Source organism: Lycium ferocissimum, chromosome 1, assembly GCF_029784015.1.
Source record: "Lycium ferocissimum isolate CSIRO_LF1 chromosome 1, AGI_CSIRO_Lferr_CH_V1, whole genome shotgun sequence".
Classification (NCBI taxonomy): domain Eukaryota; kingdom Viridiplantae; phylum Streptophyta; class Magnoliopsida; order Solanales; family Solanaceae; genus Lycium; species Lycium ferocissimum.
Genome location: NC_081342.1, coordinates 14982434 through 15041265, shown reverse-complemented (window position 1 = coordinate 15041265; position 58832 = coordinate 14982434). Strand labels below are relative to the sequence as shown.

The 58832-nt window shown below is 33.8% G+C and overlaps 6 protein-coding genes and 1 non-coding gene across 8 annotated transcripts; 5 read left to right on the top strand and 2 right to left on the bottom strand.

Annotated features, from left to right (window-relative positions):
• The first annotated feature begins 2105 nt into the window (after nt 1-2105).
• LOC132049659 (uncharacterized) lies at nt 2106-10898 on the top strand. 2 transcript variants are annotated; one of them, XM_059440536.1, is made up of 11 exons: nt 2106-2351; nt 3864-3959; nt 5125-5201; nt 6735-6811; nt 7016-7076; nt 7738-7805; nt 7907-7988; nt 8151-8234; nt 8330-8428; nt 9806-9925; nt 10559-10898. In XM_059440536.1, the coding sequence occupies exons 2-11, from the start codon at nt 3866-3868 to the stop codon at nt 10739-10741; spliced, it is 945 nt and encodes a 314-aa protein (XP_059296519.1). In that variant the 5' UTR covers nt 2106-2351; nt 3864-3865; the 3' UTR covers nt 10742-10898. The 2 variants fall into 2 exon arrangements, with proteins under 2 accessions (XP_059296519.1, XP_059296516.1); XM_059440533.1 differs by having other exon boundaries at nt 3816-3959.
• Nucleotides 10899-13342: 2444 nt separating this feature from the next.
• On the top strand, nt 13343-20534 carry LOC132049649 (uncharacterized). The gene is made up of 6 exons (XM_059440525.1): nt 13343-13717; nt 16167-16231; nt 16333-16619; nt 19265-19336; nt 19422-19484; nt 20211-20534. Exons 1-6 carry the CDS (start codon nt 13611-13613, stop codon nt 20253-20255), a joined length of 639 nt encoding a protein of 212 aa, XP_059296508.1. The 5' UTR covers nt 13343-13610; the 3' UTR covers nt 20256-20534.
• Nucleotides 20535-20855: 321 nt separating this feature from the next.
• On the bottom strand, nt 20856-27616 carry LOC132049639 (uncharacterized). Its single transcript, XM_059440514.1, has 13 exons — nt 27456-27616; nt 26187-26847; nt 25594-25678; nt 25400-25489; nt 25173-25246; nt 24644-24728; nt 24468-24557; nt 23441-23571; nt 22910-22991; nt 22791-22838; nt 22429-22501; nt 22221-22324; nt 20856-21193 (listed from the first exon to the last, which is right to left on the bottom strand). Exons 1-13 carry the CDS (start codon nt 27607-27609, stop codon nt 21083-21085), a joined length of 1788 nt encoding a protein of 595 aa, XP_059296497.1. The 5' UTR covers nt 27610-27616; the 3' UTR covers nt 20856-21082.
• A 92-nt stretch (nt 27617-27708) lies between these two features.
• TRNAK-UUU (transfer RNA lysine (anticodon UUU)) lies at nt 27709-27781 on the top strand. The gene has a single exon. It is a non-coding gene; the product is annotated as a tRNA-Lys (tRNA).
• A 3316-nt stretch (nt 27782-31097) lies between these two features.
• Nucleotides 31098-33957, top strand: LOC132049617 (putative pentatricopeptide repeat-containing protein At3g25060, mitochondrial). The gene has a single exon (XM_059440493.1). It carries the CDS (start codon nt 31098-31100, stop codon nt 33132-33134), a length of 2037 nt encoding a protein of 678 aa, XP_059296476.1. The 3' UTR covers nt 33135-33957.
• A 589-nt stretch (nt 33958-34546) lies between these two features.
• Nucleotides 34547-37257, bottom strand: LOC132049628 (uncharacterized). The gene is made up of 3 exons (XM_059440504.1): nt 36879-37257; nt 36505-36827; nt 34547-35107 (listed from the first exon to the last, which is right to left on the bottom strand). The coding sequence occupies exons 2-3, from the start codon at nt 36782-36784 to the stop codon at nt 34737-34739; spliced, it is 651 nt and encodes a 216-aa protein (XP_059296487.1). The 5' UTR covers nt 36785-36827; nt 36879-37257; the 3' UTR covers nt 34547-34736.
• A 16064-nt stretch (nt 37258-53321) lies between these two features.
• On the top strand, nt 53322-57778 carry LOC132049609 (RPM1-interacting protein 4). Its single transcript, XM_059440480.1, has 4 exons — nt 53322-53489; nt 55577-56167; nt 57046-57225; nt 57453-57778. The coding sequence occupies exons 1-4, from the start codon at nt 53484-53486 to the stop codon at nt 57471-57473; spliced, it is 798 nt and encodes a 265-aa protein (XP_059296463.1). The 5' UTR covers nt 53322-53483; the 3' UTR covers nt 57474-57778.
• Nucleotides 57779-58832: the final 1054 nt, after the last annotated feature.

Below are 58832 nucleotides of genomic sequence, written 5' to 3'. Positions count from 1 at the left end.
AGACAAATAGTATCTTGTTTAATACTAATTCCTTATATATAATGTTCTTGATGTATATTTCATAAAAAGTCAAACTTAACATAATTTCTCATCAACTAATTTTGTTGGGGTTTTCTAGGGCCTCATTTGTTTGCACCTAATGGAGATTTGAATCTAAATTATTCAGATCTCAATCCATTAAGTGCATTTATTTTTTTAAAACTTTTATCACTTATTGGGTCCGAAGACATCTAGTTCGCTCAGATTTGGAAAAAAGTCTTAAACTTGTTCAGACCTTAAGCCAGGCTCTTTTCTTCATCAAACTAACGCTTTAAAAGTTAAACACCACTCTCCGTTATTTGTAAGATAAACATAGTATTAATTCTTATGGCTTTGTTGGACTCGAAAGTTTCGATCTCTTCCATCTGATCTTCTAGTGAAACTTTTGATCTCTTCTTCTAGTGAAGAGATGGTTTGAAGGTACAAAATACCATGAAAAGTTGAAAAACCATTTGTGTCTGACACCAAATAATTACAATGAAAATCATGACAAATTGTGATCCTTAACCTTCAATGATTTGGATCTCTTATTCTTTACTCCTATTTGTTCTTTTATTTCATGGCAAGTTTAGATGAAAAGTTTTCTGCTTCTTTTTTCCGTCGAAATTGTAATGGGTATGTCTATGTGTGAACCCATCACATAAGAGTGGGGTTGGGTAAGAAAGGGGAAGGTTTAGTATTCAGATATTAATACAATATCTTAATATTCAGATGTGCATTCAGATTCAAACATTTTAATCTTAATAAAAATAAATGCAGCCTAAGCCTGTGGAGGACTTTTTATGTTTTACTCATCAAGAAAAAGAGAAATTTAATAAAGACAATTAACATTAAACAAGGTGTCAACCAAGCATTTTCACGATCTCAATGATAAAATTTTAATAAAAAGAGAAAATGATTTCAGGTTCTGCTTTTGCAATACAATTCAATAATTCTTCTATTGTAACAATTTTATTCCCTTTAAAAAGATATCATTTCTTACTGATAATTGATTACCGTAGAAAAAAAAACGAGTGCATTATTTCAGCAACAGAAATTAAGAATCATATGAATAAATAAAAAATTGTATCATGCATAGAAATTGTTTCCTAAACGTGAATATTAAATTAACACAAAAAGATTTCAGGAAATATTAAAAAATTACTTACTGGCATTTCCAGTATTTCAGGAAATATTTACATTGTTTCATAAACATAAGTACTCCATCCGGATAAAAAAAGTGTTCACTTAGTCATTAGCACACCTTTAAGAAAATATTAAATTTAAAAAAAAGTAATTTGACTAAACTGCCCCTAATTAAATAAATGTTGGGATTTGATCACATAGCACTTAATCTGAAAAAATAATGTTAATTCTTTCATGATTTGATAAGTGGACATTCTTTTTTACCTAAAAAAAAGGCTAAGTGGACATTTTTCTTGATCCGAGGAGTATTAAATTAACACAAAAAGATTTTAGAAAATATTTAAAAATTACTAACTGCCATCCCTTCGTCTCGATATAGTTTGATTAGACACGAAATTTAAGAAAGAAAGATTTTTGAATCTTGTGTTTTAAAACAAGTCATAAATTTTTTAAACTTGTGTTGTAAATCATTTTTCATTATCAGTAAAAAAAAAAATCAAATTAAATTATTTTTAAATATAAAAATATAGCATTTTGTTTTGAGAAAATTACACCGTATGTTAATTAGGGCAACAATGCTACCAAAATTAACCCATTTTTTTTAATTCTTACAAAAAATGACCCAAACTTTTTTTTCTCTCACTCTCTCTCCTCTCTCTCTGCCTTATTATATGTTTGTATATGTTGGTATAAATATCTATATATATTTGTATATATCTGTATATTTCTATATATGTTTGTATATTTTGGGTTATTTTTTGAAATATAAGTGATCAAGTTGTATATTTCTAAAAAATTTCCTTATTTTTTGTACCGACTTAATGCATAAATTGGAATTAGAGGGGGTACTTTTTTCCTAATTTCACAGATGTTATGTCCAAACGCCCACTAAATCTTGTCATGTATCTTGTTCAGCGAATATAAGTGACCGACTTTTTGTGTTGCAATTCTGTCCAGGTGGTTCTACTTTCTTGTCCGTATGGCATGCTGACATTCCCCTGCTGAGAATCCATTTTCCCAGAAAGTAGTTGCCTTAAGGCTTGAGACAAAGAATCAGCATCCTTCCTTAACTTGCAATGGCCTTCTTCTCCACTTTGTTCTTCCCCAATTCCGTAGAATCAGACCATTTAATCTCCACTTCTCTAATCCTACACAAACACCTCATTTTCTCTTTTCCTCAAAAGAAGGTATGTTTCCTTTTTCTGATTTTCCACCCTCATAAACCATCCCATTTGTGTTATTATTATATCACTATAACAGGGGTTGCAACTTGCAAACTTTTTTGCATTTTTTTGAGTTAATGGTCAGAAACACACCTGAACTATATTTTTTGCGAGTTTCATACCTCAACTATGAGTTGTTTCCTTTTTCTACTGAACTATCATCATCTATTTATTAATACACACCTCAAAACTGATTAAGTCAACTATCAGTTGTTCCATTTTCCTTTCCTATATTTTGCCAACCTGAACTATCACCTTTAATGCATAGATGGTGATAGTTCATGTACTAAAAGGGACAATTGATAGTTTGGGTGTGAAGCTCACAAAAAAAGTGATAGTTTAGGTGTGTTTTTGACCATTTTCTTTCACAAAATTGGAGTTCTTTTATTGTTATTTTATAATTTTCGATTTTTAGTTTCTTCAGGCATTTTGATCCGGTTAACCAGTTATTGGTTTTATCTTCCTATGCATCCTTCTCATAGTGATAGCGTACTGGTTACTGTACATTGAATTGAATTCTTTCTCTGTGGCGGCTTGACATTATTTTGTACAAAATTATACCTTATACTGGAATGAAATGGGCCCGAATACAGGGGAATGGATATAAATGGTTCATATAGCTAACATCAACTTGTTTAGGTGTAAATTGATTGAATCATATTTATCTGGATTATTTACTTTTAGGCTCGTTATATAGATTAAATCAGTAACTATTTCCATTTATGTTGCCACACTCATTTGATGCCGATACATGTTGGATAATGCTTTTTTCTTTTTCCCCCATCTCATGTAAATAAGTTTTACATTGTCGTTAGTTGTTGTTGTTGCTACACTTAGGCGTTACGTGGACAATGTTTATGATGGTTCTCACACTATAAAGCACAACCGAAATGACTTTTATACTCCAAATATAAGATTGATGACTAAAGTTTGTACAAAAATCTAAGGGCCGTGACCCCTCTGCCATAGGAAATAAGTCAAAGCAAAGTCTATTACCATTATGACTTAAATGCCTGAACCAAAAAAAAAGGATTATTGAGACTTAAATGTGAAATCGTGCTACCATTCACATGAAGACTCATGCCTGTCACTGGCAAGTGCTTCTACATAAGCATTTATATTCAGGAGGGATTTTATGCTATTAGGGATCTTCGAATATATTCTGAAGTATAAGTCTTGATCTTCTTGATTTCTGCCAACATAAAATAGAGAACAGTCAGGAGAGATGAATGCACAGAAAGGCTTTATATTGCCTGTCTACATACAATATTCTGATTTTGTTTCTTTTTCTGATTGGTTAGTGTCCAGTATTATGATTAAAACAATGCCAAAAGTATATACATATAAGGACTAAGGAGCATATTGTTTTAAGTTAAGCTCCTTTTCTCCATATATTAAATAACTTGTTGAAAAACATTTGTTTCGTAGAAGCGGTTTAATATTGCTGATTTTGAGAGAATTTATATCGACAATCAGAGATGGATGCTTCTGAAATTAACAGAAGCTTGGTAAGTGAACTCGAATCAATGGGATTTTCAGAGGCTCAAGCCACCAAGGCTCTTTGTTCTTCTGGTATGTTCATCCTTCTGGTATTAGATAATATTATAGGAAAAGATTTGATCATATATTTGCTTAAAAAGTGTAGGAGACAATTATAACATACCTTTCCCTTCAGAAAGAGTATAAAACTTTAGGCAATATGGTGGTTAATTTAATATGATTTAAGAAAATCCAGCTTTGTATAGGAAAGTTGCTCAAATTTTCCATTTTAGATGTAGCTCCAGAAATCACTTTATGCATGTACGTTAACTAATTAGTTTTATCTTGTATTTTGATTTTTGTATGAACATTCTCTCCATTAATAAGGCATCAAGAAGATGCAATAAGTACAAGAGAGATTTAGTAGTTAGCTCCAATACATGAGTTAATTATGCTAAGACCAGAGAGCTAACAAGTACAAAAAATTATCAGTGCTATTTACAGGGGTTAGGATGGCAGTGTGTTGGAGTTAGATTCCATTAAAACATTTGTAATTCCTTTCTGTTCAAATGCACCAAAATATAGTTGTTGGAATCACTTTCACAAGAAATGATTAGAGGATAATACAAGAAATTAGATTGGCGAGAATTAAACGAGCATTTAATCATTAAAATAATACAAGGGGAGGGGGGGAGAGAATGTACTGAAATCCATACTAGGGATGAATCCAAGAGGGTCAATTAAGGAGATACATGGGGATAATCTCTAAACACCCACCAAAAGAGTATGATCCTCCATTTATCCAAAACTAGCTAAGAAATGAACACTCAAGTTGCTATCTATAGTAGCTGACACTAATTACAAATATGGCCATAATAGCTAATAGTAATTACCAATGGTCACTTATCCTTTGATCGTCTTTGCAAAATGTGGTCTTGAACCTCCATTTGAGCATCCTTTGAGCCTTCAAATTTTCCTTCCACGTATCTTCAATGCATCCCAAACTCTTTATGCATGAAAGGTCGGCTCCAAGCTCACGATCACTACCTTGGAAGTTATCACTCTAGATGTCTCATGTCTGGTCCCAGTTTTCATCCTTCGGTGCTTTCACATCCACCCCATCCCCATCCCACCTCCAAAAAGAAAAAGAGAGTTTGTCTATTTCTGGTATTAACCTACTGTTTTGTCTTTTAGATGCTACCTTTTGCAGTTAACTGAGCTCTCCACTTTTATGATTGCAAATCATTACTTCTTTCAGGTAATTCAAGTCTCGAGGCTGCAGTAAATTGGATTATTGATCATGAGAATGATGCAGAGACTGATGAGATGCCTGTGGTATGTAGCTTAACACTGATGAATGAGGGCTGCCCTTATTTACCTTGTACATCAATGTTCCAGGTTAATTTGATAATTTCATTGTGATTTTGATTGTCACGTTTAAGATGAGAATAAGTATAGAGAGAGAGAGAGACAGAGAGAGAGACAGAGAGAGAAATTAGTTTAATTGTAAGTTCCAAGTGCATTTTAGAGTAATAGTTTCTCCCTCAATTGGTTGTAAGATTAGGACATCCATTCATGAAACAGTTACAACAATATGCAATTATGTGCATCTACAAGGAAGAGTGAGTCATTACTATAAGTACGGATAAGGTATTTGAGAGAGGTATAGTAAAGTACCTTGGAATATTTTTACACTTCTCTTGCTACCTAAGTTAGATGGTGAATTAAGTTAATTGGCTAGTGCTTACAGGAAAATGATTAACTGGAGCTTTCTAAGTTTTATAATTACAGTCAAAAAGCTAAGAAGAACATTCCTCATTAGATGCATTAGTGGTGTCTTTAAAACTACTATGGTGCAAATTTTGGCAAAATAAGTATGGGAGTGAGAAATATATTTTGTTTGAGAATTTTAAATTTCAAGTCAAATAAGTTCCTAGAGTTTAATAACTTAAGTCAATTTGTTTTTAATATCCACTTTAATTGGGAATGTTGATTTTAATGTTTAATTTTTGTCAAATTTTTTAATATTATGTGATTTGTTCCCGAATATGCTTCAAATTTGCAAAATTTTAACCTGTTGTTTTCAGAAAAAGTATTGACCAAACTTATAAGTAGTGAATAATTACTATATACGTGTATCGAGTTAAAGTTTTGCTGTTTTAAAAGTCCCTTTCGAATTGCTTAACAATGTGTCGTTTGGATGTTATGTATACCTTTGACCTAGGAGGTGCTTAGAAAAGTAATCATGTTTATAAAATTGGAAGCGTAATAATTGGCCATTTCTAGCAAGATATGCGTGTTTGCCTTTTGCGCTCTGTGTTATTTCTCCTTCTTCTCCCTTATTTCGACCAAATACATGGGAATGTGGTTATAGTATTAGGAATGAAGTAGGAAAGACTATTCTACATACTGTCTTATCTTGTGATTTAATTTTAGCTAACACATTTTTAGGAAAAGGAGATGGCGCCTAATAGCATTTGAGAGTGTAAATAACCTTAGTGGCATGGACTTTATCCTTTTTAGAAGACGCGATAGAGCCAAGTGGAAGGTTTCAAAAGACCTACAATCTTTTTGCCCATGCATATTTAGTGAGAAATAGAACACAATGGAAGAAAAAATTGCGTATGGGTGATACCAACTAGTTGGATTAAGTCTTATTTATGCTGCTAAGCTTAGTAATGTGGAGTGTATCATTTTGCATCTTCTATTTTTTTGTTTATAGACTTTCCATTTGCTAATAGATTTAAGTCTCTTCGAGACAGCAGTTTCGCTTTTAAGGCCACGTGATCTTTGATGTTTAATTTTTTTTTTTAACTGTCTAATTGTGCAACTCAATCCTAAAAGTTCTAATAAGATAGTTGCATACAGGTTACAATCGACATTATTGAAACACCCAGTCCTACTTTCGATTCGGAAGAAGTAAAGTTGAAAGCACAAGAGCTAAGGTTTGATTTTACATTAAAGTTTCGTGAGGAGGTTTTGTATTTAATTCAAATACTGGAAACTGTCATTGGAAGAATTATCTCCTTGCCTCTTGTTTACCTTTTGAAACTGCTCTGCTCTGACTGGCTTATGGTTTGTTTTCAGAATTCTATTATTACATTTTTCCTTTCTGATGCTTTTGGTGGATGAAATTCCTGCTTTTTTAGGGAGCGAGTACGCAAGAGGAGAGAAGAGGAAGACAAAAAGCTGGAAAAGGAAAGGGAGAAGGTATGGAGTATATTCCTATTCTCTTAAGAACTTTCTCCAGTGTAAGTTCTGATTGTGGAAAGTTTATTGTCAATATGTTGAATGTGGGAGATCTAATGGCTGTGATTGAATGATGTGATGAACTTTTGATTCATGATTTGAATACTTTTTGAACGTGAACAAGTGAGTGCAACCCAATCCAGTGATTCTAGGCTCACTGTTGGAGAGATGGCATCGTCTTACAGAAATTGCTTCCCACTTATTTGGATCAACTTTAAACATTAGATTCCAATTATTGACTAATGCCAACCAATAAAAAGCATGTTTCATTAATTAATGGTGATGCAATTATGCAAAGTCGTTAAATCCATGAAGTCTTAGCCTGGAAGCAATTATGGAAAGATTCAAGCAGTACCTAAATAGAGTAATTTGAAAAGCATTGATCCAAAAACCCTACATATGTAGGACTGAAACTAAACTAATAATCTGGAGCGCATTCCTGAGAAATGGCCAGTTAGTTGTTGTTCTACCTTTTCTTTTGGGATTTCCAGCTTCTGCTGGTTCTGTCAAATATTTATATTTGAAACTAGTGTATATGGTCTCACAGAACTATTAATGTTCAGCTGTTATATGTGGAGGTGTTCTGCTTATCAAAATGCTAAATGTTTCGGCTTATTTGTAGGCGAGGATACGCGCAGGCAAAGAACTGCTTGCAACAAAGCGAATGGCACAGGAAAATGAGAGGAAACGGTGTTTTTCTAAGTTGAATCTATGTTACTTTATAAAAATGCCTTGTGCTTATTTGGCCAAAAATCCTTATTTTAGGTTTCTGCACTTTGCTCGCGTTTCAGTTTTGAAGCACAGCGGAAGATCGAAAAAGAAGAGGAGAGAAGGGAAAGGGAAAGAATTCGTCAAAAGCTCCAGCAGGACAAGGTATTTGTTACTCGAGTTTTCGTGGTTCTTGTCCAAACAGTGCTAGTCAAGTTTTTCTCGGTACTTGTCACTACATGGACCTTAGTCCTGATTAAGCAGCATATATCCCCAACTTCAGATCTTGTGGGGATTGGAATAAATCGTGAGTTCATGTCCTGACAGGAAGAAAGGAGGGTTAGCCTTGGTTCATCTATGAATAGCTCTACATCTTCGAAATCCATTAAAACCTCAAAGCAAGAAACAAAGGTATTCCGCTTTGCAATTTTATTGATTGTTCCTAAGATTGATTGGGTTCATTACTTTGACTGCTTTAAATTCTTCTCCTGAAAATCACAATTCAGAATCATTTAGAAGTTGACTTTTCCGCATCATCTGGTAATGTCCCTACAAAGAAAGAGGTTTTGAGGGAATGCTTAAGATCTCTCAGGCGTCAGCACAAGGTAGCTGAATTCCATTCACTTCTGTTTCACTGTTTAGCTCTCATTAAATTTCCAGTCTCTTACAAGTTTATGCGAACAAGCTTTTAGCTTCTGACCTTCTGTTTTCTGCGGGTTGTTCAGGAAAGTAATTGTAACAGTATATGCATAATAAAATATCTAGGCTGAATACATAAGGAGGCCCTTAAACTTGTCACAGTTTTTCTCTTAGACACCTGAACTAATTCTTGTTCTTATAGAACACCTAAACTATTTAAGAATTGTACCAATTTAACACCTTTTTTTGCAGCAACTTAAAATGCTAGATGCGTGAGATTCAATTGCCACTTACATCACATGACAATGTGACCAATGATAAAATGATACATTAGCAGCAAAAGAAAAAAGGAAAAAAAAAAATAAAATAAAAATCTCTCCCTCCCTTTGTATTCCGCCGCCCCCCTCCCCATTGTGCTTCTCTACCAGAAAACTCTGCTACAACAAACCCATTTCCCCGAGCAAATTAATATTCCTTCTCCAACCACAAAATGACTTAGAAAATTGCCACATCTTTATCACAGACAAATGCAGATTGTGAAATTTGATTTTAAATTGTATAGAAAAAGAGGAAAATGGACAAGAATGTTGAATCTTCCTCAATAATAATTTTTACTCTTCATTTTATCAAGTTTTGTCTTAATTTGCAGTATCCCAACATCTTGTCTTCCATGTGGCTCTCACCTAACCCCCAAACAGCACTCTGAAAATTCCAACTCCATAAATCTAGAAGTTCTTATGTTTAATTCATTGTAATTTTTTCAAACACGGCTCCGAAATTGAATGAAAAATAGAGGAACAAATCTAACATGCTATCGATAGTCACCACTTTGAAAGTGTGGAAGAAAATGTCTCTGCATTGTGATGCTAATCGTCGGTGAAACTGAGAGAAGTTTCAAACTCTAGTTGTGTCTCTGTAAGAGGGTTCTTTTTCCACCGTGTTCATTTTCATTTTTGGTTTTGATGTATTGTTTTATCATTTGTCACGTTATGACGGTGGAGATAGACAGATGGTGGCGAGCTTGGCGGCAAATTATAGTTAAGAAGATAGAAGTAGAAAACTAAAAAAGAAAAAAAAAAATTAAGACTTTCCACTCTCTTATGGGAGAGCGTCTTACACACACTATATTATGTCAACAAAAGTGTTAATTAACTTCTTTAGTAGTTTAGGTGCTCCATAGGAAACAAGTATTAGTTTAGGTGTCTGAGAGCAAAATTGTGACAAGTTCAAGGGCCTCCATATGTATTCAGCCAAATATCAAGTTGCACTGAATTATCAGATATCAGCTTTGAAAGCCATGTTCCATCCAATATGTCATATCACTAACAGTTCATGTGTTTCAGGAGGAGGATGCGAAAGTGCAACGGGCCTTCAAATCTCTGTTAGTTTATGTGAGGAACATCATTAGCAATCCTGATGAACCAAAGTTCAGGAAGATCCGGCTTAGTAATCCCGCTTTCCAGGTGAATACTATTTAAGCACACGCCAAAAGAATGAAACTTACTCCATTTTCTGATATTGTAAGGTTTGAGACATAATTATCAGTATGAGGAGAGAAGCTGGAAGTAGGATCTCTCACCCTGCACCCTCGTGTATATGTGATGGTGGGGACATGTGGTAAGTGGTGGCTGTGTAATGGGGTAGATGTAGATTAGGGTCTTAAGCTTCATCAATCTAATCTTGTCCATTCATCCATGTCCTCGGATCCATGTGTGCCACAGTTTCTCAAAATCATTCCCCCTCCATCCAAAGTATGGTGTATGATGTGTAGCCTATCAATAAGTGTAAAATGATGTGTTATTGTCTTGGCTTCTTGTGTCTTATCCGCTCCACTCACTGTACTTTTAGCAATAAAGGATGTAATCTGCTGTTTTCAGATATACCCTTCTACTGTTCTTTCATACCAGATTGCCTTACATGTTCTAGTGTCATGTTTTCTGTGTGACAAGGCCGAAATTGTGAATCAGAAATCTGGTTGAAGTCGGGATAGCTTGTTTTTGTAACTTAGCCAATTTCAAATGATGTGATTTCCTGTTGCTTGGATCAAGTGGATTTTGGATTTGTGTTAATGTTATTTCACTCCTTGTGGATGGCAGGCTAGAGTCGGGATTTTCAAAGAAGGCCTGCAGTTTCTAGAACTCTGTGGGTTTGAAAGAGTTAGAGGAGGTGATTTTTTGGTCTTGCGCAGAGACAAGATCGATATGGCGGTACTGAGATCAGCTGGCATGGTTTTGAACTCTGCCATTACAAATCCCTTCTTTGGGCTACTGTCAAAGTAAGGTGGTTTCCCCAGGGATTAGAGGCTTGATGTCTGACAATCAACAGAGCACTAGCTAATTTTACTACTTCCATTGGACTTGAATTTGTATAGTAACCTGAATCGGATATTCTATTTGTTTATGAACCTTAATTTCTCCTATAAATGTACTTATATATATGATATGCATTTTAATCTTCCCGCCCATCCCTCACCCCTCATATATAGATGTGTATAACAGCCTACGTACCCTTCTGGACTCCTCTTTAAAGTGATTCTTTCTGTAAATACATAGTGAGTTGCTTTTGTTGGTGTAAGTCTTGCACATTTTTAAACTAAAAATATCTAAGTGGAATCTAGATTTTGAATTAGACTATTTATTCAATCTATTACAATAAATAACTAAAGAGAGATCATAGACAGCGTCGGAGCCACCTTATGCTAAGGGGTAATTGAAACCCTTTTCGCCGGAAAATTACGCTATTTAGCTATGTTAAAATTTTAATTTTATGTATATATCAACTCCCCTTATTTTCTACGTGTGTCTACTTTTTTATCACTTCTACATCAATTTAAACACCACACTATGCATCACTGCGGCCGCCACTAAGAGCCATAACAACGTCGCCACCACTATTTGCTTTTCTCCAACATTAAAAATGACACAACTCTTTGACTATTCACTACACTGTCTTTTGTATACCATAATAACTTCCATCATTATTCGCCACCTTTTCACCTAAAAAACAAAGACTAACAAAATGCCGCTCAAACACCAACCATCAGCTTCCTCTGCCATCGAGGTTGTTTGATCATCATAAAATCCTTCACCTTACCATTGACAATCCCCCTTCTACCAGTCTCTCACCTACCTCGTGTTAGAAAAATAGGTAAATTTAATTGAAGAAGATAATGACTTTGAGGCGTGAAGAACCAGCTTTGCATAAAAAGATAATGTCCATATATAGATTGGGAAAATACAAGCAATTTCCTTCATGATATAACAAAGTCCTTAGCTTGTTTAGATTTTTCTATATTCTATTTCAAGAGTGTTCTTATATTTATAGAAATTAAGAGATTACTTTTCATGAATAGTCATGCTCTTCACGAACAGATGTATTTCTTTAATTTTAAGACCTCTTATAGTACAAACTATCTAACACCTCGCTCAGCAAAATCGCTATCACTCCCATTATTTGATCGGTTTCAAAGAGGTCAAAGGATATGCTCGAGGTTTTCAATCGAGACTCAAGTCAAACATGGTCTAATGAAAGATGTGTAGTCAGTATAGCGATAAAGTTTCATCACTTACCTTATGTTTTGTTATAAAAAGAATATAAAATTTTATAGGTTTAATGAGTTCATTTTCTTGACAAAGCATGTGTATGACACTTAGCCAAAGTGATGTATGTCAGGCATAGTTCAAAAAAATATTGATGTGTAAAAACTGTATATATAAAGTTGGGATGTTCAAAGAGATTTGTGTTCGAGCTAAAGGATAAAATTCACTCAGTATTTACATCAAACCGTGTAAACTTATTATAGTTAAGTGATTCAATGAGGTGAGAATGCATGTTAATTGACCACAATTTAAGTGCTAAATTCATGTACAAACTCATGTTATGCATTTATTGACTTAGTATAAATATCAGATGCGAAAAGTTTTTAGGGATGTATATCCGTCCTGCAAAATAATAGCCAACAATATATATAATTTTAAATAGGGAAAAGATACAAATATACCCTCCAACTTTCTTTATTTAGAGCAGATATACCCTCATTAAAAAAATGATACATATATGCCCTCGTCGTTACACAAATGCAAAGTTGAGGGGTATATTTGCACCTTTTCCCTTTTAAATATATAATAGATAGAGAGAGAGCTAGCGAATGTTATTGTTTTTGACAAATCGGTCAAATATGTAACTTGTCTAAATTTTTACTCGGGGCAAAGTATCGAAGAAGTTGGGGTCATTTGCATGATTACCCTTCAAAGGCACTGGTCTTTAATTTCTAACCCTCAAATTGGTGGTCTTTAATTTTTACCCTTAGCTAAAAATCCCTTGGTTTCGTGTTCGAACCCCTGCTCAGTCAAAACTTAAAAAAATAAAAATCGCAAGATAAATTATGGATTCGCAAGGTAAAACTCTACCAAGCTCTACCTTAAGGCATTTTTTTCAATTAATTGGAATTTTATAAACCTCTGCCTTAAGACCTAACTTTTGCCCAAAAGCCTAATTTTGGGTAAAAGTTTGCTTTAAGGCCTAACTTTACTATAAATCTCTATCTTGCGATTTTTTTATTTTTTTTTACTGAACTTGGATTCAAATCCAAAACTTCAAAGTAATTAGGTGAAAGACAAAAATTAAAGATCACCAATTTGAGGGACATAAATTAAAGACCAGTGCCTGTGAAGGGTAATTCGCACAAAAAAAATGAAGAAATTGCACAATTTGTCCTTCAAATATGCTGGACTTCAACTTTTGCCCTTTAGATGGGCTAGTGTTTAAATGGACATACATCTTTTAAGGGTCACGGGGGCTTAACTTATTGGACATCAACATTCCAAAACATAAACTTATATCTCGCGAAATTTTTTTTATTTAAACTTTGCACTGTCCATTTATCTTAACCCGGGCCCAACCCGAATCTTTATCCGGTATCCAGTGAATTAGAGAGAGTAGTAGGCTGCATCGCGGTCCTTTTGATTAATATTAGGGAAAGAGCTTAGCAGAATAATAATAATAATAGTAATATCTGCCCAAAAACCACTCGTGAATTACTTCCCCCAAATCCCTGCCTTCTCTCTCTCAGTTTCCCCCAATTCGTGTGTGTAATAAGTGAAGTGCATAATTAGGGTTAGGGTTCGAGTGCGTGGGGGCCATAATACGATGTATGCTGATCGGGTGGAGGCAGTGACAAAGAGGTCTGTAAAAGATAGGCTTAACGGCAACACTTCTGATGATTACGATCGCCGGAGACTAATTTCCGGCAAGAGGTGCTTACACTTAACCATTATTTCTAATTGCTTCACATTTTTTATAAAGTTTTCAGCTTTTTCATGTCTTATGTGCTTGTGTACATTTGTGACTATGCATTTTGGTTAGATGTTTTATTTACTACTCCCTCCGTCCCAATTTTAAGTGTCTTAGTAGGCGTTTGCCCATAGAAACCAAAAAGAATTTCACTTTTTGTAGAATTTTGAAGTTGGAGTTGGCCATAGTTTTTGCAAATAATATTTTGTTGTTGAAATGTACTTTTTCAACAAGGTTTGATTGTGAAAAAAGTGAAAAACAAGGTTTTGCTTGTTTTTCAAATTCCAAATACAACTTCAAGTTGTATTTGGAATTTTCATGGCCAAACACTTATTTTTGAAAAAAGTGAAAAAAAAATCCAGAAAAAAGTGAATAATTCTTATGGCCAACCGGGTCCTTAGTTTGACTGGGTAGGGATAAGGTCTGCTTACACACTACCCTTCCCCAGACCCCCCTACTTGTGAGATTACAATGGGTATGTTGGTGTTGTTAGTTTGACTAGGCAGGGAGATTTTTATATCTTGTGATCTTAAACTTGCCATGTAGTATGTTAGAACTGTAAAACTTACTAAATATAGAAAGAGGCACTCTTTTTGGGAAAGACCAAAAAGGGAAGTAAGACACTTAAATTGGGACTGAGGGAGTAATTGAAGTCAGCTTTTTTCTTCAGTCGAGTAAAGGATTGGTATTAACAAGACCAATATTCTGTATCTGCTTGGTACAAAGAGTGTTGTCATGGTCTTCGTTTTACCACGCACAAGACGCGTGTAAATTGTAATACCAGTTTAAAGCTTTTTTTCTTCTTCTTATTTTGAATAGATAGTACTCCCTTTGTCCCATTTTTTGTGACTGTGCTTGACTAGAAAGAAAGAGACTTGAAATTTGATGTCTAAAACAAGCAAAAAATATTTGTGTTGCTGTAAATTATCTCATTAAGGGTAATATGAAAAGTTTAAAATTGGGGATCTTAGTAGCTCAGTTGGTTAACTACTTGAACTTTCACCTTTTTTTTTGATAGGTAACTGAAAGAATTTTATTGATGTAAAGAAGGGGCCAACTTTAAGAAAAAGCTGGACAGAAGTACAAAAGATAACTTTACAGTGAGTGTAAAGAACTAAGAAACTCAGCCAACGCCTCCGGCTCTAAAACATTTGCCGAGGTTATGTTGCACCAAAAATTAATCAAAAATATACATTTGTGCTTTAGATTAACTACATTGACCTTTTTGTTATCAAAAACTCTAGCATTTCTCTCTCTCCATGCGACCCGCCAAACCACTGCTGGGATAGACTTCCAGATGTAACCCGACGCTTTATGCATATCCTGTTTGTGCCATGAGAGGAGAAAATCAACCGTGTTCCTCGGCATGAACTTTCACCTTGTTGGTGAGGGTTCGATTCCCCACCTTGTAATACCCTCCCCTTCCCCTACCACCTATGTAATAAAAAAAAAAAAAAAAAAAGTTTAAAATTGAATTTCTAAATATGGAAAGGTGTCAGCAAGGATTTCATACCCTATGCTAGTTCTTTTTTTTCTCCCCCAGATATGCCTTTAATAAGTCCTCGTTCTTTTTGGGACAGATTAAAAAGCAAGGTGTGCACAATTAATGGGACAGAGGGCGTAGCAGTTTAAAGTTGTATTGGCAAACTTATTGTTAGGATTCTAATTCTTTTGGGGCACAATTTGATTCAATTAAATGTAGTTTAGGCAGTTGAATATTTTTAAAACTGCGTGTACCTGTTAAATAGAGGCATTGAGAGCATTCGTGTAATGGTTAATTATCTTCCAGGAAGGTGTCGTTGTTTCTTACTTGGCCTGCCTCCTTTTTACTTCCATACTGCCTATTGGAGTTCGAAACCAAATAAATTCCCTTGGGGGCTCTGGGCCCTCTTAGATTGGATTATCTACTCGACGTTCAAAAACATAGAGGGTCAGTCAATCTAATGATTAGGATTGGGAGATGCATTCTTTTCTTTTTGAGAAGGTGAGTAGATTATGTAGTAAAAGACAGCAACTTAGCACCAAATTGGTGCTAAGGCAGTACAAGAGTCTGCAATCCTTCTTTTTTTGGAAAAAAAGGATTTCTACAAGACTGCAACAAGGTCCTATTCTTGTAAATATTCTATGAAATCTAACATACTAACTTCATCCTTTACAACCTGTAGATTACACCAAAAAGCCAAAAGCCATAAACATTTGTATTGAAGATGCTGTACACTAACTTTCTTCCCTTCAAGGCATCTCCTCTTTTGAAGGAGGATTGGACGAATTAGCAAAAAGCAATTATTTATAAGTACTAGTAGTGATATTTTAAGTATACGAGTTTCACTCATGCTTATATTTGCTGCTTTAAGCCTCATTTGGTGTAGTCCTATTAACTTTCTGGTTCAATTATTGTAATCTATTTTGTAGGCACAGAGAAGATGATGATAAATGGGAGCATGATCTTTACGAGTATGGTGAAGCTCCGGGATCAAGTATGGCGCCATTAGATTCAGTTAGATATTACTTATTCATTAGGCAATATACTTGTGATTGCTGCACTAAAAATTTTGATATTGTTTATGGTCTTTCATAGGCCAGAGAATTGGTACTAAGGATCTTCGTCTAAAACTCCAAAAGAAAAGTATCCAACAAGCTACTCAAAGTGTTAGAGGTTCTGTCTCTGGAGGTATGAGGGATTTGCGTGAAAAGCTCTCTGGTACTGTATACTCACAAACAGTGGAAAATGATCCCCCCAAAGCAAAGATGAAGGTGGCTCCTGAGATAAGTAAACCTGTCAGGAGAAGCATCACAGCTGAAGCTCCTGCCATGGAGACCAAAAAGGTTGCCAGCACAGTTTCAAAGAAGAAGTCCCAGCAAAAGGCAAGATCTCCTTACTCAAATTAGAGTCACCAATAAGCTCCTTTTCAATAGTATTACTTCTTTACCAAATCCTGATATTGCTATTAAAATGTGAAAATACACGCCCCGACCCCCAGTAAGAAAAAGAGATAAACTTTCAGCAACCTCCCACATAGAAGGGTAATAGAGTGCACTAGACAAAAGTAACCTGTTGCATGCTTTACATTATACCGTCTTCCTTACTTTCAGTTCTTTAGTTATTAGCTCCTTAAATTTTGCTGATGGTTGCTATATCTTATTATATATTCAGTGGGTCAGTTTCCTGCTTGGAACAATCCTAACCCTAATGCCAATAGGGTTTATACTACTCCCTCCGCTTCATTTTGTGTGACCCTGTTTGACTAGCCACAAAGTTTAAGAAAGAAAGAAAGACTTCTTATCAAAAAAGAAAGAACGAAAGACTTTTGAAACTTATGGTCTTAAACACGTCGTAAGTAGCATTTGTTTGACTATCGGACTTTTGAAATTTGTCATTTTAAATACGGCATAACATTTGTGTGGCTATAAAAGTTCGTCATTCAGGATAAATGGAAGTTTAAGTTAAATTATTTCAAATTTTAAAGCGGTCCTTCTTTTTTAACATACTAAATAAAAGGAAAAAGGGTCGCATAAGCCAGAACCAGATGGAGTGTTAGGTTACTGTTAAATGTAATACATGACCAATATAAACCCTTTTTTGGTTGGTAACTTCATTTGTAGTCAAATTTATTTGGTATGGCTCATAGCTATGTCCACTTACCTGCTGGATGTTTATATTTTTCTGGCCTATGGAATCGGACCAGTAAAGAACTCTCAAAAGCAAACACCTTTGCCTCTGCACTGGGTCATTCCAAAAATTTAGAACTACTAAGAACCGAATCAAGGTCATGTACACAGTTGTCTAGAAGATTGACACCTACTGGCTGTTTATTTCCAGGGTTGAGTTTTGTGAATGTTGAGTGTTTTGTTTCCAAGTGCTTCTTGGTTGGTCCTTATTTCCTTAAGCAACTGTGTAGAATTTACTTTTTCCAGTTTGGTAGGAGCTTTTATGGGCATAAGTATTTGATTTTGTTGTGTATGCCTATGATGTGGCGAGGACTCAGCTCTGCTCACTGGATTCTAAAATATGGCTGGAGTAACTGTGTCATTGCAACATATGCATAGGGAAAATCAACCCAACCTTTCTAAATATCAATCGCTGAGGCATCTCTTCCCTTTGTGCTAGCTGATCTCTATATAGTGAGCTATCGTCTCTTCAACCAGCGAATCCAATGGAAGCCGCAAAGATTCTTGGTACTTTAAATGAATCTGGGAATATGCTCGGTCAACATAAGGTAAGATCCTTTAAGTAGAGTGCCTTAATGCCCATGGATGATATATTCTGACGCACATACTCCTTTGCCTCAACTTTATAGTGCTAATAGAGTGTACCACAATGAGGGTTGTATGCTCTTCAACATCTGAGTTAGGAATTGGTGGTTGAAAGAGAGGTAGCCAGACTTCTTCTCAGCTTCAAAAGTAGAGGCCATTAATTTTTTTGAATGACATATGGGCCACAAGCAGCTTTATCAAAGGATTAGGGAAGCTTTATGCTTTATATATGAGTGGAAATTTTGGCTACTATATTAGGATAAATGGCAGGCTGGAGCCACCAAAAAGACTTGTGCTTCTCTAGCATCAGGCCCCCCCTATGTGTGGGAAAGGAAAGAGGAAGATATGGGAAACCAAACCCCTATGCTTTTAATGCAATGATTTATATAGCCTGCCAACCAAAATGACTTGTGCTTCTCTAGCATCACCCCCCCCCCCCCATGTGCCAAAATGATTTTGTATCCCTCGATCCATGTCCAAAGTTTTGTCCTTGACTACAAACAACAATTATGGGGGGCGAGATTGAAAAGCCTACAATGAGAAGAAATATTTGAATTAAAATCATGTCAATCTAGTCCAGAAATTTATGGGAATACCAATGGTAAGTGTCCTGTCAATCTAGCCCGACTTTAACAACGTTGTGGCATGCACCATAGCTCTGAACTTATGTCCGCAGTTTATTCTCGACTCCTTTGTGAATTTAACGGTCTAGGCAAATCCGACACCTTTCATGCTCGTATTCGACACCTCCACTTCCGACTGTGCTGGTTTACAGTAAACAGGAATGGAATTAAAACTGTAGTGCTTATGAGTGCGTCATTGGTCTTTGCCAAATCTTACTCTTTCTATAAGACTTCGCAGAGATATTTTTTCTTTCTAGTCTTACCATTCAACGTCTTCCAACACACTTTCACATGTTTCACAGCATTGTTTTGTTACGTTATTGCTCTTTAGTGACATCATATGTGGTGAGCATATTGCATTTGATCTACACATCCCTTATTTCTTTAGCTTTTCTTAATTGTTCATGTGCAATTAGACCATCTGCTTTGCTTGTTTTACTACTGTATAATTGGTGGTTGCGGCTATCTATGTTCATTCTACTAGTCTGAGTACTCTGGTTTTTTTCCTTGATTTTATCAGCTATCACATAATATATTAAAACGGTTGAAAACTAGTTAAGTATGTGTGCGCGCTATTCCAGAGTACATTATGTGGGACTGCTCTTACATATAGGGTTTATACATTTTTTGCAGGCGGAATCAGTGGATAGTTTTCTACAATCATTGGGTCTTGAGAAGTATGCAATTACATTTCAAGCTGAAGAAGTATGTAAATTACTGCTGCTCTTTTCTTTTTAATTTAGTTTAAAGTGCTGCAGCAAATCACCTTCTCCTCGTGCTTTTCTTGCAGGTTGATATGGCTGCTCTTGTGCACATGACAGATGAAGATCTTAAAGCTATTGGAATACCAATGGTAAATAGCCTGATTTTGTGTGAGAATTCATTTGAAGATTGTGACTTCCTGTTTTTCATTTTCTTGTTAATTGTTATGAATGGGAAGAGAAATCATAGTGAAAAAGGTTCAAATCAGTAGGCGTTGTTTTTCATAAGAGAGATTTTCCAATAAATGTTTCTGGTAAGCTTCTTTGGTTTGACAGTCTCTATAGTCATGTGGATTCGAGAGATTAGGCATTTCAAGGTGACCACGTGGTGATAGCTTGGACTTTCAGCCAAAAACATTTTGTTTCTGAGCTACTCCCTTTGTCCCATTTTAATGTGATACATTTTCCCTTTTAGTTGTCCTAGAAAGAATGATACATTTCTTGTTTGGGAAACTATTTAATCATAACATCCCCATTTTACCTTAATGACATGTCTTGTTGAGATTCAATTGATGTAAAAGTTCATTCTTTTACAAAAAGAGCAAAAATGAAAAGACATGTTGAACTCTCACCTTGGTCTTTTTAAAGGATACTTCTGGTGCTTCACATATATTTAGCTTACATATCAAAAGTCCTATTATTACCCAATTAGACACTTTCACGTCAAATGGGACCAAGGGAGTAAACTATTTTGTTTTTGTGTGTGCATGTGTTTTGCGGTTGGGGGGTTATTGTTGGAGTTGTGCTAGTGGAATGACATGGATAGATGTCCCTTTTATTACATGCTGATTGAAAGCTGTCCCTTTTGGTTGTTTCAGGGTCCAAGGAAGAAGATAATATTAGCACTGGAGACTAGAATCTGATTACATCTTATTCCTTTGCTGGGGTTATTCATTGGTCTGCCATCCAACAAGTCAGCAGGCTTGTGTTTTAACTGTACAAGTCTCTTTCCGGATTTATTTCCTTTTAACTTTTTCTTTTCTTTGCTTATTTTTTGGGTTTTATCAGTAAGTGTGGTAAGCAAGAGCTCTCACCATGTACAACATGGGAACATTTAAAGATGTGCTAGGCCTTAACGGCATATAATTTAATGGTTTTATTGGTTGCTTGTCATGTAATTTGGAAGCCAAATTTTGCTGCTTCATCCCGTATTTAGGTTCTCTATAATCTTATTTCAGTACTATTATCATTTGTCCACTTCTCCTGAAGATAAATCGATGTTTCATTAATGTGAAGTTTCCATTTTCCCAACCAAATAAAGTGACATCCTCATTATCACTATACTTGTTCCATTCTGTAGTAAAGAATTCCTCAATTCATTGCTAGAATCAAGTGATAACAATTTTTTCTGCATCATCATTGTGGCAGGCAAGTGTATTTCAGTCGAAGTCTTAATCTCGGAGACAAATTTAACTATGACAATGAATTGTACAAAAAGAAAATTTTGCATTGTGCGTTGATATGTATCTAGTCAATTTTTATACAAATTCTTCACGGAATGTAGTTCATATCTCACTGTGGATCCAAAACTTTTCGGGTACAGCACCACAGAGGTGTTATCTCCAATCAAGCCTCACAAGCTTTTCCCACAAAACTTCTGCATTGCCCATCGACACCAGTTTTTGTTCTTCCACTCTTTCAGATTTGGCTACAAGCACCCACATCAAGTTTTATCTGTGATTCCGACATGCTACTCAAGTTTGTCCTTCCATGCAAGATACTTTCTGTTTTCCACTTTGTATCTTTTCCATTCTCTGATGACTGCAAGAAGCACATGCAGTGCAACTGGCAGAAAGAATGGCTGCATAACAACACAAAGATAAATATTTATTTCCTCCATCCAGATTAATCTCCTTGTTGGACTACAAGTGATGGAATGAGAATAAAATCCACACTATCGCTAGCATTAAGTAGAGAAAGAATGTTAATCCCTAGTTACTCTTTAAAATGAAAGAATCAGAAGTGAAATTGAGAAGTGCAAAATGAGTCTGATGCAGCCTCTTAAATTATACGAATGCGAAAAGCAAGTCACTGAAACTAACTAAATTCAGTGCTGTCAGATTTTATCACTATGGTATCACAGAAGAAAAAGAGAACAAGAAGCTAGAATTAGAATAGTCAACTCAAAAGTATCGAAGCTTACTCTATATGTAAACTTCCCACCCACAGGTTATAAATGTGTTCCTAGATATTTCTTCGTATCAAAGAGACATGTAGATATCCTTCAAGCAACACTCCTCCCCATTAGCAGTAAACACACATTAAATGTTACTCCTCCGGGATCAAAAAGAGTGTCCACTTAGCCATTTGCACACCCCTAAAGAAAATACTATCTCCAAGAAAAAAAATAGGTAATTTGACTAAATTGTCCCTAATTAAATAGGTATTGAGATTTGATCACATAGCACTTAATAAGGGCAAATCTAGAAAAGTAAGATCAATTCTTTCATGATTTGATAAGTGGACACTCTTTTTGACCCAATAAAAAAAAGGTTAAGTGGACACTCTTTTTGATGAGGGAGTATCTCCAAAGCCTTGTGCTTTTAATAATTGCACTAGGAAATAACCAATTGAATATGCTGGTCGTCTTCGTTGTGTAACATAATTTCATACACAGAAGACACGCAGAACTGAAATCTGCTTATGCACATGTGCCCTACCATATCCTACCTTTGACACGAAAGTGGAAGTGGTATAGTTAAGTGTAATTACTAAAAGGAGATGGACACTGAGTCGAAGAAAGTGGGATCTTATAGTTAATTGTTAACAGTACTAAAAACTTGCGAATGCCATCTCAATATATTATACTTCAGTGACATGAACCTTACCGAATATACAGCAAAACAGTGCTCAAATGAGTAGTAGCTCACGGACATCATAGATGGATGATAAAAGGCATCCTCTGCTAAAGCTCTTGCTTTTCTCGAGTAAACTGACAATAAACAAGAATACTTTTTAGAATTTTTATAAAGAGAAGTGCACAAGGCAATTACTAGTTGTAACCATGTCGAATTACTAATACCAAGGGAAACGTACCAGCAGAAGCATCGGAATATCCTAAGGACACATTGCCCAGAGATAATTTTGCAGCTTCAAGAGAATACTTTACCTGATCAATTAGTCAGAATTATGAGTGCTGATAACTTACCAATATGTTTTGATAGGTGATGTAAAAAGAGTTCACCAATATGTTAAACCATAAAATTCCACAAGCAACATATTTTAAACGGAAGAAGACAGATCCTTTTTACTTTAATGAACTCAGGAAAAAGCTAGATAAGTAATTAGATTCAAACAAATATTTTCTGAAGGGGAACAAGAAGGTACATTTAAATAAGTTAGATATTTACCACTGAAAACTATGAAGCTACAAAAAGTTCATCGAGTAAAACTCTGACCTGTTTTCCTATTTCATCCCTGATGATCATCCTGGGAAGTGACTGAACCTGGATGGAGAAAAGTGTCAAAACCTACAAGAATGAAGGTAAGCAGAAAGGAGTCGCAGCTGATGACCCACCAATCGAGAGAGAGACCCAAGGGTGGTGCCACACTGAAGAAGATTGAAACATGTGTGATGCCTAGATAACACGTCCAACTCCCTAAAACAAGAATTTTTAGAATGACATCTGATCAAATACATGCCCTTAGGATATCTGCATCTAAATTGAATCAAGTTAAATTAAAAGTGTCGCCATTGAAATCAAATGATAGTTTTGCAATCAGACAATTGCGTAAAACAACATATAATGACATTCACCAAGAAAAAGTGTTTCAATCCCCAAATTATTTCAAAAAAAAAAGAAAAAAAATATATATATATATATATATATATATATATATGCAACAAGGAGATTCTGACACAAATCGAGGAAAGGCTGAAGTTTTAGTGACTAAATACACTTATATCCAATAGAAAATGAAAAAGGAAATGGTTCTTATCAGATATGAATCCACTTACATCAGTGGTTTAGTTTTATTTAAGCAAGCATGCAATGTTCTTAAGCTGATTCTTACATTCCACCTTTATCCATCCTAAGCAGTATCTTACCATTCTGCAAAGCCTTTTTCGCTGGTTAAAAGTACAGATGTGGCAGATCCACCAACATAAAGGCTCTCAGACTTCAGACCAAATAGCTGGCGCAACTGTCCCATGAAAACTTCGGAAATCATCTTCAACTCCTGTTTCAGAATGCGGATTTGTCAATCTTATGTTGTGAAAAACATAGAAAAGAAACAAAGACATGACCATCACATGATTCTTTCTTTATTTCCCCTACAAAAAGTAAGGGGTTCATTCTTGGCCGTTCAATTAGAGAATATGCCGTAGAATGTACAAAGTTTCAGTATATCCGCTTCTTAATCAGTGAAGGTTGCAGTATATCCTTGTGTCCTCTTACTCTAGTGTTAGGGAAGAAATAGATTGCATGAAATCAACATTGCGCACCACTTCCTTAGTAGACAGATAAACATAGGAAACACACAAAACAACAAAACAACAACAAAACAAAAAAAAAAGAAGAAGAAGAATGAAGAAACAAGGAATCAATGTAGAAATTACTTCAACAGTGAGATAAGTTTGCTGTTGATTTTGATAAAGCCCATCTAAACAAAGATGAAGCTCCAAGCCTCCAACTTCCTAAAGTTGATCAGAATTATTTCCCACTTTCTCATTATGGATTCATGATCCAGGTAAACATATTTTTCATGTGAAATCTCTCACACATGCATGCGTGCAAATATACTCAGCTACATAAACATGCCTAATATACTCAGTTTGCCAAAGTAACAACCATTTAAAGCGGAACTAAATGCATATGGACAAGATTGTATGTGCAGGTGAAAGTGCACGAATAACAGAAAAAAATACAACAAATTAAAACCCATGTGAAGAATGCATAGATATATATAGGCATCATAACACCTCCCTTCTCTTTTCAGAAAAAAAAAAAAAAAAAAAAACTCAAAGAAAAGGAACGGCCATGTCGCAGAACTGTATAGTCTTAAATCTTTTTCCCAATGCGGCTCATTCGTCTTGGCTTTTAAACTGTTAGACATCATAAGGAGAGGCTGCTTACTTCAGAGGAAATTTTGTGCCTGGAAAGTTGTTGCATTTGAGAATTCTCTACACAGGCTGGTGGATTCCAAACAATAATACCACCCCACATCTGGAATCAACTGTATTAGACTACATGATAATATATGAAATGGTCAACACAGATATAAACATCGAGACAATAAATTTAATACTCACCGGTGATATAAAACCATTTGTCATGGACATCTCTCCATTTGGCAACTGCAACTTTAGAGGGCACTCTTTTGCAGATGGTACATATCTGGTATTGGGAAACCCGGTTACTATATTTTACTAAATATGAAAGAACAATCATTTAACATGACTGGATTTTGCAATGCAGAGTGCTCAAAGAACTCGTTTTCTTCTTTTTCAGAATACATGTCAGAATTTGACCTTAAGCAGTAGACTTGAACAGGATTGGGCAGAATCCTCAAAGAGTTATCAAATACGGAACACAGTGGTATTTCTCTTTTGCCTAAACAAGTATATTCAAAGTCAACAATTTCCATTGAAAACAAATGGGGAAAAAAATACTTTAACGAGTAGATGCTATGCTAATGATATTCCACATACTATACTGTCAGTTCACAAATATCAAAGCATAAAAAGCTAACAATGTAACATCAGTGATCGAAGCTTCTGCAAGTTATTCTTTAAATGAGATATCCATTAAGGGAAACTGTTAAAAGAATCAAAAACATACAACACAAAATGCAGGACTTTTGACCGCCCGCCAGCTGCTGTTGAAGTATCCAAGTGCCATTCATTTGAATTTACCTACAAAAAATAGATATTATACAAATCAGGATGATGTTTGATTTTCTGTCCTTTCCGTTTCTTTGGGAGGTGCGGGTGGGCTGGGGGGCTTTATTCAATACTTTGACCATCAATAAGAATGTCAGATTCACATTAGTCATTAAGTTAACTTACAAAAAAAGGAAGATCTTTTGTACTGAAAATGTAGCTACCCTGCATGTCATCCCAATATGAATATGAAGACTTTGGAGTATGATATAGAACCTGCAATACAAAAGAGCTCAATAAGTATAAGTTCAAAGGAACCAAAGAAAAGATATACCCTAACTCCTTAAATGGTATAAGAATATAAAGGTTAGACAGCTAACCTGGCTTTCCACACTAATATCAGCAACTGGTCTTAAAGCATCCACAGCAGGAGCCAGCAGAATCTCATCTAACTCCTGAAAATCCCTGTAAATAGATGATTATATTTTAAATGAGTAAAGAGGTAATATGTTTGATTCGGTATTACCTATGTTTGATTCGGTATTACCTAAACAAGGATAAACATATGACATTCGTAACATATGAACTTCAGCAACGCAAGTAAGCTACAGAGATATTAACCAATACACTCTACATCGTTAGTTCAAAACAAAACTCCCTCCGTTTCAATTTGTTTGACTCACTTTCCTTTTTAATCGGTTTCAAAAAGAATGCCTTTTTCCTTTTTTTGGCAACTCTTTAATTCCAACTTTACACATGGCATGTTTAAGACCACAAGATTAAATGACATTTTGGTACATTCGACATATCTTTAGTTTAAGACCAAGATTCAAAAGTCTTCTTTACTTTCTTAAAACTCCGTGCCAAGTCAAAACCAGACAAAAAAATTGAAACTAAGGGAGTAACAGAAACACTATACTCCATTATTGGCAATGAGAAATAATGTATAAGTAAATTAGGATCCAGTGATTACCAATCATAAACCCAATCATGCGGATCCGAATTCAAAAGACTGAACGAAAGCACGACCTTTCCATCTGCACCTACCGGCATGAATTCCCCACGAATTGATCCTTCTTCCTTCCCACCATTCACAAACACATTGACAAAAATCTCTGCCATTTTCTCAGCAGCTTTCTCCACAGAATCTTTTCCTACTATCCAAGCATGCCTATATTTACCAACAACAACTCTAACATCCTCCTCATCCTTCCTATTCACCACCACAACCGTATAAACATTCCTATTCTTACCATCCAATATCGACTCCAAATACTCATCAAAATCCTCATCATGATCATTCGACTTATCGAATCCATTCAACACACCGCATTGCCATTTATCGTTGCCATTAATACAGTTAGAATTGGAATCAATAGTTACTGCTACGGTAAAATTGTTCCCACACGTGCCACAAGTCTGAGTATTTTCTGAAGTCAATTTTTGCATATGGGAATTGATTAAGAGCCCTAGCTCATTTACATCAGTAATGTCATTGAAGTTCACAAAAACTGCTTGAAATTGGCAAGGAAACAACAAATGATTCTTCTCCATTTCCATTGATAGTAAATCTATGTCTTCAAATGGCAATGGTGCTCGGTAAATCTCTATTGACTTTAGTAAGAAAGGCAAAGCTGTATTATACATAAGAAATAGAAGAATAAATTGATAAGAGTTTTGAAAATGAGAGTTTAAATACACAGAAAAACGATAATCCCTAAGTCCAAATTCATGTGACATTTTTCGCTTTTCGAGATTCAAACTTCTTAGGACCTGTTTGGCCCTGAGAATTTTTCACTTTTTCCTGGAAAATTTTTCACTTTATTTGAAAATTAGCGTTTGGCTATGAAAATTCTAGATAGTTGTAATTGGAATTTGGAAAACACCTAAAACTCTATTTTTCACTTTTTTCACTTTCAGTACATTCAAACGACCAAATATTCTTTGCAAAAACTATAACCAAACGCAACTCCATCTTCAACTCCAACTTCAAAAATTCCAAAAGAAATTAAAAATATTTGGTTTTCAAGGGCAAAGGCCTACTTAATTTTTGAATGTGTGTTTGAATATAAGATCTTCAAGTTTTTCGAAATAAAATTTACATATTTGTAAACTACATTAAAAACTACTAGTATAAATCACCATAATTAAGGCATATGAAAAAATTAACTCGTTAGACTATCAAAAAGAGAAAAGTGTTACACAAGATAATAAATGGAATGAAGAAAGTGTAGGGTTTTACCGATGAGGAAAGAGATGAAGACAGTTAGTGTGAGAAATAAACGCTTCAATCCAGGCTTTGTTTTACGCATTGTTTGAGGGTCCAAATCCGAGTTAGGGTTTGGTGATTCAGATATCTCCGCCATTGTTGAATCCTGAAGAGCTTGTTCCGGCATCACAAAATGTAAAACAAATATGGCGTGGAAGAAAGTTAGAAAAAACTCATCCTACTTATTATTAGTACAATTTTAAAAGTAGTTTCATCACATCATGAAGCCGTCTTAGCTCAGCTGGTAGAGCGCATGGCTTTTAACCATGTGGTCGTGGGTTCGATTCCCACAGACGGCGTTTTCTTATTTTTCTTCTTCAATTTTTTTTTATTTTATTTTTTCTTTCGCATAAGGTTCAACAAACTTGTTTCTTATTTTGTTCTTCAATTTTTATTTTTTGGCATATGGTTCAACAAATTTTATCTTCTTTAGGATAGTTTGCTTCTTATTTTGTTCTTGAATTTTCTTTTTCTTTTTTGGCATAAGGTTTAACAAATTTTATCTTCTTTAGGACAGTTTGAATTTAGTTTCAGAAGAACCTGGAAATGAATTATATATTTGAAGATTGTTTGGACGGTTGTTACATAATGTATTTCTCCCCTACTATCATATTTGATTGTTATTTAAATTTGATTATATTGTATTGTTAAATTCATTTTACATAATGATAAAAATTTGTGTGACAATTGATTTGATGTAATCACATTGTTATCTTATTTCCTTTTTCCTTATGTCCTTATTTATTTTTTTATTAACCCACGCCCTAAAATAGGATGAGACGTGGTACAACACTCGATACCTATTGACTTGCGCCGAGCAAACCTTTTTAGTGTATTTACCACCCAATTCATGACTATATATGCAACAAGTTGTACCCGCTTTCATTTATTTAGCATTAGAATAAATGATTTGAATGAAATACGTAGTATTTGATTTGAAGTGTGCAACAACAACAAGCCCGGAAAGATAATCCCACCATGACTATATATGAAAACAAGACAAAAGTTTAGGGCCAAGCATATCGAAAACAATATGATAACACGAATACCAAAAGCGAGAAAGTCATGGTTTCGGAAAGAAAGGAGCATTAACTATATAGATAAATAAAATAATCAAAGTATGCCCAACAAATATAAGCAAATAATCAAATGCAGATAAACCAAAAGGCAATAAACAATTTACTATGGTGAAAGTGGTAAGCCAGCCTTCTATTAGAAGTTCTCCACAAATGATTTGAATGCTATATTCTCGTCTAATCACCTCTCCCCAATAGCCTCCCTTATCCGAAACCATTGATTTGAAGTGTGTCTCTCCCTTCAATCATAAATCGCATCTTGTCCTCCACCGATGCCAAATCATTCCTAATATATATATATATACACACTTGACCGGCCAATACCCGCTCCGTATAACCAATAATAATAATAATAATAATAATAATAATAATAATAATAATAATAATAATTACAAGCCTCAACAACAACAACCTTGGTTAATAATACATCCTTATCGTTAACTCCGTTGCGAGTCTCGTCAATCAGACTATGTCATCTCTGCGAACAACATATACCAAGGCACCTCACCTTGTATTTGTCGCGTCAATTCATCCATCACCAAGGCGAATAGGAACGGGCTAAGAGCCGATCCCGACGCAACCCCATCGAACGTAGTGCTCTAGTCTCCTCCTACCGTCCTTACCCCGGTCTTAGCTCCATCAACATGTCCCTCTAACAGTACACCTTTAGCCTCCAAGCATCTTATATGGATCTTTTTTTTTCTAGGTCAATGAATCATGTGCAAGTCCCTCTTCCGCTCCCTATATCGCTTCCACCAATCTCCTTACAATATGAATGGCTTTTAATGAATCAAGTCGAAATAGACACACCTCTCCTCACCCTCATTTATTGATACCTAAGATTTGCAAGTCTCTTGTTCTTGAAAACATTATACTCCATCTCCATTCTTCCGCATCTTCGTTGTCTTGAAAATGACATTTAAGCATTTTACCCCGGTCTTCTTTTAACCTCCTCCACCTTTATACTCCTAATAACCAAAGTCGCGACCTAGTGCTCCAAGTCTCCCAACACAATGTCTCGTCCGCTCCTTCATTCAAGAGTTCATGAAAGTATGATTGTCATCTACGATGCGGGCTTCCCGTACCAACACTTGGCCCTGATCAATTTGAAGTGTGCCATAATCATAAATCAAGACATAAAATAAATAATATATATATATATATATATATATATATATATATATATATATATATATATATATATATACACACAGCTATTATAATAATAATAATAATAATAATTACAACAACAACAACCTTAATAATAAACTTTTTGTGGGATTAATGAGGTTGTTGTAATAACATGTCCTCAACTAGTAGTTAATCATAAATCATAATAAGATCAAAGATTTGCAAGTCTTTTGACTTCCTTCCATTTTACCATCTCCTTTTAACACCTTCACTTACCGTAGTTTCATCTACATTCATATTAAACAGTTTTAATTTATTTAGCATTAGAAATAAATTTTTGGAATGAAGTAAGTGTGTCATAATCATAAATCATAATAAGTCATTTGGACCTACAATGAAAAATCATAAGCTTCTATGACACTAATAATGGCTAACTCGCACTATACAATAAATGGAGTCTATCACGTGATATCACTGTCTCAAAGTGTGGTCATCAAGAGTACGAAAGATATAGAACCATTGCCTGCACGCAGACCGTCCCGCTCATTACTAACTCATAAACCTGACATCATGAAAACAATACACCGATATTAAAATACTCCTTATACCCTTCATACCCTCACCACTCATAGTTGGGCAAAAGTTATATATAATAAAATATAACAAAATACATGAGAAATAATTAAGTAAATGATAAGAAATTCAAATACTGGTAAGGTGAGAGCTTTAAGCCCGATTTCTGGTGGCGCACCCTCCACACAAGCACCGCCCGACGAAGGGGGGACGGGGAAAGCTCCTATTTCGGCTCCTATACATGCTGCTGTCACCTTTCAAACCAAGCTCTTGGTGCCTGCTTTAGCTTGCCGGAGGCAAGGCCTGATATCGTACCCCTTTTGAACGTTTCATTCTATTGTTGCTTGTGAGATTTGCTTTTCTATTCAAGGGTACAAGAAAGACATGGATAATGACCATATTGGGGCCGAGGTCAAATCAATAAAAACCATGATGGCTCCTTCGGCGGCCGGGGCCTCTGGCTCAGGATCAGGTGAGGACGAACTCTTAGCCTTATAGCTACATCAGATCTTTTTTTTTTTTTTTTTTTTATGAGTTTTTTTTTTTTTTTTTTTTTTTTTAAATATTTTTATCAAATGAGAAAACCAAACCTATGTGAGAAGCAAAGATTTCACTCGAACAACTAGGCAAAACACATTTTATTTCTTTATATATATTTTCTTGTGGTTTTATTTATATGTATTTTTGTTTAAAGTCTTTTCCTTTTTCTAATTTTCTCTTTGATTAAAAAAAAACACATTTGTTTCCCTCCAACTCGATTACCCGCGTTTACCGGCAGTTATAGCAACGGCTACTACTAAAGTGGTGAAACTTCAAATTCCCAGTGTGGGCATAAATGCTCTTAAAGAACTTGTCACCAAATGAACTCAAACCTCTCTTATTGGGCTGTAAACATAGAGCATTAATTTCACAAATCCATGCTGTTATGGTATCATCTGGGTTATTTTCCCATGGAAACTCCATTGCCCAATTAATATCATCATATGGAAAAACGGGTGATCTCGAATCTGCCCACAAAGTGTTCGATAAAATTCCCCAAAGGAGGGTAGATTCTTGGAATGCAATCATCATTGCCTATTCAAAGAATGGGGTCCCTGTTGAGGTTGTAAATGTTTATAATCAAATGGTTCTTGAAAGTGTCAAACCTGATAGCTCAACTTTTACTGTTGCACTTAAGGCTTGTATAATCTTGCAGGATCTTGAAATGGGTGAAAAGATTTGGGAAAAGGCGATTTATTGTGGTTATGAGAATGATGTCTTTGTTGGGTCTTCTGTTTTGAATCTTTATGCGAAATGCGGGAAGATGGATAAAGCAATAGATGTATTTGAGAAGATGGGGAAGAGGGATATTGTTTGTTGGACTACGATGATAACGGGTTTTGTACAGAGTGGGAAAGGGAGAGAGGCTGTGGATTTGTATCGGTGGATGCAAAAGGAAGGTTTGGTAGGTGATGGTGTTGTTATGTTGAGTCTGATGCAGGCTTCTGCTAATATTGCAGACACGAAATTGGGTTCATCGGTTCATGGTTATATGATCCGTAGAGCGCTTCCTATGGATGTTAATATGTTGACTAGCCTTGTTGATATGTATGCCAAGAATGGAGAGTTGGAGATAGCTACTCATGTATTTCGAAAAATGCCCTCTAAGAATGCTGTTTCTTGGAGTGCTTTGATTTCTGGCTTTGCTCAAAATGGCTTTGCTGTTAATGCTCTTCAACTGTTGATAGAGATGCAAGTGTCTGGATTCACACCTGATGTAGCTTCACTTGTAAGTGCACTTCTAGCATGTTCTCATGTTGGCTCTTTAAAGTTGGGTAGATCAATTCATGGTTATGTTGGAAGGAAAGTCATTATGGACCAAGTTTTGAGTACTGCATTGATTGACATGTACGCTAAATGTGGGCTCATTTCTTGTGCCCGTTCCATTTATGACAATATGAGTTCTAAGGACTTGATATGTTGGAATACGATTATAGCGTGCTATGGGATCCATGGGCATGGAAGAGAGGCACTTACCCTTTTCCAGGAGATGAAGGACAAGATAGAACCAGATCATGCAACTTTTGCTGCTCTCCTTTCAGCTTTGAGTCACTCGGGATTAGTGGAGGAAGGACGACATTGGTTTGATGTAATGATTAATGAATACAAAATCAAACCTTCTGAGAAGCATTATGCTTGTTTGGTTGATCTTTTAGCTCGATCTGGTGAAGTAGAAGAAGCTACAGATCTTATCATTTCTATGGAAACTAAACCTGGCGTTGCTGTTTGGGTTGCCCTTCTATCTGGTTGCCACAAGCATAAGAAATTTTCCATTGGAGAATTGGCAGCAAATAGGGTACTTGAACTAATTCCGGAGAACACAGGCACTTTCATATTAGTAGCAAATTTCTTTGCAGCAGCAAAAATGTGGGATAAAGCAGCTGCTGCGAGGAAGCTTATGAAAAAGACAGGGATGACAAAAGTTCCTGGCTACAGTGCTGTAGAGGTAAATGGGAGACTCCATGCTTTTCTTATGGGTGATACAAGTCACCCTCAATATGAACAGATAATGGAACTTCTATGCAATTTGGAGAATGAGATGAAAGCTATGGGGTATGTCCCAAAGACTGAATTTGTGTTGCAGAATCTTGATGAAGAGGTCAAAGTGAAAATGTTGTGTAATCATAGTGAGAGACTTGCCATTGCTTTTGGGCTCTTAAACACCGCACCAGGAACCAGATTATTTATCACAAAGAACCTGAGGGTCTGTGGTGACTGCCATGAAGTAACAAAGTTTATATCTGTTATTGTAAAAAGAGATATTATTGTAAGGGATGCTAAACGATTTCATCACTTTAAGGATGGAATATGCTCCTGTGGCGACTACTGGTGAAACTTGTCTTGCCATGCAGAGATATATCATCCTGTGAGATACTGGATAAAAACTAAGAATACGAGGAAAATGTATTTGTTGCTGCCTTGGCCTTCAATCAGATGTCCTTCACCTAAAAGCTTATTATGGTTATCTGTCGAATTTAGAGAGTGCTATCATCTGGTGGATGAGCAGAAGGATACTTTTGCTGCCTGTTTCCCCCGACTCCTGGAATTTTTTGGCCCACATTGAATATTAGGAGTTGTATGCACTTGAGTCCTAGAATTTCTCCTGGTGGTGCACTGGCACTGCAGGATGTTCATGCATATTTATTAAATTAAGAATCTGAATGGGCTTCCGCAACATTATTGCTTCAATGACATTCTAACTGAGGACCCACTTCAAGCAGGAAATAAGTTGCTACCACCTCTTCTCTGAGAGAGGCAAGCCAACGGAAATTTGTACCAAGCTTCCAACAAGGTGCTGAGTTAGTATTTTGAAGAATCAACTTAAGCAGTTGAGTTAGCTTTCCTGCAAGTTCCATCAGAATGACAAAATTGAAATGCATGTGTCAGTATCAAAGATGACTAACAAAGATTGACTCTGTTCTGGATTTTATCATGGAACAGCAGATGATATGTAGCATACCTTCTCAAGTCTGAATGCTAAATGTAAATATTGCTTTATACTTCTTTGGAGTTGGCAGATTGATTCTTTTCTTGTATAAGAGCTGAACCGGAGTTTGAATTTTGATCTCCAAGGCTCCAGCCGAAAGAGTGGGTTGATTTCCATTTTAATGTTTTGGTAGCACTAACTGGAATGCGGTGAAGCACTTATGACACAATTCAATGGACATGCTCCAAAAGGTTTCCTGCGTTTCTTCTCTCCTACATAATTTTTGGCACAAATTAATCAGGCATTCTAGAGTGTGTCCCAAGTGGTTATACTTCTACTGTATCTGTACAAGATCATTTAAGTTGTCAGAAGTTATTTCCTGTTAATGGTAAATGGCTAAAATTTTCATAAAGCATCATAGACATTTCTATTGTAATCTAGTGAAGGTGCTGTCAAGGAAGAGCAAATATTTACAAGCGTACTGCTCTTTCATTTCGTCAAAGCTTTTACTGATTTGAATGAATTTATGTGCTATTAGCTACTGCCTATCGTTTGTCAATAGCCTAGATGTTCACAACCAAAGAGCAAAAGACTTGTACAAGAGATTCATTCTTTATCATCAGCCTCCAGTGGCTTTCAATCATCCCATTTACTGGCTGAAGGAATGCTTTTCTTCCTAGTAAGCTATTAACATTGCATTTGTTTCAAGTTTAAAAGAAGGCAAAACTCAAGGAAAGCTTTTGCCCACATATTTCTGTTTGAACTTTCAATTGAGTTAAGAATAAAGAAAAGACACATTGATAGTCCGGACAACACAAGGTCGTGAATTTTAACAATGTCTATACCTGAAAAACAATATTACAAGATCTCAATAATTAACAACATTCCCAAAATCCCTTCTGCTAAAAGAAGGGCCAAGACATACGGGCACAAAATCTTCAGTCAACACAGCCAGTTATAAAAACGTTATAGGGTAGTGATTTGAACCAATGGGTTTTGTCTATTTTCTCAACTCCGATAACCATGAGCTTGATTCTGAAGATTTTGATTGTCTTCTAATAGACGGTCATATTCTAAAAGTAGATCTGCTGCTTGTTTTTGGAGAGCAGTAACATAAGCTTCCGCAGTTTCAACTCGTTTGTCTTTCTCCTCCGACTCCAACTTAACCTTCTTCAATGTCTCTTTTAAACTAGAGATTTCTTTCTGCGATAGTTTCATTTCCTCAGCAGCTTTATCTGCCTTCTCCTTAAGCTGCAACTTTTCTTTCTCAAGCCTTTCAAATTCTTTCTTTGAAGATCCCGCAGTATTCCTCAATACTATCAGTTTCCGAAGGTAATGGTGCATACGATCAATTAAGAATCCAAGAAACAGCAAAAACCCTGTGTGATATATGCCATTCAAATGCAGATAAATTAGAAAAAATAGAAATTAGTACTCTAATGAATAAGAAGACACTGAAAATGCGAAATTCCAGGTACCAACTTTTATGCTTTCTCAACCTAAAAACATAATATCGCAGAAGCAGATCTACATACTGCTATACTGTTTATGACTTGTAAGTAATGGCATATCCTTCACTCAAGCAATTAGCTGTTATCTTGAGACATATTTACGTTTTACCTAAGTTTGCTCATCGTTACTCCATAATCATGTCATATCAAATGAGATTATCATACAGCTTCAACAGAGAATCAGCAAACAACCTGAACAAGAGAGTGACTCAGAGCATTTCTTTAATAAGGTATAAGATGAACATTTTGAAACAATGGGCGTACCATCAATAAAATATCGACAGCAATGGTTGATATTTCAGGTAAAACGACTTCTAGACAAATTTCTCTTTCAAATTCCAAGATATTTCAGAGAACTACTTTCTTACACTTCAATTTTATTAGAGACAAGCAATTGCATAAAACTTCTTTTGACACCTACGAGACAACAAACCGCCCCCCCCCCCCCCCAAAAAAAAAAAAAAAAAAAAAAAAAAAAAAAACCCAACCAAGAAATTTCAAAGATTTAGCTTTTTAATCAACTAAGCTCAAACCTAGAATTAAAGGTGTTAATGACGATACACGAGAGGAACAGAGAACAACACGTGGTAGTTTCTTATCACATCTCAAAGATGATTTGCTCATATTGGTATTAGCTCAATTCTAAAAGCATCACCTTTCAAACCAATTGTTTTCTTTTACCACAACAAACAATTCAATCAAGTTCAGTTCCTACAAATTCCAACTCATAAAAGTGCCATCGATGAGAATTGCTAAAGACAAATACATAAATTAAGACTTGTAAAGATTCATCAAGTATACAAATTAATCCGACCAAACATATCCAACAGATGTGTATCAACTGATATGTGAAAATGCAATAGGCAAGGCTTGGGCGCTTGGTTACATCTCTTCATTTGCATTCAAACCTGAATGCATAGGCAGAGGTGATTTGAAGTTTATGGGTTCAGGATTCTACTCCTTTTAAGTAAGTGGTTCTAAATTAATAATTTGTACATGTTCAATGTATTTCTTAAAGACAAAACTGGGGCACTCTAAGATGAATTTTAATGATCCCCTCCCCCCCTTCCCCCCCCCCCCCAATATACAGAGTACTATCTTCAACAAAAACAACTGACCAAGAATCTGTTTTTCATTTGCAACGCCACAATATCCATAAACTATCACAAGAGCAGTAGTTTTAATATCATAAACCAGCAACAATAGAATGCAATTCACTTATTTGCATTATAAACAACAAAAAAAAAAAAGGTTAAGGATGGTACCCATGAGAGTAGCCTCTAGCAAATTGGTTCTCCACAAAACCTGATCCATTGGTGTCATTGTACCAAGCTTAGCTCCCTTATTCTGAATCTTGATTATACTAATAAAGTTGGAAAATAAGATTGCTGATATAGTACCAGCAATAGTTAAAACGGTACCCTTTCTCATTTTCACCTGATCCAAAAACTTCATCACCAGTTCCCTCAGTGGCCCAATCTTCACCATTAAAAGAAATGCTACCATACCCTCCAAACAAAGAACCATAAACAACAATTGAATCATCTTTACACAAAAAAGAATCAACTTTTTTAATTCTTTAAACTTGCTTCAACTAAAACCCCACTCTGAAAAATAAAAAATTTCTTAAAGAACCAACATATAACAAGCTCAAAAACCCAAATTTGTCTGTCAAGAATTGGAAAGAAGCCCCTTTATGGTAATAAAATCACTAAAATAACTACAAGTGAGAGATGCTTAATAATAAAAAAACCTAATCTTTTACAACCATCTCTAAAGAACTGTAGAAGGATAAAGCTAATTACTTTAATAGAAAAAGTTTAAGGATTTTGAGCCACAGATCTATGGGATTAGTTGCTAACCCTTTAAGGAAACACCATTTTTGTTCTCCTTTAAACTTTTGCTTTCTCTAAGCAAATGGTATGTTGGGTTTATTTTGGTATTAGTGGGATGGTGTTTTCCACTTTACTTGGGAAAAGGAATTGAAGTGTGAAAGCATGGAGAAAAGGGTGCAAAATAAAAAACGGAAAAGACAATATGTCATTTAACTATCAGAAACCATTTAACAAGGGAATGAAATTCATTTATTTGCATTATAAAACAAAAAGGGGTTAGGGATCATACCCATTTAGTCACTCATCAAGCAAGTTTTCTACAATTTACCTGATCCATTCCAAAATGTCTCATTTACGCCATTTTTCATTAATATCATTTTATAATATCGGATTGGAAAATAACCTTGCAATTAGAGGTCTACGTCGTTTGATTAAACTAACCCAATTTTAAATACCAAACTAATAAAAATCCGACCCATACACCTTCCCACCCATAACCATAATCTTCACCATTAAAAGAAATGTAACCATACCCTTTAATAAAAAGAACCATAAACAACAATTGAATCATTTTACACTAAAAAGAAGTTAAAACCTTTTAAAGCTTTAAACTTGCCTTAACTAAGCTCAAAGACCCAAATTGGTAGCCAAATCAGTCAAGAATGACATAAAGAAGCATTTCCTTTATTGTAAGATATTTAAAAATCAATAAAAATAAAAGTGAATTATTACTGTTATTTTGCTACTAATATCCTGTTTGGCCAAGATAAGTACTTTTTTTGAAAAGTGATTTTTTAAAAAAATATTTTTTGTGAGAAGAAGTTTGTTTTTGGTCAATTAATTTAAAATGTATTTTTGAGTATTAATTGGTGTTTGATCAAATTTTTAAAAAATATTTTTAAATGTATTTTTCTCAAAGTTGCTTTCAGAAAAAATTTACAAATTTTTAAAAAACTGTTTTGTTACTCCCTAAAATTATTTATTTTCTCCTAAAATATGATCAAACATCTCTTTTTTTTTTTAAATAAGCACTTTTTAAAAAAATAATGCTTCTGGAGAAAAATGAATTTGATCAAACAGGCTATAATATTGTCTGTGTTTCGGACAATAGAAGTTGGAAGGACGATTGGACTTTGGTCTTCGTGTTAGATGTTGTGTACTTTTCTTATCTGCCCCTCTGTTTTCAGGTTTTGACTTCTTGTGTACAAATTGCAAATAAGCCCTTGTATTTTTTAACTTTGATTGTAGATTCCCAACTTATTTTGACTGCTGTGGATTTTGAGATTAAAATGTTTGCAACTTCGCAAAAATATTTACTCCCTTCGGTTCAAAATAAGTATTCACTTTTTTAATGTGATTCAAAATAAATGTACATTTATAAGATCAAGAAGGAATGAACTTTAAATTTCTAGATTTGTCCCTATTTATTCAAGACAATAAATAGGCAAGAGTCTTAGGAGTATTAATTAAGGGTAGTTTAATCAAAATACCTATTTTTTTCTAGGAGTTATTGTTCTCTTATAAGAGTTAGTGTTCTTAAGGAATGTGAAAAAAAAAAAAATTAAATGAACACTTACTTTGAACCTGAGGGAGTATAGTCAAACTTTTCTATAATGGCAGCCTTTGTCCGAAAATTGCATGGTTTCTTATAGTGGTGATCTATATATATACCGGCATTTGATGTTTAGAATTTCATTTAATTGTTATAAAAATAGTATGAATTTTTTATTTATTTATTTTACTTTTTATGCTAGTATAAACGAAACCAAAAAATACTTGTTAATTTTAAAATTCCAATTGATTTTCATATTTCATTAATTAAAAATTGAAAAGACTAATAAATTAATAAAAATCTATAACTAGTTATACCATACCGATAAAGAATTAAAATCTAAGGAACTTATGCATTTAAATTTTCAAGTTTGATATAAGAATTCTAAAATTGTAGATTGTTTCATAAATTTCAGTCTCTTAGTAATAATATAACATTTGAACTAACGAAGATTTGTTCAAACTTTCAAAGAAAAGGGAATTCAATGAAGGCCGTACTAAAAGCTTTTAATAGTATAATTGAAGATTTTTAATAGCTTGAAATTTACTATGTACATGACACTAATGATGATTATCAAAAATATTTTAATATTTTATTTTATAAATAATATATTCTTACAAAATATTATCACACAATATTTGAGTGTGACTGTTATAAAGAGGTAATTTTACAAAGAGTGTACCGCTATAATGAGTATCATTGCTATTATAGACATTATAGACAGAATGTTATTATAGAGAAGTAAAATATAACATAAAAAATTGGTTTCAGAGAAAATCATGTTGTTATTGTGAAATGTTATTATAACGAATGACAATTATAGATAGGCTTGACTGTATCATAAAAAAATCAGAACTAAACGGTGGGGAGCTATAATTGGAAGGATGTAGAATCTAATATAGTACTTTAAAAATAATATGAGTTAATTATTTTGCTTATTTCAGTTGCTATTAATATAGGTTACTTGTCAGATTTACAAAATCTCTTATTTTGACAAAATTCATAATTTGTCAAAAAATAAATTATTGAGTGGTAGAACGAAACATGTCAAAGTTGAACAAAATAGAAATTCATCTAATCAAACTTATTATTTGAGAATTAAGTCAAGTTGTTATTGTATTAGCTTTCTATAGGAAAAAAGATTTCCTCTAAGAAAATAGAAAGTTCTTTGCGGATTCAAATTAAAGAAGAAACACTAAGTTCTGGTTTTTCCTTGAACAGCCTGGTGTTAAAATGATGAATTTTCAAATGTTATAGTTCAATGTATTAAGTTACTCATCTCTTAGAAGAAACCTAGTTTAAATAAAAGCATTGGCTCATGGAAACGTTGAATTATCGAGATCACCTAGAGTTGTGGTGGGATCTCTCTATTCTTAATACTAAGAAATTTCGGATTTTAAATCTTAATAATGGAAAAAATACTAATATGAAACGCTTTATTCTTTAATAAATCTCACATTATGTGAATTCAAATTATAGTGTCCGACATGGATATTGAGTAAAAAAAAAAAAAAAAAAGAGAGAGAGAGTTGTTAAGCCAACCAAAACTTACTGGTCATGGGAGCCAGGTTGAGTAAAGAAAGTAGCACTATAAGGGGTCGTTTGGTAGACGATATAAGGCAGGATATACCGATATTAAATTTTTGGGTTAAATTTGTACCATGTTTGATTTGAGTTATTAATTAGTCCCGGTATAAAACTATACCACAATCTGGGATAATATTATCCCATTTCCTAGGTGGTTTAACTAATATCAAACACATGCTTTGGATTATGTATGGTATATCCCACCTTTAATCCAATAAACCAAACAAAGAACAAGTACTAAGTAATCCAGAGGTTATTTAGCCCCACGATTATAATCCCAAGACTGTAATCCCAGCATAACTTTGTCCGCATACCAACGACCTAAGGATAGGAGTATAATCCTTTAGTTAGTTCGTGAGTTTTTAACTCAAATGGTCCCTAAAGTTTGAAGTAAATATATTTTTATACCTGTTATATTACTATAAGCACATATAATCCTTTAGTAAAAATCGAACACTTCTAGCCTGACTGATAAAGTTATCAAGCGAATAGCAGCATCATGTGTCTTCAACGTGGCTAGGCTAAAAATTCATCGTAGTTTATCCAATTATATTTTTTCCCCAATCTATATTAAGTTAAGTGATAATCTTGTTTGTACTTTTCTTTTTGGATGTGATTGTCGCTAAAATTGGAGAAAAACTAAAGATAGAAAATGATCTTAACTAGGGTCATTTTTAGCCCAGTTATGTTTTTCACACGATATTTCCATTAGTTTTAATGACATATGATATTTTATCCATATTTTATCAGTTCAACCAGAAGTACTCTTATCTTTAGATACTTATAATAATCTTGTTTGTACTTTTCTTTTGGATGTGATTGGCGCTAAAATTGGAGAAAAACTATAGATAGAAAATGAGCTTAACTAGGGTCATTTTTAGCCCAGTTATGTTTTTCACACGATATTTCCATTAGTTTTAATGACATATGATATTTTATCAGTTCAAAAAAAACTCTTATCTTTAAAAAAAAACTTAGCTATGATTTTCGTTGTTTATCCGTTTAGTTCGCTAAATCTATGATATCCTGTCGAATATAATAAAATTTATATAAAAGTGATAAATTTCTACTTGCATGTAGACCTAGTATTTAAATTTAAAATAATTGAATAAAGGTTAAATATCCTTTATTTTATAACTTTTTGGTATCCGTCCCAACTAATTCGTGTTCTTGCCACGTAAGGCCTGTTATAGGGGAAGCGCTCCCATCGAAATATTGTTCATTCCATAAAAAAATCTTATGCATCCCACCACATAAATAGTTAACTTAAATTAGTTAGATATTTGTTGTTTTCACTTCATATTCTAAACGATTTTAAAATTATGAGACCTCATTAGACAGAGCATTGTTTCTATCTCTTAATTCGGTGATATTTAAGTTTGGAAGCAATTTGAAAAAAAATGAGGTCTTTTGATTCAAATATTAGTTAGATCGATGGTTGGCTTATGGATTAAGTTATTATGCAAACTCTCACATCTTGATTTTTTATATTTACAGCCATTCAACATCATATATTTTTTAGTTTATTTATAGCACATATTCTTTTGTCAAATCTTATTTTGCTTTTCATTCTCAATATAAAATAACTTTTATTAACTAATATGGTTCATGCACTTAGTTAGAAGAGAAAATTTAGTAACTTTTTTAGTCAAGTAATGGGCAACTTGTGCTCCTCATAGCTACTAATAGTATCTCCGTCCTATTTTAACTGTCGCTTTAATTCAAAAAGATTGTCCATAAATACTTGCCGCTTTAGAAAATCAAGACTAATTAAAATTGACAATTATTTCCAACTATGCCGTTAACATTAACGAAGTAGTTCTTTTTAATAATCCTCAATTTTCAAATAACATTTCATATATAGGGGTAACTTAGTAAACTATACCTTATATTTTTTTTTATTATTCTTAATGAGTGTAAAAAGCTAAAACGACAGTTAAAATGGGACGGCTGGGGTAACAAAATAGTTAGAAAACTAATGAACTTGGTGATGTAAAAATAGACTTGTGTTAGAAAGTCTAATCAATTTGGTGATATGAAAATAAAACTAATGAAATAACATGTTCCAAATTGAGTATATTAAATATTATTCACCCAAATTAGTCTAGAATTTAATAGGAAAACAAATCACGGATATAAAACACTGTCGCAACATCAAAAAAGAATAAGAACCTATTAAGAAATCAAAACATAACTTAAAAGAACAAAGTAAAGAAAAAATTGGAATTTGATAGACATAGGGATATGTTTTTCCTGAAAAAGTGGACAAAAATTAATTAACACGGGATCACACTAAGAGCCTGTTTGGATGGGCTTAAAAAAAGTAGCTTATAAAGCTGTTTGGATAAGTTAAACGAGCCCAATTATTTTTTAGACTTTGCCTTAAAAGACAATATATATATATTTTTTTAATTTTCAGGTAAACTTTTAAAAAAAAAATTTATAAAACAAGGCGTAAGTTTTACGCAGGCATTTGTTTTATTATAGACCAATCCAAAATCCTTTTAGTTATGTTAAAGAAAATATTTAGCCCATTTGGATTGGCTTTAAGTTATATTGGTCAAAAAAATCTTATAAGCCATTTTTAACTTTTTGGTTTTTTGGTGAAAATAGAAAAAATTAAAAATTTAAATTAAGTTAAAAAGTGTTTAAAATAAGCTAAAACCAAGAAGTTGCTCAACTCCAACTTTTTTTTTTTTTTGGCTTAAAAGTCATTTTGGTTTGACCAACAACTTTACCCTTTTATCCCATATATTTTTTGTTAATTCCAATCCTACCCTTACTTCTAAAAACCTTTTAAAGACTTTTATCCAAAAAAAAATGTATTTTTTTATTTATAAAATAACTTTCAGCACTTTAAGCACTTATGCTTAAAAGCCACTTATTTTCAACTAATCCAAATAGGCTCTATAGTCCAAACGCAATAAAGCAAAACTTAGAGGAGAATCAACTGAAAAAATAAAAGTAACATAGGATTGATCTAAAAATATACATTAATCCAAGAAAAATAAAGCAAAATCGAACAAAATAATAGAAACAAAACTATCTGAACAATTCAAATTAGCATATGATCAAGCAATTCAAATTAAATATGATCAAGCTAAATAATCCTCAATTTATATGATACTTTTGTTCATCGAGAATCAATTTGACTAATCTTCAAACTAAATGAGATTAGATCAACTCAAAATTTTGAAACTAAAATTTACATATTCAAAAATTATATGAAAAATATTATAAAGATCTTAATTCTTCTCATGTCAATATGATGGAAAAAATTATATTTAAAAATATTGCTCAAAGGTCACAACATTTTAATTTCAATAAATGAGAAGTGTCACATAAATTGAGACGGAGGGAGTACATACCTTTCAAAGCTAAATTTTCATTAGCCCGAGCAACAGCGAAATTCTAAGAAAATAGTAAAACCCCGGTTAATAAGAAAATAGAAGTATCATATGATCAAACACCTTTTTGACTTAAAAGACCACGAAAGAGATATAGATACAAAATATGAAGGAGCAAGTGCTCGATAATAATTACGCAAGAAGAGAGAGCAATCATATGTCTTTCAATGTTGTCACAAAACAAGTTACATCAAAAGTCTAATTTTAAAGCGTTAATTTACTTTAAATAAAGAGTTTCACATATAACAAAACTTGAGTGCTCTACGGAATCAAAAGTGTACAAACGCAAACTCCAATAAAAAATTTGTTTAACGAAATAGTTGCTTCATCTTACAATTATCAACAGGTATGTCAGCTCCACAAAAACGTTGTCTCACTAACTGGCTTAATTAGTCATATATAGTCATACAAGAAGGTCTTTCTCTAAATTTACTTGGAGATACGGCAATAACAATTGTATTTAGTTTAGGACTCTCCTAATTTACTTGGAGATACGTTAATAGTAATTGTTTTTAGTTTAGGACTATTATTCATGAATGTAAATAATAAAATTTTAAGTTTTATTTCCTACAGTGCACATTGATTCTAGTCAACGAAGTACTAATTTTTATAAAGAAAGATGTGTATAATGTAAACTATTAATTTTAAAGTCCAACGTATTAGGCGAAAGATTATAATTAGGTCTATGATCTTTGTTATAAAGCAAGTACTTTCAGTGATCTTTGTTATAAAGCAAGTACTTTCAGTGATTGCATTATCTATTCTTTTCATGACTTCTTCACAGGCTTTCCAATCTCTTTTTGGCTATGAACTATGCATACTCTTGGTTTCATTCGAAATTGAAAGGAACAATAGATGCTGACCAAACCTAAAAGACTTCAGTATTAAGAAATAGAGGAACAAAAAGAAAAAAGCAAAATCAAACTATGAGAAGGAAAATTTATCTTTCGTTAGCAAATAGAAAGACATAATTGAATAGCATCAAAAGATGCAAAGAAGAAAAGCTTTAAACATGCTTATAACGACAATAAACTGCAAAGTATGCGACAAGTATATAATCAATTATGAAGTTTGTTATGTAAATTACCTGTTAGTTTAAAATTTACCCGGCAAGAGGTTTGTGCCACTTTACACATCTAAAAACAACAAAACATTTACCAAAAACCTAAGCAAACGACAAATTAGCCATTAAATAGTTCAAATGCTACGCCATTAAATAATTCAAACGCTACGCAATTAGATAGTTCAAAATCGAAACCTAGAAAGTTCTCTTTTTGGCTATGAACCATGCATACCCGGGTTTCATTCGAAAGTGAAAGAAACAATAGATGCTGATCAAACCTAAAAGACTTCAGTATTAAGAAAAAGAGGAACAAAAAAGAAAAAACCAAAATCAAACTATGCTAGGAAAAATTATCTTTCGTTAGCAAATAGAAAGACATAATTGAAGAGCACCAAAAGATACAAAGAAGAAAAGCTTTAAACATGCTTATAACGACAATAAATTGTAAAGTATGCGACAAGTATACAATCAATTATGAAGTTTATTATGTAAATTACCTGTCACTTTGAAATTTACCCTGCAAGAGTTTTACACCGCATCTAAAAACAACAAAACAGTTACCGAGAACCTAAGCAAACGACAAATAAGCCATTAAATAGTTCAAACGCTATGCCATTAAATAATTCAATCGCTACGCGATTACATAGTTCAAAATCGAAACCTAGAAAGTTATCATCAAAATATTACTAAGCACTGATTGTATCTGTAAATATTTATCCAAAAAAAACCCGCAATCAGTACAATATAGAGAGTTGCAGTTAGAAGATTAAATTGAAAACCTTGATGAGAAAAGCTGAAGTTTCTCCACAGTAGCAGGGTGTAAGGCGATAACGAAGTTATCATGATTTACCGCCTCATCTACGATGAACCTATTCACATCTTTCTTCCGCTCCAGATTCATTGTAGAAAAATCCTTCTTAGCATTTTTTCTGCAAAAAAAAAAAAAAAAAAAAAAAAAAAAATTGTGAATTAAATTGCAAATTGATATAAATTTCAAAACTAAAATAACAAATGAGTAGCATAATTGAGCGACACATAGCAAAGAGCTAAAACAGATTGAGCTAGGCACTATGTTTGACCAAAAACAATAATATTAATACTACGTTGATAGTAAGATCAACTAAGCATTGATATTTACTTAATATACCCCTCTTCATATGCTCTAGAACTCTAAATCTATAATGAATACTAATTGGTCGGAAGAATCCCAAACAAAGAAATCCTAGTTGGTAGCAAGAATCCCAAACAAAGAAAAATTGAAAGAATCCTAAACCTAAAGCATGCACAAGACAGTTTTTTGTTTTTTCCGCACAAAAAGTACTCCTTTTAAAATTTAATGTGATTTTCCTCTGTTATTTCTTCTTTTTAACAAATATATTATATTGAATAAATTAAATAAGGAAAAAATCATTAATCTAATTTTAGTTGATTTTAAAGTCCTAAATATTAGGAGTATTATTGAATGACTATTATAATATTTGCCAAATTAAGTTAAAAGGACTCCAAAAATAATGGTGGGTTTTTTACATTTTCAAAAAATAAAATAGGTGAAATATTTTATAAATATAATTAACAATAATATGAGGAAAATAGTAAATGACAATTTTGTCTATTGTAGAGTTTTTAATGAAGGGCAAAAAGTTCAATCAACATTTCTAAGGCCCTTTATTCTTTTAATATAATATATAACTAGTTTTTATGTACGCGTGTCACACGAATATCTCTTATCGATTATAACCCAACATAAAATGTTGCGTCACGTAGCTCAATTTACAATATTATACAATATTATATATGGGGGAAAGCATTATACATAATGTATTAACCTTGTAGAAAAGTGTATAAAAAGTGTTTACACATAAATATGAGCTAACTCGGGTAACAAAATCAAGATATGAGCCACGTGGCGTAAATATTCACTATAAAAAAAGGGTAATTTGTGGAGGTTGAAAGTTGCAATTCGCGGGGGTTTTAGCCTCCGCTAATTGCTTGAGGAGGCTAAAACTCCTGCGAATTGCAACTTTCAACCTCCGCAAATTACCAATTTTTTTATAGTGATTTTCTTCTAGTAGACATAGTGCCTAATTTTCCCCTACCCCGGCTTTTGCATAAATCAGTAACAAATAATTAGTTCTTGCTATTAGACCTATTAATTTTCGTTAGTATTCTAAGATACTTGAAAAATGGAATTAGACTTTGTGTTTACCTAAATATTTCGCTGTTATGGCTTCCTTTTCCATGCTAACCTTGTTCTTTTCTCTCCTATTTTAATTAGTATATTGACTTTCTCATTCTCTTAAGCAGCTTATTGTCTTCTCTTTTAACTCTGATGTTCTATTCACAATTTATCTTTTTCTCTGGTAACTCCTAATTATAATAGAATTCTTGTTCGTAATGACAATTGTGTCCTGTTCTAGTATAAGTTAACTTTAATGGGTCAAGGATATAAAAGTCGTTCAACATTTGAAGGATATTTTGGTCAACCAACATTTATATTCATACTTTTAAAATAATATAGATAGATAGATATAGATAATATATGCTTAAAGATAACATAATAAAAAGGGAAAAGAGTAAAAAATATCCATCTACTTTGTTTAAATGGCTAAAAATATCCTCCGAACTAATTTTGGGTCATTTATGCCCCTGCTGAGATGAAAGTTAACAAATATATCCTTCATTTGACAGAAATTCCCAAATTGGTTCAAATAACCCGATTTCATATATAAAAAATAACACACTCCCCTATTTTACCCGCCCCTAAAGGTATAGCAAGAAATCAGAGCAGCTTTCAACACCATTGATTTCAGGCGGTGGGTCGGGGGGGATAAAATAGGGGAGTGTGTTATCTTTTATGAAATCGAGTTATTTGAATCAATTTGGGGATTTCTGTCAAATGAAGGATATATTTGTTGATTTTCATAATAGCAGGGATATAAATGACGCAAAATTAGTTTGGAGGATATTTTTAGCCATTAAAACAAAGTAGAGAGATATTTTTGACCATTTTCCCTAATAAACACTTAATTAGCCCAAACTTGAGGAATTATTGAGTTAGTCAGTTGTTGATAAAACTCCTTTAACTTGGAAATTAAAAGATTTGGTCAGTTACTCTGTTGTTAAGTCAGACTCAAAGTTACATCTAGTAGATGAACAAATAAATCCCCAATGAAGTATATCATTGTTACTAACGACCACTCTGGACTATGGGAGCGATACATTTGCTTTGAATGGTACTCCCTCTGTGACTCCGTCCCATATTACTTATCTACTTTCTTTTTTTAAAACTCAAAATATATAAACTTTGACCGAGATTTTGAGATATATTTTCCAAAGATATTGATATGAAGTTAATTACAACATTAATGACAGACTTTTAAAATTGTAGTTTTTTAGTATCTAAATTATAATTTAAAATATTTGATTGGCCTAATCCAATTTAGCTTCGAAGATTGGATAATTTGCCTCTCGAAAAGCGAAACAGGACAACTAATATGGGGCAAAGGGAGTAGTTATACATAGTTGCATAGGGTACAAGAGAAACACAAGACAAAATAGCACGTAAAGACAAAAATATCTTAGCAGAATCCAGCTCTCATGTGAAGTAGGAACACATTTGGGCATCAAGTAATCAATTAGACGTTGGAATTTATACGAAGTTACCAATGGTCAGGAAATCTAGCCGTGGTGTTGAACTTCAACATTTGACACTGCGTTACGGTGACGATCAAAAGACTGGTCACAATGATAATTCCAGTCAGAATTGCTTTGGATAATTAGTCAAAGAAGGCACCAGGACCAAAGGAAGACTTTCTTCAAGGTTCGAACCCTGCAGTCCAACTTCCCAATGAAAAGAGAAGGGAAAACAAAGAAAATTTTGCAGTTTACTTAATTTATTAGGTTTTAAATATATTATTAATGACCTATATAGGACAATGAGAAGCACTATGCAGACGAGAGATAAAAAATGGATATTGGAAACTAAACGGTTTTGTGCGTTCTTCTTTAATTCTTTGTAGACCAAAAAAGTGTGTAATGAAAATTGAAAAAGGATAAGTATTGTTTAATTTCTCTCAATAATTACTATCTTTATTTCAAATTATATATCATGATTTTTAAAAATAATCATCCAAGCCTCACCAACTCCAACCCAACCCCATATTTGTCGTTTTACCCCCACCCCCAGTTCAAAATAAAATTCTTTAATTTTTTGTTTTTTTTTTCCCCATTTCACCCACATAGTAGTTATTCCCCCTGAACCCCCTTTTTTTTTTTTTTTTTTTTTTTTTGCACCCCACCCCCAACCACCCCCGTATCCAACCCCTCCCACCCTCCCCCCACAACATTTTTTTTTTTTTTAAGTTTTTAATTTTTTTTTGAATTTTTATGACCACATCCAATCACCACTACCCTGATTATTCAAATGTCATTTTTTTTTGAAGTTTTTTAGGGTAAACCCCCACCTTACCCAAAAAAAAAAAATAACTTTTTTTTTTTTTTGAAAACCCTCCTAAATAATGTTTCCTAAGGGGTGTACACAAGGGAATCATGACACAGGTAATTTGAGTCGGACGCATAAAAAAAAAAAAAAAAGTCAAACCTTTTTTTTTCAAAAAAAATAATTTTTTGTGCAAACAGTGGGGTACAAGAACGGTCAATTCAGGATTGTGCTTACAAAGCCGTAACTTGATGTTGTTATGCCTGATTATTAATTATTTAAATTTGCATAAAATTTAACAAGCAAATACAAGAACGGTCAATTCAGGATTGTGCTTACAAAGCCGTAACTTATTTGCCTTAATTATTTAATTTGCTAAAATTTAACAAGCAAATTGAATTATTTGAGTCTCTTTTCTTTTATTGATTATAAAAAGCTTTCATTATGCGAAAAGATACTTGATAAATGAGCTTGAGGTACTATTTTGTTTTTATTTCGAAATATTCAAGTTTTATGCATAAAACAACTGCTCAAAAATGCATAAAAACACTTCTTAATCATTAAGCCCCAACATTAATTCTCCCATAAACTGAGTTTTCAGATGATAAACGTGATATTATATACTCGAACATCTCAACAAAACTGATTCAACCTGTAAATATTACTACTAATTGAATAAGCAGTAAAATCCAATTAATATAAAACGTTCTTGCTTTAAGATTTTCTAGCCACTTCTTCGAACAAAGACGATTAAAAACGAAAAATAATCTGAATGTTGTGTGTATCTGAGTGTTGACATTAAGTACGCAGTTAACTCATCCAGAAATTAACAAATATATATATAACCCACATATTACATACTATTAATCCGCGTTCACTCTACCTTGGCGTAACTGGTAAAGTTGTTGTCATGCGAGGCACGGGTTCGAACTAGTGAAAATAACCTTTTGCAGAAATACAAGGTTGCGTACAATAGACCCTTGTGGTCCAGCCCTTTCCTGAACCCCGTGCATAGTGAAAGCTTATGCACCGAACGACCCTATTTATTTATAATATGTCTCCACTCTCCCAGGTCAATATGCAAATAGTTTATTTCGCTGCATATTAAATTGGAATTACTAGTCAAGTTGTGTTATAAGATGTGGTGGCTAACACAAACAGACACAACCTCTTGAACGACGAAGTCAATGGACCGAAGATGGTCAAGTACTCAAGACCAAGCCTTAGGGGATTCAAGAGACTTGGTTAGTTGATGTTCAGTCTTCCTCAATTTTTTATTTTATTCATAGACATAGACATAACCCCTTGCTTTGACTTGGTAAATTGCATCTTATTCGCTCCAATTCCAACAGATACCGCATTATCTGCATCATCAGTTCTAGGCATACATACAGCTTATTCTATTTAATTTGGAACGACTAGTCAGCTCAGCTGGCTAACCTACTACCCTGTTGGTAAACGCCATTTCTCGTCTTCCATAACGTGTGAAAATATAAAGCTATGACTTTGCTGACCTAACCTCCCTTTTTTATTTATTCGTCAAACAGAAAATGTGTAGTAAAATTGCTTCTTATTTGAGATTTTACTACGTACATGTTTATGACTTGTTCTCTCCTTTAGCATAATTTGTCGGAGCATTCATTGAAATATTTTATTTTTTAGTGAAGAATTGATGAAATAATGTAATGAGATTTGAACTATTGTGACACGAGTCGAAATTGTGATTGTGTACTGTTGAGTTAGTTTGTAATATTTGGGCATATTGAACAAATATATTTGTTTGTGAAAGTCAAGGACGACTTTTTGGAAAAAACTATATTATTATAAAAGCATGAATATAAATGTTAGTTGATCAAAACAATCTTAAAATATTGAACGACTTTTTAGCCCTTTAACCATTCAAATTAATTAATACAAGACTCAAAAACTAAGGACATGGCCATCTAAAATTATACCAATACTACATGGAATACCTTTTAACAATATCCAAGTCAATTCATATAAGGACTCATAAAAATAGGACATGACCTTACGTCTAATTAAAACTAATCCTATTGGAATTACGATACCACTGTCTATTAAAATAATAATAAAGGGATAAGCATTCGTTCATTGTGAGATATGACTTGAATAGTTGAATTCATGAATTAATGTTAGATTTCCATAGAAATGGATGATCAGTTATGGAAAGCACACAAAGACGTAAGGAATTTAAGTTTTATTCTTAAAGAATCTGTTAAATTGATATTTATAAAACTAATTAATCAAAAGAGTGTAGGATTGAAAGGGGCAACTTAATTAGTCAAACTTTAATAAAATAAATAAGTTAAAAGAACTGTTACCAGAAAATCAAAATAAGGGAGGTAAGCATAATATCATAAACCATAAGAGAAGATAGTATTATGAAGTGAAACCTAGATACTACTTTTGCACGAAAATACAGAAAATAAACAATAGGTCTATAAAGGTACATGCCTAAAATTCCAAACACCGTTAACGCTAAATTATGAAAAAAAAACAAAATTTAAGATTATATTATGAAGAATCAATCCTGATAGAGAAAGATTGTTTTTTGTAGAAGCCGTTGAAAAAACGAGTGGGAAAGAACATTTATAGAACAAAAACCTTATAGCGATTATACCATTTTTTGTATATTACTTATATCGATTTTCATTTATCGTTTATTTAGCCAATAGTTAGTTTCAGTAAGAAAATTATATATTAACCGAAATCAGGCTATAAGATTGAAATGCTAATATTATAGATATTATAGATTGGGGGTTACGTGCGAGTCACATGACAAAAAACTTTGGCTCCATATTTGAATTTGTTTAATAATTAAAATATTCTTTTAATGAAGGAATTAAAGATGGTTGTAATTGTGACATTTAACCGTCAATATGTATGATTTTGAATCGAACTAGAAACTATAATTTATCTAAAATTAGAGTTGCTGACAAACCCCCACTTTGGTACACTTCTACTATTAACTCAACTTAATTCACCGTTAATAACGGTAGAGGATAGAATCATAATTAGCGGTGGGGATCAATATATTCTAATTTGTTTTGGACACCAACTACTAAATTAGAGTCCCTCATATCTGAATAGCTTGATTTCCTTTAATTCTTCTATTTGATTTCCTTTAATTTGTTAATTGTTTCTATTTGAACTTTGGCACTAAATTTCTGTAAATATGATACTTGTGCTGGTGTTTTGATTTTTTTTGTGTGATAAATTGTTAGGGAATAACGTGCAAGGCACGTTCATAGAGACTAGTATATTTAAATTGTTGTAAGTATAAGGACATTCCTGAAATAGCGTAAATTAATTTACAGTATACTAGCTAGGGCTTTTGTTGGATCCCGAAGAAAATCACTTGTACGCCTAAAGAATATACGGACAATATCTCCTTAAGAACGTGGTATCACGTTAAAACCTTACTTCCCCTTAATTTAGTTTTCCTGTTCTTCTAACAGACTGTCTCGCTAAGACCATCATTAGGACATTTAACGAGCAACGATATTATGTCATTCTTACTATGTTATGCCTATAAAATAGCCACGCCCTTTTCTCGTAGCACTAGGAATAAATATTATTCAGACCAAAAGTATAAGGGTTACGTTTAATGTTTGTCTGTACAGCCAAATATGTGGAATGGGTTGGTCAATGATATATGATGAGACGTTTTCTTTTCGGGTGGAAATTAGAAGTGGGGGAATATTTTCGACAAGTGTTTTTTTTTTTCTGTTAAAGTGAAATAGAAGTTAAATTGATTGTATTATAAACTCTGTGATGATCATAAAATATTTAATTATCACTAGTTTTTATATTCTTCATGCATGGATGTTAATTAGCAGAGGTTTGTTATCTCATTAACATTAGTAAGTTAAGACCTAGCTCCCTTTGCATGTAATTAAGTATTCCTCATGAATATCTTTTTATTTTTATTATTAATAAAAAGTTGCTGCAAGACACACTGTCTAGTGGTATATATAAATCCGGCAAAAAAAAAAAAAAGGCGCCAAATGAAGGAGAAAAAAGAAATAATAGAGGCCAATGAAAAAAGAAAGCTTGTACAGTTCGGTAAGTGCATGGGATGATGGTAAATATTTAAGAGGAAGACTACGTGAGAGAGACGAATAGTCAACCATTACCGGTGGCTCCGGTCAATGGTTGCTGAACCTCTCTTTCATTTTCATTACAATTACTATAATTCATTTCTTCTTTAAATTAAACTCGCCTGCTTCTGCACCTCTCTATTCTTCTCTCTCTCTATCTCCTTAAGGAAAACTTGTTGAAGTTTTTCTTGAGAAACTGTTTGTTAGCTTTTCTGATTGAAAGCTTAATTGGTAAAAGATAATGGCTGTAAGTTTTCTTGTTTTTTACTTGTGATTTTGTTGATCATGCCACAATTTTACACTTTCTTTCTTAGTTTTATCTGTAGTTATGTACTAAACTATAAGATGATGATTGTGTCGGCATGACCGCATGAGCTTTAATAGTTACAATGGATTTTGATATATATTGTCCTATATATCTCGTTTTCTTCTTTTATTACATGATGATTTTCCGTGATGGATACATGGTAACTTTTGTGTACTCCAACTCCGATTTTCTTCTTCACCCAATTTTGTTCCAAACAAAGACAAAACACAAAGCATTATACTCTCTCCCCTCTCAAATATTACTAGTTGTTTTAGCAAATTGAATTATTTCAAAATATTTGAAAGTCTTAGAAAAAAATTCATTTACTACAGGGAGTATTATTTCTCCCCTCTAAATTCACCCTTAGGAATGATAATTAAGTGACATTTAGGAGAGAGATGAAGAGTATTTATGATTAAGGATATTAAAATAAATTTGAGGTTAACAAGCTATAGAAATCATGTATTTAATGTGCACTTATGTTGATTGGTGTGGTAGGTTATATTTCACTCGAAGGACGAAAGGAGTTGGCCTATGGTTTTAATTTACTTTATTTAGCAGGGTCCCTCTAGTGCTTTTTGTGTCCTTGTGTCATCCAATTATTAAATTGATGTAGCTCCCAATACTTCTCGAGCACATTTGTTTTCTTCATCTGTTTGTATGCATTTGTATTCACTCTATGCTGTGTTATGCCTTTTGGCTGATCATCATTCAATGATTTTCATAGTTAGATTGGAGGTCAAACTTGATAAAGTGACTAGTTAACTAAGTAATGAGTAGCTAAATACACTAAGATGGGAATTAATGCTGAGAGTCACTTATGTAATTGGTAGAAAAAGGAGCATACCATGAAATAATCTTCTAAACATAAAAGGCCAAAAACAGATAGGGTTTAAGTTCAACTTATAGAAATAGATTTACACACACTATTTTCAGCTAGCCTCCAATGAAAATCCATCAATCAAAAATAAAGATGAGTTCTCTAGACCAGGAATATATGCTAGTGAGTTTATATCTGATGTGGCTGTCTAGTTTCCCAATCAAGAGTTTGAGATTTTGATATTGAGTCCTAGTGAATTTGCTGACTTTTTGTTTCAAATGATATTCACCCCATTAATATTTCTGCCATGAGTTAAATAACCTGAACATAGAATGATAGAGAAAGGGTTGACTAATGCTGTGGCAATATCTCATACCCAAAAGCAGCTTTCTCCTTTCATAAATTTCAAGCTGTAGTTCCTTTTATTTTTCTGAAGGCCAGTGTAAAGGTTCTTCATTTTTTTCTCCTGGATAGGGACCAATGCCTTTAGACTTTGCAAAGTTGTAGCTTGTATGCTTTTATTTTCCCTTTATTTGTCAGTGTTCCATTTCAATTTGGTCTGCAAGCTTTTGCCCACTGAGGGGCTTTATGCTAAGGAATGTATCCAGAATTTCTAAATGTCGGCTTCTCAGCAATGTTGCCTGTTAATTACAGCTATGCATCATATGATGATCATTTTCACAATTGTTTACTCGGTGTGTTAATGATTACAATAGTTCATATGGGCATTTGTGTAGATTCAATGCATGGCTTTTTATAGACATGGGAGTATATCTTAAGCTTATTCAGCCAAGCAAGGTGTTAAAATGAGTTACTCTACCTGCTTTTTGTTATACAAATGCTCCACATGCATGTATTTCACAGGTTATTATTTTGCTCATATTAATAATTACTAATCTGAGGTAATTATCACCTTGAATGTGAGTTTGAATGCATCCAGAAGTTTGTGTTGACTTATAGAAAGTGAATTTAAATGGTAGCAACGGTTCCTCTGTACTTGTTTCTTGTCCCTCATCTATGGATTCAAAATCTTATTAGGTGAAAATTTATAAGGAGCTATACTTCTTAAAAGTTAGATTGTACATTCTTGTCTTCATGAATAAATAGAAAGTGTATATATCTTGCTTGTGTTATGATCAATGGCAGAAATCTGCCCAAAAAAAAAAAAAAAAAACTAAGTGGAAATTTCCTCAAACTGTTTCTGCAGCGTCCGAATGTCCCAAAGTTTGGCAATTGGGAAAATGACGCCAACACGCCCTATACTGTGTATTTTGAAAAAGCAAGGCAAACTCGCGGTACTGGAAAGATCATAAACCCCAATGATCCCGAAGAGAATCCAGATATGTTTCCCAATCCTGCTCCTTCTGCTCCCCCGCCTGCAGCTCCCCTTCATCCCAAGCCTAAAAGACAAACAGAGGAGCCAATTGGGCGTGGGGGAACAGCTAGGCAAAGACGGGAACATAGACCGAGTCAAGAAGACGAGGATTATCGGCTGTTTGCTAATGCTCCACCCCGTAACGAGAACAGGGGACGGAGAGGTGCCAATGAGCCATCTCCTCAACGAGGTCGTGGATCAAGTTCTGGTCGAACTGGCAGACAAAGTGCAGGATCTGAACACAGCTTTGATAAATCACCACTGCATCCACGTTACCAGGCACAGGTTAATGTCGGAAGAGGTGTCCCGTCTCCTGCTCGGGAAGGAAAGAATAATTCATATGATAGTAGCCATGGTACTCCTGGAAGATCATTTGAAAGTTCTCATGCTACTCCAGGGAGGTCCAAAAATAAACAAGAGACGGTACGTTTTCACCCAGTTATTTTTCATTTTGCATCATAGTATATTAGTGTATCATGTTGCATCACAAAGTTCCTTGCTTGTCCTTTATCATACAGGAAAAAGCTAAGTAGTGAAATTAAGATTATAGTTATATCTAGACATCATACATATAGGAAATATAGTTGGTACCCATTTAATGTCAGCTTATAATCTCTAACTCCTATGTCATATCCTTTATATATAGCCAACTTGATTTGATGACATTGTATATGTCTTTAACTTCTATATAATGATAGTGTGAAGAACTTTTATACTGTCGGTCACTTAAAAAAGAAATTCCCTATGTAATTAGTGGAATACTAACTTGCAGAATAATGTAAGTTCTTGCTATAACATGTTAAGATACACTAATTAGTGTAAAAATATTTCGCAATGTCAGCATATATAAGTTAAAACACGTGTCCTTCACAGTGTATTGCTTAGATAATATATAGTCACTCAACTACACAATACATACTCCAGTTTGCTATGTTGCTTGGACTTTTAAAAAAATGTTAATGGGTGTGTGTCGAATCCTCCAATGCAGTTTTGGAGGATCAGACACTAGTGTGGCAGCATTTTTAGAGAGCCCGAACCACACAGCTAATTTGAAAGTTGGATTTTCACTTTTGAGGTCCAACTGAATTACTTTATTGTTGTTTCTTAGAGGGATGATAATCCACACAAAATTGTCATTGTTTTGAAGACTTACTGCTTGCAAGCAGCATAGAAATCTTTATAGAACTTCAATGCACAAGCTGTTGAGGTTGACCTGGCATGAATTTGGATAAATGGAAATTTAGTTTATTGATTCCATTAATTTGATGTGAATTTACTTAAACTGGTCCTTCTTCTAGCAGCCTGATAGAGGAGCTGCAGTTCCAAGATTTGGGGAGTGGGACGAGAACGATCCTCAATCTGCTGATAACTACACCCACATTTTCAACAAGGTGCGAGAGGAAAAGCTAGGAACTCCACCAGGGACACCTAGTAGAACACCTAACAACCCACAAAGCCAAAACTCAAATAAAAAGCGAATGGTACAGTAAATCACTTTCCCTCCGTTATCATGATCAATTCTTTTCTGAGGCGGATTTATAGTAGATATGTCGGTTCAAATGAACCCCATCATTTTCGACTCAAACTATGTATACATGGAAAAGTATAGTATTTAATCATACTCGTACTGAACCTACTGACTCTACATCCTGAATTTGCCTCTTATTCGTTTAGCTCTTGTTCTTATTTTCTTGTCTGTAATCTGCAGAAGTGCTGTTTTCCCTGGTAATGCAATGGAGGACCTTGATTTTATCCTGAAGATGTGAAGCTGCAACGGATATGTAAATAGCTCAACAAATTATATTGCTTGTGCAATATATTAATTCATCTGCTTTACGTGCCATTGTATTGTCAGCTTATAGTCTTTTATATTGTACTTCTATTGTAGTTGTATGTTACGGACAGTGCTTGCAGATTCTTTTATGCACAGGGTGTGCTTTCTCTATTTTGTGTATGTGAAGTCTAGTACTACTGTTTGGTCTTCTCTGGCAATGCAAATGGTTATAATCTTGGGTTATTGCTCAAGTACTAGTACTACTTCTCAAAAAAAAAAAAATTGTGCATTTTGAATTTTAAGGTTTAACATAAAGTTGATTCTTATGTTTTAAAGAAAATTTGTATATTTATGAAGTGCATAAAAATATTATTATCACAATTATTAACTTATGATAGTTCTGTTCCCCATCACACATACTCCCTATATGTAAGGATCTAATAGCTCAGTTGGTTCACTACTTGAACTTTCACCTTATTAGTGAGGGTTCGAATCCCACGTTATAATCCTCTTACCCATTTCCCCTTCCTCTACCCCCTATGTAATTAAAAAAAAAAAAAACTTACCTCCTATATCTAAGGATGTCGTACGTAGGGTTAAAGTTTAAAATTGTTTTTGTGGTTACCTTCAATGACATGTATATCAAATCAAATGTATAATTTGTATTAACTTAATGACATAATTATTCTAAAATGTCTCAAGTTGAATGGTAACTGTGTGGGTCAAAAATAAAATTTTATTACTGTACCATATTCGATAATATTGGTTTGATTCGAATTAGTTCTAAAATGAAGCGGAAGTATTCTAATGGAACAAGAAAAAAGACATAAATTAAAAAACTAACACCAAAACTCACTTTAGTAATTAAATTTTACGGACAATTCTTTACCCCCCAAAACAACTTATATGTGAATCATGTTCAACTTTACTTTGCCCAAACCAGTTGAGAGCTGAGCTTATTTCACCACTCGCTTTGTGATTCATTCTCGTCATTTAATGATTTTTTTTTTAATACATTAATCCAAAGTCGAAACTAACTAAAAATAATTAAGACCCACCCCAACTCGACCCATTCCCAAATAAAACACCGAAATCCAAAAAGAATTCATCTTCTATTCACATTGTGATGACTATTTCAAGTTTTGATTGTGACTTTATGATTGAAAATCGAATACCAAGTTGAACATTATTACAGATCTGGTTTAAGTAGTTGTTGGAGTTTCCATTTAAAGTAGATATTGAATCAAAGAGCTTGGGTATGACATTCTCGGCTGGGACTGAAGTCGTATTTTGATTCTGAAAACCAAGTAGTTG

Bases quoted from the DNA above. Each gene is read 5' to 3' on its own strand.
- LOC132049659 (XM_059440536.1), top strand. From the start codon at position 3,866: ATGGATGCTTCTGAAATTAACAGAAGCTTGGTAAGTGAACTCGAATCA. The intron at 8,235-8,329 runs GTATTCCGCTTT...ATCACAATTCAG, and splicing joins CCTCAAAGCAAGAAACAAAG to AATCATTTAGAAGTTGACTT. The intron at 9,926-10,558 runs GTGAATACTATT...TGTGGATGGCAG, and splicing joins TTAGTAATCCCGCTTTCCAG to GCTAGAGTCGGGATTTTCAA.
- LOC132049649 (XM_059440525.1), top strand. From the start codon at position 13,611: ATGTATGCTGATCGGGTGGAGGCAGTGACAAAGAGGTCTGTAAAAGAT. The intron at 16,232-16,332 runs GTATGGCGCCAT...GGTCTTTCATAG, and splicing joins TGGTGAAGCTCCGGGATCAA to GCCAGAGAATTGGTACTAAG. The intron at 19,485-20,210 runs GTAAATAGCCTG...TGGTTGTTTCAG, and splicing joins AAGCTATTGGAATACCAATG to GGTCCAAGGAAGAAGATAAT.
- LOC132049639 (XM_059440514.1), bottom strand. From the start codon at position 27,609: ATGCCGGAACAAGCTCTTCAGGATTCAACAATGGCGGAGATATCTGAA. The intron at 25,490-25,593 runs GTTAGCTGTCTA...TTTGTATTGCAG, and splicing joins ATATTAGTGTGGAAAGCCAG to GTTCTATATCATACTCCAAA. The intron at 22,992-23,440 runs GTAAGATACTGC...TTCTTGTTTTAG, and splicing joins GAAAAAGGCTTTGCAGAATG to GGAGTTGGACGTGTTATCTA.
- LOC132049617 (XM_059440493.1), top strand. From the start codon at position 31,098: ATGCTCTTAAAGAACTTGTCACCAAATGAACTCAAACCTCTCTTATTG.
- LOC132049628 (XM_059440504.1), bottom strand. From the start codon at position 36,784: ATGATTCAATTGTTGTTTATGGTTCTTTGTTTGGAGGGTATGGTAGCA. The intron at 35,108-36,504 runs GTACCATCCTTA...TATATCACACAG, and splicing joins GCTAGAGGCTACTCTCATGG to GGTTTTTGCTGTTTCTTGGA.
- LOC132049609 (XM_059440480.1), top strand. The intron at 56,168-57,045 runs GTACGTTTTCAC...TTCTTCTAGCAG, and splicing joins CCAAAAATAAACAAGAGACG to CCTGATAGAGGAGCTGCAGT. The intron at 57,226-57,452 runs GTACAGTAAATC...TGTAATCTGCAG, and splicing joins ACTCAAATAAAAAGCGAATG to AAGTGCTGTTTTCCCTGGTA.